This window comes from Chanos chanos, chromosome 4 (assembly GCF_902362185.1).
Source record: "Chanos chanos chromosome 4, fChaCha1.1, whole genome shotgun sequence".
NCBI classification, from domain to species: Eukaryota; Metazoa; Chordata; class Actinopteri; order Gonorynchiformes; family Chanidae; genus Chanos; species Chanos chanos.
The window spans coordinates 18,261,161-18,333,249 of NC_044498.1; the positions used below are offsets into that span (position 1 = coordinate 18,261,161).

A 72,089-nucleotide genomic window follows, 5' to 3' on the forward strand; every position below is an offset into this window, starting at 1 on the left:
GTTGTAACCACAAAGGGCCAAGCTTTTGTAACCAGGCCTGGATTAGCACCATGTGGTGCCCCAGGGAAACCACACCTCAAGTGCCCCCTTCAAACAACTGTACAAGGTGAGGCCATGTATGAAAAGCACCGCAGCAATGAAGACCACAGATTTACATAGGCCTACACCTGTAGTAAGTGCCAAGCTACCAGACTCTGTATACATCCTGCAGACAGACTTAAGGCATAATATGCAATAATACTATGGCAACACCATAGATTTACGTCAAAGTTTCTGTTAGCCAGTAGGCTAATCACTGTTTTTTGCCTGGTAAAATTTATAAAAAAAACCAAAACAATTCATTAAAAACTTGCCAGTCAAAATGTCTTGTAATAAAGCTCATAAAAAATATAGCTATAACAAAGGCTATCCTTAAACGGAACATTTATATTTTGACAGCGAAAAAGCCTGCTAACAGTCTAAAGGCTTCTCTCTGCAGAATCAAATTAAGACTGTGCTACATAGTTGTCTGGAGGAGGAGAGAGTGATGTGGTTTACATGCATTGCAAGCTGCAAAGACACATTGGCCATGTTTGATTTCAAGTTGGCAACAGAGGACTTTGCCGCAATGAAAAAAAGAAGAAAATAAAATGTTACCTGGTAGCCTATAGGCTACATTTGATGGCATGTAGGCCTAGCCTTTTTTTTAAACAGGCTACAGATGTTACTGGTTACAGATGTTTCATAATAGCCATTTTAGCGGCTTATGTTTAGGTTTTGCTCAATCGTTACTGTTCGTTTTGCTTAATCGTTACTGCTCATTAAATAGTCAAACTGATTTGAGGTCGTTGTCATTCTTTCGTCATCCTCGGTGTACATTATATTTGCATTTGTTACATAGACTGTGGCCAGGGTCCTTTCTGTGTGGAGTTTGCGTGTTTTCCTCTTGTGTTCATGGGTTTCCCCATGGAGCTCTGATATCCTCCCACAGTCCAAAGACAAGCAGGTCAGGTGAACTGGAGATGCTAAATTGCCCCTAGGTGTGTGTGAATGTGTTTGTGTGTGTGTCTGCCCTGCGATGGACTGGCGACCTCTCCAGGGCGTTCCCCACCCAATGAGCGCTGGGAGAGGCTCTAGCACCAACTGCGACCCTAATTAGGAGAAGCGGCTTGGGGAATGAATGAATGAACATAGACTTATTGAAATGTGGCCAGAAACTTTAAAATTTGTCAGGTAAAATGAATTCTCTTGCCGGACCGGCAAGAAAAAATCCCAGTGGAAACCCTGATTTACATGTTCTACCACATCCGCATTTCTATCCAGCCTTTGGATTTTCAGTTTTCTTTTTGCTGACCCACTTAGTTGGTGTCTTTACATGTTTAGGTTTGGTTGGTGATTTTTGTAAGTCCTTCTTCTTGTATGCTGCTGACAGTTCATTTTATGCCTTGTAGTGTAACTAACAAAATCAACGATTTTCGGGCCTTATGACATAGCCCCCTTGGGAGGGCCCTTTGTTACATTGTAATATAATCAAGACAACCATAATATGACTGTATTTTATACGGCAGAGGGGCTTGCTCTGGCCGCTCCACGCATCGGCTCGGTATTGCAGTGCTTCGGAGAGTTATTGGGCTTTACAGTGGCTCAGTGGTTAGCACTGTTGCCTTACAGCAAGACGGCCCTGGGTCTGAACCCTGGCCATCCCAGGTCCTTTCTGTGTGGAGTTTGCATGTTCTGGGTTTCCTCCGGGTGCTCTAGTTTCCTCCCACCACAAAGACAGGGATGCTAGGATCAGTACTCCTGTCAGTGATTTTGACCAAGGCACTGGCAAAAAGACCTGGAGTTGGTCCCCTGGCATCGGCGCCGGCTGCCCACTGCTCCTAGCTTATACTAGCTGACCTAGCTAACACATTACTCACTGTTATAGTGTGTGTGCTCACTGGTGTTAGGATGGGTTAAATGCAGAGGCTGCATTTCACTGCTTACTGCTCAGTGTGTGTGTGACAAATAAAGTACTTCTTCTAAAAAACACCAGGTAACTGAACACTTTCTATTTGTCAAACAGTTTGTCATGCATGGTTATACTTTTATTAGAAAGATCTCAGTATATCTTCAGGAGCTGTACATTGATGCAAATGTGTTGATTTTTGCAGTTAATCGAATCAGTGACTCTATTCAGCCTCCACCTGTTCTGTTTACACCACCCAGCAGCTCTTAGCCTGCAACTCGTAGTTCACTGAGCACGGGTAAGGAGCAGTCTGCTGCTCCACTTCCTGTGGCATATTGTGTAGCATTTGCAGGTCAGAAGTCCCTCTCAGTGTTCACTGGTGGTACCTGACAGTCCATCGCCTATGTAGATACTGGTATTGTTGTGCTAATAGTGCATTTCATCATTTGACAGTGCCACAGGACTCATAATGGGAAAAAGGCAGTGGTTGACTTCACATGTATCAGAGAAAAGATGTGATAGTCTTCACATCTTTAGAGAATTTAGAGTAAAGGGTGAGTTTTTGTGAATGTTAGCTCTTGTATCACAATACTTTCCCTTACGGTAAGAAAAGGAACATTGTAACTTTTAATCAGGATTTATAAGGTTTTATAAGGATGTGGTGTCGAATAAAGTTTCTTTTGTCTTTGATGTTCATGCAGGAGAGGAAATTTGTAGCCTGCCTAAGATAATACTCAAGCCCCTCAGTAAGACTGACATTGCTGCTGTTGTGAACAACAAGGAGGGGACTGCAGCATCACTGTTAACTAAATCTCAGAGACAGTCAAACAGTCAAACCCCAAAGACTCAGTGGGAGACACTGCAAAACCACTCTCATTGGCTCCCTCACTGGATGCGCAAGACAAAGTGGAGAAAATTTCTGCCATTAAAAATATTGTTGACCTCAAAGAGGTTTCCACAGAGATAGACAATGCTGGAGTTTCTTAAGACTCAAACAAAGAGAACCCAAGTGCTACCAACCTGAAGAACACCTCCAGGAGGAGGTCACCCAGGGGAAAGGGAAGAAAACCTGTTCAGTCTGATCCTGATGGGGCAGACGTTCGTCAGCTCAGAAGTCGTTCCACTGCAAGTAAGGTCATGCCAACCAGGAATGGCCTGGTTAAAAAGAGGCAGAGGGTAATATAGTGGGAATACAGCACCCTAAAAATACAAACTCTGCCAGCCCACAAAACTCTCATCGCTTCAGTCCCTTTTTATTTAAACATCAGAATGTCTCTGTGTTTCTCAGAATGAGGGGAAGAAAACACAAATAGTCATATGTTCTCAACAAACCACCAGATGTGCCTACTTAGAAACCCAGAGGACATTAAAGTAAATCAGACCTGTTTGCAGACTTTAAATCAAGCAGTACACAAATATAGCATGTGGTGTTGTTTAGCATTAGATCTGTTAACCTCATATTGAGGTACCATCTTTGTGATTCTTTTTGTTTCATCTGTTATGTTCCAGATTTGTATCAATCATAAGCTCTATTACTATACTGTGTTCACTTGAATTTTTGACCAGTAAATTTGAAATATATATTTAATTTGGGGGGATATAACTGAAATTACTCTATTTTTTCTTGAATAATGTGTTTGTTTCTTAATAGTCCTTATTGATGATTTTGTGCATCAATTTCCAATGTAGAAAAAAATAATGCATTTTATTCAGTTGAACACAAGCTGAATTTGATATGAAAATAAACACCAATGAAAAATTGCATTGATTGTGTGTGTTGTACTTAATTAGTTGACTGTAACGTCTGATGTAACTGGGCTGATACTGACCCCTTGAGGAATTTGGCCATAAAACACAAGGTGTGAAAGCTGTCACACTTAAACCCAGGGTCATTTATATTTGCATATTTTGTTCACTTTCAGTAGGCCACTAAGATTTTTCTTTATGCTAGAGGCAGCAGTGGTCCATAAATAATTGCTGCTCTCATTACACTAAGTTATTACTGGTGTGTTGACTTACGCTCGTGTCATTTGTGTCTACCTGACTATCTGAATCTGTTTGTCTCCTTGCTGAACAGCAGTCACGTGACTAACCACACCAACAGATAAGCTGTGTTTGGGCTTTGCCAGCACAGTAGATAAGAAGGAAAAGGACATGTTTTAATCACACTGTGCAGTCAGTCTTGTGTTGATTGCCACAGAATTAAACAGAGTGTGATGAACACCATACATCATTTACAAAACAGCAAACTGACCCGTTACTGTCTTGTTCCTTCATGTGACTGTATCATGATTTGTTGAGCTCACAACATGCTTGTGACAGTAAAGCACTATTGTCTTTCTCTTAAGTCAGGTCTTTTAACATAGATGCCCTTTATTTATGGAATTTAATTATGTTTTTTGGTACTCAACAGTGTTCAGAGTAATACACCCGAACATCAGTAAAACAAATGCCTGATTGATGTTTGTAAGTCTAATACTCCTTATAAAATGAAAATGATACTTAATCATAAATCACCAGACGCACATAATAAGCCTCTGCAAAAAATGTATCAGAATTTTTTTTTCTATATGAGTCTAAGCAAACCTGCCTAGTGTCTGTCCTTTAGCTAACATTTTGATTTAAGATGGTTCCGTAACCTCATGACAACATTTCTGTCCAGAGACTTGATAAGGAAAGTAGGACAAAGAATTGGCCCCTGATGTCTTTAGGTTTAGTGTAAACTGATGAAATGTAGCATTAGGCCACTCTGTGTCCATGACTATGGAGCCTATATATGTTTTTGAGAAAACCCTGCATTCCATACACCTACTGTCATTTAAATTTTCAGTTTGAAATAACTTAAACAAACAAACAACAACAGCAAACAACAAAACGGTTAATCAGCTTCCAAGTGTGTTTCTTCACGCACATTCACGCACAGGGGTTACTGTAAACCTGACATTTAACGTAATCACTCTCAATAAATATTTAAGACACTTAACGCAATGTTCATTTCCGCCGTCCTCAACGAAACTTTCACGTGATGTATATTTCAGTGGCCTCTTTCATTCCAGATAAATATTGACGCACCTTAACACTGAGTAGGTCATTATCACACGGAGCCGGTAGATGTATATCTCGCGTTTATCAGTAGGAACAACTTCAAAGCGTCGCACAGCCAATCAAATTAGCGCAGCCCCAGTCCTGCAATGTTCGTGTCACAACGCAGGTAGAGAACGCGGAGGAATAGTTAATCTTTCGAATCAGCGTGGCTAGAGGTGGCATGGATGCTGGACTTGGGATATTTTACGAAACTTTAGCGTAGAGAAATATTTGCAGAAGTGTTTTGCAATAGATTTATATTGAAAACATTTACTTGCTGGCTTATATGTAATGTGTAATGGAAAATGGCATTAGAGGGGTCAACTATAAAAAGTCGAATCAAAAGTCTTCTTCGCTCACCGTCCATCAAACTGAAGAGGAATCAACCAGAGCCGGAAGACCTTACCAATAAAGTGAGTCAGTAAGCTATATTTTAAATTAAAAGTCATGAAGAATATAGACGTCAGCGATTGCCAGTGTTTGGGTGCAACTGGGTAAACTGTTCTCTCAATTTATTTAACCAAGAGATTACCAAGGTCAGTTTAGTTTTGTGTCGTTTGATTAGCACTGTTGACAGCTGTCTCATACTATTGATGCATTTCAAGTTCTGACAGGCTGCAATTAGATTTATCTTATTTTAAACGACATAAAGTAAAATAATATAGGCTAAATGTAAAAGTGAAAATGCCCAAAGAGCTCTCTCTCTCTCTCTCTCTCTCTCTCTCTCTCTCTCTCTCTCTCTCTCTCTCTCTCTCTCTCTCTCTCTCTCTCTCTGTTTTTTTATTATTTTCCACACGTACAACGTATTGCTACAATAGTGCATATGAGTGAACCTCTTCTATGTGTGAGTTGACCGTTAACAAAATGTAGTAATTGACAGGCTACGGGAATTTTCTTTACGGGAATGTTTTACAGACAAGGTTTGAAAGGACCATATGAACAAAAAGAGAATCGATGTAGCGCGATAAAGTGTAAACTCCTGTTAACAAAGTAATCAGCCCAGAGGTGCAGATCAGAAGTGGCCATCAGAAATGCGCTCCAAGAAATTAAGAGACTTGAAACGGAAGTGTTCCAGGCATTCGGCTGTTATTACTTAATTTGATTTTTTCGATTGTAACTTCAATTAAAATCAACAGAATGACAATGTTTGGACATAGGGATGCAGATTTAAAGTTATCTGGACATTTCGTTGTCTCTCAGCTCATAGAGAATTCACGCTGATTTCTGGCCTGCTACTACATTGCAGACTGGTTTGTTTTTTCTTTGTTTTGAGATCAAGAAAGGACTGAGAATGAAGTCCGTCAGCCCCTCTGTTTACAAAAAAGAAAAACTTCAGACAGGATCGTTTGCCAAGTGGAGTGTGTGTGTATGTGTGTGTGTTAAACCTTGTCTAGCCCTCTCCTCTTGTGCACTGGTCAGATACACTCATGCTTTTCCTCTGTGTACTGTAGTCTAGACACTCACAGATTAACCTCCTCTGAAGGTAATGAGAGATGACCTTTCTTTGGATAAACTTTATTATGTTTTCTGACCATGTTACTCAACTGTGCTAAAAACAATTCCACACCACAATGTGAAGACAGAGCAAAATATAGAAACTGCATGAAGGCACATTTCCACTTGGATGGGCGTATTTATCTTACAAGTGATGATAATGAGTCAGATGACATGTTTTATATCTGTCTCCTCATGTGACAATGAAACATGGACATCTCCCTGGCTCCATGGTAGACTGTCTGGACATCTCGTCTCCTGTGTACAAACTGACAGGATTGCAATGTTATTGACAATGAGTACAATGAACAGACTGATCCATGGTATTGACTGAGGACTCAAAACCAATTAACTGACTTTTTATATTTATTCAGTCCTTTATTTTGAGATTGACTGTAAACCTACCATGTCTACAGTCTTAAAAGCCATTTGATGTAAAGCTTTTGTTCTCTGTGATTACCAGTACAAATGACATTTCTTTAATATAAAACCTAAACAAAGTTCTGTGTAGACTCACCAGCAATGTGCGGATGCAGCTGTCAGTTGAATGTTTGATATGTATTAAAACTTGTAAGATGACAGCATCAGTCCAATGTAGGAGTAATAGGTATAACAATAACGTATTATGCTTGCGTAGAGAATTTTATTGTAATTAGTTTGTTAATGTCTCATTGTAATGACCCATTTTAATCTGAGTGTGTGTGTGTCCTCTGGAAGGTGACTTTGGAGAAAGTATTAGGGATCACAGCTACAGGAAACAGTGGCCTGACTTGTGATTCTAACTCAGGGATTGTGGCATACCCAGCAGGGTAAGTGGAGCACTGCATACTCATGTCTTCTTTCACCCAACATGAAAGAACACAGGCAAAACAGGGTTAAGATGTATTGCTGCTGTTTTGTGCGTTCTATGTGTTGTATTAGATAAATTTTATTTGGAGTTGTATAATGTATTGTGATTAATATGCACATGGTGTCAGTAATTCATTATGCTTATACTGTGACTTTTGTTCGGTAATAAAATCCACTTGAATTCACACAACTGAATAGCTTTAGCAATGACCTTAGTGCTTTTGAATAAAAATCTAGCAGGTAGGAAACTCTGCCTTTATCTGCTATTTTTACTGTGTTCTTTTTTTGCAGTAATGTGAGCCAGTTTACTGACCCCAGAGTCTTCTGAGCCCATCTTTAAAGCAGAGGACTCATGAACCTCTTTAGACAAACTGTCATAGAACAATACAACAATACAGAAATGTTTGTTGTACGGCTGTGGTGCTGAGTGGTGTGTGTGATCAGCTGTACTAACAAGGCTAATGCAGTGTTTAGTTTTGGGTCATGAAGAACTGTATTTGGGTCAGGAGCCTCTTAAAATAAGTGCAATGTCTGAGACAAGAAGAACCGGGGACCTTAATCTCTGATTGTGCGAGGATGTTTCTCTGTGCGTGTGTGTGTGTGTGTGTGTGTGTGTGTGTGTGTGTGAGGTGAGAGAGAACGAACACAAACATTTGTGTGTTACTGCCCACGGTTCAAATGTAAATCCAATTTTCTTCTGTACTTTAAAATCCGTGTTTTGGAACGTCTCCTCAACCAATTAGTCGTGCGTTGTGCGAGGTCAAACCATAGACTCATTCATGACCAGTGCCAATCAGGTGTGTTAGCTATACTATATACATTCTGAGGCTGCAGTCATGTATGTGTATTATGTGCTGTGGGTATTAAATCACTGTGTGTTGTTCTCTGTGGTCCCTTCAGGTGTGTGGTAGTTCTGCTCAACCCCAAGAAAAACAGACAACAACACATCATTAACACATCCAGGTATTAAAACAGTGCACCCACACACACAATGTATTACACTATTAGAGCTCATAAAAACCTACTCTAGGTTCCTCAGTCCCCTATAGCTGTACAGGTGAGCCATCATAATCATACTTATCATGCATGTACTGGCCAGTGTGAGTAATCTTACTGTGGACTGAAAGTTTTCAAAGGTAAAATATACATGCAAAAGTATTGTACATAATAATGATGTATTTGTGCTTTGTAGTGTATGAGTTTAAAATGAAATGATATGAGCTTTTTTTCCCCTCTCTCTCTCTCTCTCTCTCTCTCTCTCTCTCTCTCTCTCTCTCTCTCTCTCCCTCTCTCTCTCCCTCTTGTAGAAAAACTATCACCACTGTAGCCTTCTCTTCAGATGGCAAATACCTGGTAACAGGAGAGGTAGTGCATTTTTTTTCTGGATTTTAGTCACTTTGATTTTGTCCCTCTGTGCTGTGCTGACTGTGTCTCTCTTTTCTGCTGTTCTTTTACTGGGAAAATAGATGATGAGTGACAGGCTTGGTGTTGGTATCTTTCATTGCTCCCCATGTTCATAGGGCTAAAGATAATTACCTATTTTTCGAACCTGACCATTCTCTTATTGATTTAATTGAAATATTGACAAATGGATAATTGGTAATTCCACCACAGTTTCACTTATTACTTCACTATGAACAATTATCGAAGCCTAAAGAGATCATATAAATCTATATGCATGCTTCGAATTAAAACAATAAAAAGAATATCCATTCAAACTGCTTAGTTGTTTCTTAACTGTTTTTTTCTTTTAATGGAGTCCATCTGTGATTGGCTGTTGTATTAAAAATACCCTGCCAAGGCAGTCATTTTTGTGCCATGCTCACACATATTGTCTAGGCAGAGTAATGACTGCACGACTAAATGAAAATCCACTTGGGCTCAATAAACAAACATTTTACTGCTCTAGATATGTGTGGTGTTACAACAGAGGCCCTGAACGTCACAACCACACAACCCTTTCTTTTCCTGCCTGACACGCAGGACTGTTCCACGCCCACCTCCCACGGTCATGTGGACTGTGTCACACTTTTGATCTCCGAAGCCCATTACAGTAATCCTCTTCATCCATTATGAGCCGATTAAAGTCTTCCTCTAGAGTTGTGAATGGGCGTGCTAAGGTTACCATAGCAACTGAGTGAGCTGGGAGAAATGATTGGTAGTGTAGCTGTAATGTTTATACATGTGCACACTGTCTCTTTACTTAGTGTGTAAACTAGGCTGTATACCGGACAGGTTATATTGAGGTCAGTTTTTGACACTGCTATAGAACTTATGATCTTAGACACACAGTCCCTGTGTCGTCTACATGGCTTTTGTTCTTTCATCATTACCTGTGTCTGTGTGCTCTGTCTTGCTATCTCTCTCTCTGTGTGATTGTATCAGAGTCAGTGAGAGCAGATAGACTGGACAGTGCCAGCTGCTGCTGCTGCTGCTGCTGCTGCAGTAAGGGTAGACACAAACCCTGACAGGCTGATCTGATTTAGCCTCAGAGTCTAATAATTTCTCTGTTCAGAGAAAATGTAGCTGGAGCCTTTTTCCCTTCATTGTTCTCTAGCTAAAGTGGTTCTCTGTTCTCGATTTGCCCTCACCGTGACCTCTGTGGAGGGCGTGTGCAGATTACAACATGAAGAGAACAGTCCTGTTTACCCTTTGCCTCAGACCAAAAAAAAAAACAACTGTGTTTATGATGGCTATAATCTCAGGCAACATAGCTCGCAATCCTTACAAATGCTCTCTGCTCTATTTAAATGTTCTGTGCTATGTTTTTTCCTTCTTAATACATAGTCTAGTCTTTGTTCTTGCCCTCTGATCATGGAAAGCTTGGAACATAGCAGTGAAAGGTGCTTCTGTTGGGCCCAGGATTCTAAGGACTCTCCTGTGATCAGCTCAGCTGGGTTTAAATCTCCATATTTTTGCAGCCTTACTCTTTAAAAAAATTTTTTTTTTTAGGGCTGTCAGTGGACTTTGTTATTTGGTTTAGTAAATAATTTGTACAAATCTTTCTCTGTTTGTCTCTCTCTTTGTCTATCTGTCTGTTTCTCTCTCTTTCTCTCTGTCTCTCTTTCTTTCTTTCTGTCTCGCTCTTTGTCTGTCTGTCTGTCCGTCTCTCTCTCTCTCTCTCTCTCTGGTGTCAGAGTGGTCATTTGCCTGCTGTGCGTGTATGGGATGTGGTGGAGAAGACTCAGGTAGCAGAGCTGCAGGACCATAAATACGGTGTGGCATGTGTGGCATTCTCTCCAAACAGCAAGTACATCGTCAGCGTGGGCTACCAACATGACATGAGCATCAACGTTTGGGCCTGGAAGGTTCTGTAACAGCCAGTCACTACCATTCCTCAGCTTTTTGCATATCCATATATTCCTTCGTCCTCACTATTGTGCATCATGTAGTTCCTAAGTTGTTAACTTCTGCTTTTCTTAGAATCTACCAAACTGATGTGCTTCCTCTGATCAAATTATCCTTTAATATGTAGAATTTGTCACTACACTACTTAAATGGTGAAGCTGTTTTATGATGAATTATGGTTCTTGAATTATTTAGCATTTTTATTGTTGTTGTAGAAAAACACAGTGGTTGCTGCTAACAAGGTGTCCAGTAAGGTGACAGCAGTCTCCTTCTCTGAGGACAGCTCATACTTTGTCACTTCTGGGAACCGACATGTTCGATTCTGGTATCTGGAACCCTCTAGCTCCGCCAAGGTAGCCCTTTTCAACAGTTTTGAAATTTAATTTAATAAATTCTTCTTTTTTTACTGTGCATAATAGGACAATCAGTTGGTAAATATCTTTTCCAAGCCAATTCAAACATTTTTGCTACCACTAAAAATCAATCTGGTGTTTCAACTCAAATACTTCTAAAGTAAGACTGCTTTGTGTATGTGAACAGAACTTTGTTCTATTAGCATGCTGTGTTAAGGCAAGCTTTCTAAGACCACTTCTTACCCGGTATTGCTTGAGTCCGCTGTAATACTAAAAAAGTAGTAAAAAATCCTTTAAAATGGCCTTCAGGTGACAGCTCCTGTTCCATTGCTGGGACGCTCTGGTCTGTTGGGTGAGCTCCAGAATAACTTCTTCTGTGATGTAGCCTGTGGGCGTGGCAGGAAGTCTGAGAGCACCTTTTGCATCACTTCCTCTGGTCTTCTGTGTGAGTTCAATGAGAAGAGGATGCTTGATAAGTGGGTGGACCTACGGGTGAGTGACAGGAAAGTTCATTAACATACAGCTGTTTGAATGGCAGTTTTGATACCTGACCCAGTTTAATTTCCACCTGCCTTCATTAACCCCTGTTCCACTGGTTATACACATTAGATCAGCTTTATGCCTCTTCATCTCTGGAAAGCCATATTCCAGGCTCCCATAAGTGTAACATATACTTGTTGTTTAGAGCATATACATGTAGTCATTGTTCTCTTAGTAACCTAATTTGATTTGGCCCTCAAAACCACGTAAGGAGACTGAGTCTGAAATATTCCTTTAACAGTTAACTTCTGTCTTCGTACAAAGAGTATGAGATCTGTGAACATCGGAGTGCTGTCGTGTATCCCAGGTCATGACGGCCTTGGGTGCGAGTGTGTTGTGGTGAGGGCATTTATGTGGGCTGCCCGGCTGGGTGGTGTGTTTGTTCTGAGACTGCTGGGTTTTAGTGTGTCTTAATTCAGCTGTACAGGGATCACAGGGAGATTTTGCTGAGAGCACTGACACATTGTCTTGGTTCACCTCCAGAGGTCACAGCTCCTTTAAGCCTTTTTAACCTTTCTGTCCCCCAAAACAAATTACCACTTTAACGGAAGTGTACTAGTGGTACATGTAACTGTCTAACAAAATGTGTGTGTGTGTGTGTGTGTGTGTGTGTGTGTGTGTGTGTGTGTGAACATTTATTGTGTTAGTGCTGAAATAGGACTTTGTTTTGTCTTTTCTGTCTCTAGAGTTTTTCCTCTATAAGGGCTCTTCTTGTCAGAGATGACAGATACAGCTACTACAAATTCCTCTTCTTCTTCTTCTTCTTCTTTTTCTTCTTCTTCTTCCTGTTTCTTCTTCTTCTTCTTCTTCTTCTTCTTTTTCTTCTTCTTCTTCTTCTTCTTTTTCTTCTTCTTCTTCTTCTTCTTCCTCTTTTTCTTCTTCTTCTTCTTCTTCTTCTTCTTCTTTTTCTTCTTCTTCTTCTCATTATTATTATTATCTGTAGTAGTAGTATCTTTCCCATGTCCTAACATCACTCTCTGTCCCTTTCTCTTTCTCTCTGTAGACCAGCATGGCTCGGTCTCTCTGTGTGAGCGAGGAGCTCATTGCATGTGCCTGTGCAGATGGCACAGTACATGTCTTCAGTCCGCTCGACCTCCACTTTGTCCGCACGGTACCACGCCCTCATCAGCTGGGTATCAATGTGGAGTCAGTCAGTCAACACAGGTAAGGTCTACAGGGCAGGCTAACAGAGAGAAGTTAACAACAACAACAACAACAACAACAACAACAACAAACAAACAGTAAAATACCCTGATTCTGTTTTTAATATTGTTTGTTTTGAGTTACTGTATATGTGAGTGATTCAAATAACTTGCAAATAACTGCCATTTCACAGATAGTTTAATGTCTTGGTATGATATTTAAATCTGCCGCTCATAAACGCTATTATCTTTTTACTGTGACTAGCTGGTGTTTCATACATGCTGAATGTTCAAGTGGAAATATTTGCACACTGGTTCTCACTAGAGTTACACACACATTCATACAGCTCTGTTTTTTTTTTTTTTTAACTTCCACTGCTCAGAGTCTATCTAATTTTACTGCCTCTTTCAGTCACCTGCTCTCTAACCAGGAAGCTCGTTACCCAGACTCAGTGGCTGTCACTTACGACCCAGTAAACTGCTGGCTGTCATGTGTGTATAATGACCACAGTGTGTATGTGTGGAATATGTCTGATATGGACAGAGTGGACAAACTGCACTCAGCTCTCTACCACTCTGCCTGTGTATGGGACCTGCAGGTAAACACTGCCTCTAAACTCAGTGCACAGTGTCAGGGTAAAGGACCATCTATGAGTCAGGTTTACATTTCAGAATAAGAATTCAAAGGAATAAAGCAAATGTTAAAAAAAAACATTCAGATAATTCATTCAAATGTTTAATCGAAACAAGTACTCTGTCTTTTTTATATAAAGTCATATAGGTTTGCAAATTTCTTGTATACACTGCAGTTCTACAGGAATGTGGTGGCCTAGGTCATTCCTGAGATGCATAGATGCATAGACAGAGTAGGTGTTCTGTGTAGTGGCAGTCTTTCTCTAGTTTCACAGGAATTTGACCTTGTGCCAGTGGTTTATTAGGTTTGGCTTTATTTGCAGAGTTTTATAATGAAACAGGTTTACAGGTGTAGGGCAAGGCTGGTGATTGCAGGTGCCAGATGGGTTTGGTGTTGTATATGTGTGTGACTGTGTATGTGATCTGTCATTCCAGATGTTACCAAAGCTCATCGATGAATTACAGGACAGAACGGGTTCAGCCGTGTTCGCCACCTGTTCATCTGATAACACAGTTCGGCTGTGGAGTGCAGATGGATACAGCTGTCTTTCTCACAGCAACACTCTCAGCAATGTCAGTTCACTCAAACTCAAAACTATTCTAGTCTTATTACCATCAGATATATTAAGAGGACAGGTCAAAACCATAAGCATAAACATCTTAACATTTAAAGGATCATATTAGTAATATATCAGTTTTCTTTTCCCAAACTCCTCTCCATATGTGACCGCATACCTCAGGACCTCCTGAAGATCATCTACATGAACAACAACACCTCTGCTCTACTGGACACAGAAGGAATTGCAGCCTGCAACAATGATAAACCTGATGGACAGACCACAGAGAATCGCACTGGTGTCAGAACTATCTGTGTGAGTCCAGATGGACAACACTTGGCCTCAGGAGATCGCAGTGGAACTCTGAGGTACTGAATGTCTGTACAGGGCAGGCTCTACGACAGGACAGAAACTCCCGACAAACCAGAACACATTGACACAGAATTACACTGGACTGCACTAAAGTACTCTGTTTACATCACTTGCATTACATATATGCATTACATGTATAACAGACCAACCTTTCTCTGAGTTAGGGCATATTGTTTTAGAATGAAGTGATATACTTCTTTTTGACTGTGCTGAAGTTTTCTGCATTTCATGTATTTAGGGCATAGATATGCTAAAGTGTATGTACTATATTGTCTTTCCATACATGGATCGTAGATCAACCTATGTATCTGTTTCAATGTATTGTTGCTTAGTTTTTTTTTGCAACTTGTGTAATGCTAGCCTTTCAGTGAGGCTTAAAATCTAGCATGTATCTTGCAGACTTTTAAGGACACACAAAACTAATAAGTCCTAGAACAGGTTTTATAATGTCACCAGTTGTTATAATCCATAGACAAGTGTGACTGAGCCATGGTAGGGATTGGTGGAGTTTTATGACAGTAAAGCGCAGCTGGCACAGTTTTTGTTTGGCCTGGTTTGGTCATTTTGGGATGGAATAGTTGTGCACTAAAGCCGCTGATCGGAGCCCATTGTGTTTCATAGAGTTCATGACCTCACAAACATGGAGGAGATTTTGAGAGTGGAGGCCCATGATTCTGAGGTTCTGTGTCTGGAGTACTCCAAACCTGAGACTGGTCAGTCTGTCTTTATCTGTAAAATGTGCAGAGTAAATATTTAGGCTTAGTATCTTCTTGCCCTTTTATTGTCAGGGTATTTGTGGTAGTGTGCTTTGTGATTTTTTTTTTTTTTACCATTGCATGCAGTGAATAAGATTTATGTTTCAGTATAAATAAGATGTATGTTTGCAGTATATTCAGTACATTTTGTCTTTAATTGTGTCTTATATATTGTTGTTTGTGAATATATGTGGAAGTACAGTATACTGGGTGGGTAAAATGGTATTTTGTGTGTGTGTGTGTGTGTGTGTGTGTGTGTGTGTGTGTGTGTGGCATATATCAGGGCTTAGTCTGTTAGCCTCTGCGGGTCGTGATCGTCTCATCCATGTACTGGATGCTGAGGAAGACTATGGTTTGCTACAGACTCTGGATGAACACTCTTCCTCCATCACAGCTGTCCGCTTTGCTGGTGAGACACTGCTCTCTGCTTTCACTTTAGATGTTTTTGACCTCCGTAAGCCTTTTTCTCATTATGCTGATACAACCAGAATGATAAACAGGAGAAAAAAACATTTTTTAATAACACTCCTCCTCTGAACCAAAGAATGACTAAACCAAGCCCTTTAAAAGTTGGCATTATTGGTAACAGTATTTGGATATCATATAAGAGTAATCAATTCCACAGCACGTTAAGTGCCTGTAAAGCATCATCATTGTTACTAACTTTCCTCTTGTTTTCATTGCCATGGTAATTGTAGCCAATGAGGGGAAGATCCGGATGATAAGCTGTGGGGCTGACAAGAGTGTTTATGTCCGTACGGCGCACAGGGTAGGTCTTCAGTGAATGTCCTTATTCTTCTATGATTGTTAACTGCTCTCCATACCCTTCAGTCCACTCTGAATTTTACTCTGTTGGTTTGGATGAATACACAGTGCTCATTAAAACACAGGACAAGGGAGACTATTTTTCCTCTGGTTGGCAAAAACAAAAAAGTTTCAAATTACGTGAAGGTTCCTGGATGAGTCTTGTTTGGAACATGCTTCATTTAAGCTTTTTTTACAACCATGCCCAGACCCATAGCACAGTGACCAAGCTCTTTTTTGCCTCACTCAGACTGTCAGAGGAGCAGAGTTCAAACCAACACACCACATAGTGAGGAAAACAGGCCTGTATGACATGGACATACATCCCAGCGGTAAATACGCTGCTGTTGGATGCCAGGACCGAACAGTCAGGTGTGTTTGTATGTATGTGTGCATGCGTGAGACTGGTAATCTAGCCATCTCCTTGCACTGTGGGTCTTTGTCTCCATCAGTGGATATTTCTTACCATCTTAACTCTTTAAGTGTATATGGAAGACCACACCCATGATATGTATGTGCAAGGTACATTTAACCTAAAGTTATTCTTCTGCTTTGCCAGAGTCTTCAACATCAGCAGTGGTAAACAGAAGAAAACTTATAAGGGCTCACAGACAGAAGATGGCAGCTTGCTCAAGGTGCTGATTAGTGCTAAAGGGTCTATTTTTTTTTTTTAACCAACCTCATCTCTGGTCTTAGGAAATGAATATAACATCCTCATTAAACATCTCCATTTTCACATGACCTCACGTGAGCTCCCCCTCTTGTTTTATACGCTTTCAGAGTAACACACTTTTATTCTGTTATGTCTTCAGTTCATTGCCAATAGGCCAAAGTCGTTCATTTTTACTGTAGTCTCAGTAAATACACTGTGGAGTTTGTTCTGTATTCCTGATGGCTTTTTTGCCGCTGTAGGTTCAGATCGACCCATCAGGGCTATATGTGGCCACCAGCTGCTCAGATAAAAGCATCAGCATTTTTGACTTCTGCAGTGGAGAGTGTGTGGCTACCATGTTTGGACACTCAGGTAAAATACCTGGTCACAGTTCCAGTCGGGTCATCTGTTTTTCCACAAACGGGGCTCTTCACTCGGTTTTTAAAGATATTCCATCCTCACCACTTCACAACTGTAGTATGTTTGTGTCATTATACGATGCAACCATAAAGAGATGAGATGGCCTTAGTTAGGGCAGAAAAGTGGATGTTTGTAAGAAGCCAGTTAGTGTATAAGTTGTTTGTTTTGAAAGTATGTTATGTACGTTGATTATTATTCATTTTTCTTTGTCTTCTCAGAGATTGTGACCGGCATTAAGTTTACTGAGGACTGCAGGCATGTAATCACAATTTCTGCAGACAGGTATGTTTGGTCCTGCGGTGTTTATGTGAATGTCAAAAATGTGTTTTCAGTAAATGAAAGTATGGAACAAACAGGCAAAGTGATAAGACATGTTAATAAACTATTATGGAAACTAACTAGATAAAAGTTTGTTATTTTTGGCCAAACACTGTATTTTCAGCACTGTATGGTATTGCACATGTGAATGTAATGAGCATCAAACAGTGGCTCTGTCCTGCATGTGACTTATACCCTGTCCTGCTAAGTGTGTGTTCATGTTAGTTTTTCAGTGTTAGTGTGTTAATGTGTGCGTGCGTATGCGCGCGAGTGTGTGTCTCAGTTTTGATTGCTATCCCTGCTTGATTTGTCTAAACTCTTGATTTGTCTGGTCTCTGTATTTAGTTGTGTGTTTGTATGGCGTCTGGCTCCTGTGCTGACCATAAATATGAGAGAACGTCTTGCTCAACTTAGAAACTCTCCACGTGGCCAGTCTGTGAAGAGCTCTGTCCTGAGGTACCACAGACTACAGCAACAGAAACTGGTCCCACTATGATTTTACTGGTTCAATCCTGTAATGCACCTCTATGTTTAACATACTGTTACCAACATAAAACCACATGTGTCTGTGTGTCAGGCGTTCATCTGTGAGCCGTGTGGAGATGAATAGTGCTCCATCTTTGCTGAGCCTCTCTTCTGAGAGTGAGAAAGATGAGGAAGATGATGAGAATGCTGTGAAAGGGCTTGAGGAAGGCCTAGACAACCTACAGGACTTTATTCACCGTCCGTCATCTGTGGGCAGTGTTGGGAAAGAGCAAGGTCAAACAAACAGTTATGTGCAGAACCATACAAAACAGACATTTATTAGGTTGTTTATTTAAATGCAAAACAGCTGTCTCTCCTAAGACATATACATTCAAAGACATTGAACTGTATGTGGAGGATGGCATAGGTGTGTAGCAGTAGTGCCTATATGAGGGAGAATAATGTATTATGTTGTATTGTGGTCTGACTTAGGTGTTCCTGAAGAGGGGAATGACTGCACCTCCAACAAGGTCTGAATCTTAGTTTGAATCTTGATTATAGACCATTTGGATGTGTTCATACATATTTAAGAAGATGTTCTATCTTCATGACATTGTTCTAGATCTGACCAAGTCTTTATTTTGTATCATTTCAAGACCATACTTATGATCAAATTGACACAAGGCTGCTAAATTTAGGTGTTAATCATCTGAAAATGTCATGTTTATTTCATTTTTACTGGCCTGGCAGGACCACTCTGTAGGGGTTTGTTCATCCAGCACACCCGAGGTTGCTCCCCGGCCACGCAGACGTTGGTCGTGTAAGATGGGATCTCTGGAGCTGATGGTGAAGTCCATGTTGGAGCTGAGGGAGCTAGATTCTCCCAAAAGAGGTCACACAGGTTCTCAGGAGAGAGACAGCTTCTCCAACCTGCAAGGAGCAGCGGTGAGGACTAGCACAGTCAATGGGCCTGAGATAGGAGTAGTTTAAATGGGTCTGAAATGACCACTAGCAACTGAGCTACACCCACTGTCTGGATCTGTTTTGCTCTAGTCTCGCACTACCACACCTGGACAGGTACAGTCGGGTGTGTTAGTGGTGGGTTAAAAACTGCAATGTCCTGTCCTGACAACTGAGGGAAAGAAACACAGGTTTAGCTTGTAGTGTTTTGGGCTGGAATAGAGAGGTTAAATGACTTGAGTCATAAAGATAGAAAAAAAAAATGTGAGACATAATATATATGGACAGCATTACAATTCTGAACATATAAACCCATGTTACTGCATTGTCGTAAAATGGATTTAGCATTACCATTTCGTTAATCATCTATGTATATTTTCTCTCACTTATTCTCTCATTTGTTCTTTCTCTCTGTCACTGTCTCTCTTTCTTGGAGAAGGATGGTCAGCCTAAGAAGCGTCGGCGTCCTCACTCAGCCTGGTTGGTCCCCATATCTAATCCAGAGCCTGAGGGGGTGGTTCTGTACCCACAGCTGTGCCAGCGGATTGCCAGCCTGCCGGCTGCCACTGAACACTCACTGCAGGGTCAGGACCAGGACCTTGGTCAACATCAAAGTCAAGGCTGGGATCAAGATTGTGGGGGTGACCAAGGGCTGTTTCAAATTCAGAGAAATGATATGGGGCAGGGCCAAGATGAAGAGTCCCAGTACCAAGAGACTCAGAGTTCAGACAGTGCCTGTTCAGTTGGATACTGCAATGGTGACTCCAGCACAGAGCAATACCATGGAGGTAAGACCACAATCAACAAACCATCCATCAACATAAATTTCAATGTACAACATAGTAACATAGCATCGTACACAGCACACGATGGAAAGACAGGACACACACTGACAAGGCACAAGTTGAGTCATATTCTTCTTTCTAAATATTCATTCTACACTTGCACATAGGCAGTCAGAGTAAAGCATCCTACATTGGCATGGCAAGGACAAGAATGTATACATTCACTTTTAGTCTCAAACATGACTGAGCGTAAAATTCAATGGCTTTAGACTCAGATCTGGAGTCACACAGGACTGAAGAGGAACGGTCTGAGGAGGAGGATAACAATAGAGAGCAAATACAAAAGAGGCTATTTCTTAAGGCAGAGGGAAGAGGTACGTCAATCCACGCTCCCTTTGAAGCTGTTGCAGTGTATGTGTGTGTGTGTATATATATATATACAATCAGCCCTCCACGTTTGTGGGGTTAGGGGTGCAGGACCCCTGCAAAAGTGGAAAAAACGCGAATATCTCCAGGCCCCCCCAAAACTTAAGTCTTAATACTGTAGCCTGTATTTGTGGTAGTAAATGATAAAGTAGATTAATACCACATATATTTTATGCATTTATGACTTACTAAACTTTTTTTTAGTTTCCCTTATGTTGCACACTTGAGTAAAACGATGTCTGAACGGTGTTGGTACATTTTCTTCGTTTATTCAGTAACAGCATAAAAAATACACATTACTCCGACGTTTTATCTCGCTCCGTACTCTTTTCTTAAGTTTTATTTCTCTGCTACAGTGGTTCTAAATCCTGCTCCTGGGGGTCCCCTGCTCTGCACATTTTCCATCTTTTCCTGCTCTACCTACCTGACTGAACTCATCAGTGGCAATTTTGATTGGCTGAGCACAGCTGATTTAATCAAGAGCATGTTAATCACATCAAATCAGGTGTGTTTGGAGCAAGGATGGATGGAAAATATGCAGAGCAGGGGTCCCCCAGGAGCAGGATTGAGAACCACTCCTCTACTATACCAACAGATCACTACGTAACTCACTAGATCCTCTTCTCTTATAGGTATAGCGGCAAATTATGTCTCAATGCAACAGCATGAATAATAATGCAAAAAAAGTCTACAACATCCTGGAGGGATGGGTGTACCACATCTACATTTTCTAATATTTGTACGTCGTCTGTGATTTTCCGCAGTAGACTGCAAAACTCAAAAAAAAAAAATCCCTTTTAATTATTGATGGCAAACTCGCTAATAATCAAATCCGCAAAAGTGAAACCTGTGAATGTGGAGGGCCAGCTGTATGTGTATATATATATAACTCTATATATATATATATATATATATATATACATATATAGTTTTAGTTTTTTTCTTGTCAAAGATAATGTTTGTTCTTGTCAAAGATACTATTTTGTAAGCTAGTTACTATGTTACGATATTTTATGCTGGATAATAATGAATGGATTAAGTGTTCCTGGTGCTTGTGCACTGAAATAAGTGAATGATCAACTGAATGAATGTGTAATTGAATACATGGGAGGTGCTTTTGGGATTGCTGATTAATATTTTTCTGTGTGCTCAAATGCTTAGGAGTCCAGAGGAGACTCCAGGGTAGTACGACCACCCAAACATCCCCCCGCAGGTGAAGTATTATTCATAACTGCAAAAAAACTCCCTGATTCCAACAGCCTGTTATTTTACTCATAACTGACAACGTATTCCAAGAAAGGCTTCTTGAACAGTTAGAAATCAGAAATGCTATGTGAAATGCAATATGTTGTGAAGCACTTGTGATCTGTCTCCAGATATGCTTCTCCACTCCTGTCTAAAACTGGCAGAGCTAGGGACAGAAGCCCCAAGGTGACTGTGAAGCCCCTCGTGTCCACAGTGAGACCCCTAGTAGAGGATAAGGGCCTGGGGGACAAGGTAGAGCTGGACCTTCCAGAGAGGGGTTCTCCTCTTGGTTCCACCCCACATAGGAGGAGACCTCCTGGGACACTTCCCAGCAGGGTGGCCAGCCCCCTGGGCAAACCTCCTACAGGTCTCCAAAAGTCTTTGTCTGTACAGAGCTTAATAACAGATGGTGAGTATTGGAGCCCTGAAAGAGTGTTGAATTATGTATTGAGTCAGGATCACAGGAAATAAATTCACAAAGGTCTTTTAATCTTTTTAAAATTCATTTATTTGGATTTGAAGTTTGTTTTGGCTCAGAGAATCTTTTAGGTTTAAAATTAAGCTCTACAAACTGTAACGTGTTAAAATGGAGGACACAAAAAGTTTCAGTGTTGATTTTTGATAATGGAACCCTTATTTAGTTAAGAATTTAACACATGCGGCCCTTCCTTTATCACCTCCTCACTTCAGTTCGGAGACCTTTGACTCCACCACGGCCAAAAAGAGAGGGGCAGATCTCCAAGACCCGCCTTCACCATACCCTGTCTGCAGAGCACACCTCACTACAGGACAGTCCCCAGGGTCAGCGAGTCCTCAGAGCCCGCTCCTACATGAACCCCACCACCAGCTTCATGGCCAAGATCAGCCGTTCCGTATCTGTGGGAGAGGATATTCACCTGAGTCTGCCTGTCAGAGACAGCGGTTCTTCTTTCACTCCTTGTCAATCACCCACCAGCCCCTCCAGAACCACCCCTCCATTCTTACCATCTCCATGCTCCAGCTTGCCGGAATCCATTTCACATGAATCCGAGCTTGGTCGCAGAGATTCATTCCCTAGAACCCTCAAGACCCACCCACTAAGGAGCACTAGCTCCCAGTCTGGAGGTTGCATCAAGACCAGACCCTGTCCCAGCGAGGACACTAGCAATCTTAAAGACCCATTTGGTCGGTCAGGAAACCAAGGTGTGGACCCAGATATTCATTCTCATCAGGACCAGACTCAAGAGCTCGATGTAAGCTCCAAGGGGTCGTCTAATCTGTCTGTACCGGTTCCAGAGACACTTTCAGACAGCTCTAACCCTGAGAAATGTCCTGAAAAGTTCTTCACTAGCCAGCAAGAGCACCCTCTAGTGACTGTCCAAGCCTTCACTGTCACTGGAGACAACTGCAACTCCTCCAATCCAGGTTTGCGCCGGCGACGCTCCTCCTCTATCATCCTTGCGTCTATGCCTCTCCAACTTCCTCTTCAGTATTGCTCAGCTGGCCTCTGGCCTTTCTGCTTCTATCCTTCTCTCTCTCCCTCTTTCTGCACAAACCATTGCTGTCTGAAGGGTGAGTTCAGTTCACAAAGCTATCACACTCACTGTTTCATCACCCTGCCCTGCTTGTAGTTTGTGAGTCTATATTACTTTTCACACTGGAATGTGCTACTCAAGGGCTATCCTCAACCCAGCACTATCTTAAGCACAAGCCTTACCTGTCGCAAGGCCTCTCGTAGCACTGGACTAACATTCAGAATCTGGTTATATTGGAATGGAATTCTGCACCTAGCCCTACAATGTTTATGCTAATTCTGCTGGAGGACAAGCCTACAGCTGTTTAAAGTAGATTTTTGTCCCAGTCATGAGTCAAGACGAAAGATATATGCATTCTGAAAAGACCTAATATGCTCTCTGTACTTTAGCCATGATTTGTTGCTTAACTCTATGTAATAGCCCTCAGAACCGTTTCTTAACTGATGATGTCACTCTTGTTCTCAGAGTCCTCTGTTACTGTGGAGACATGCAGGGGTGTGGCAGTGGAACTGTGCAGTAGTGCAAGAAAGGCCACTCAGCTTTACAGAATGGTGAAAATATCTTCTAAATTTTACAAAGTTTTCCTGTACAAATTCTGTCTATCTGTTTTTCTGTTTATGCCCTCTGTCCTGTCTCAATAATTCAAAGATAAAATGTCCTCTTAAAGTTATGAGTTTAGTCATTCCTTCTTGTTTACACCGTAGTTTTTCTCATCTTAAATGATGTGTGCATTTATATGTGTCATTTTGTTATGTGGCCATTTGCTTGTTCATTCATATGTATGTCGGTGTCTCTTCTGTATGTGTGACTATTTGTAGGTGTGCTCTCACGGTGTAGACGGCAGTGCAGAGCAGCAGGAGATGAAGCAAGTCCTGTTGGACGCATTAGTAACAGTGCGCTCTGAGATGGAGGTTCTGACCCAACCCAGGTCTGGAGTGAACCAGAGCCAGGGTGGTGAGAATGCTTTGGCTCTGCTAGAACAGTACTCCCAACTTCTGCTCCAGACTGTTGAGAAGAGATTTGACCTTAAAACCTAACATATCATTTTAGTTGGACTACAAATCCAGTGTCGGCACTGTGCTCCATTAGGCAAGGTTTAGGTCATGGTAAATTTATTACCTGTTTGTTCATCTGTTGGGGTAGTAGAACATTCCTCAAGCGAAAATACTGAATACTTTGTTGTATTTTGCACAATTTTTGAATCTTAATCATGAGTGGTACTGTTTTAAAGTAACCAGAATCTTATTGTGGTGTTTTTCTATATTGTTGTAGTTTGGCATTTGATTCAACAACTGAAGATGTGAACTGAATCGTACATTGGTTCTTCAGTCTGAATGTCTTGAATAATATTTCATTATTGTAATACAACCCCCTATAGGGAGAATTAGATGACTTTGATTAGTTATAGTTTTCCAGACTAATTTCTGGCACTGTGTCATATGAGCCAGTTTTTAAATGTGTATATATATGAGGTCTATTTGGCTCTATTTCAATGTAAGGTCAGTATTTTACAAACATTTAACTGTTTTAATTTAATGTATTAGTGTGAATCTCTGTTTGAATGAGCACTCCAGCACCTATTGCAGTGGATAAAATGTATGTCGTGAAAGTGAGGTGTGTAGACAATTCTTACACAATAAAACAATAAAAGGTTACTTAAATAACTGAGATTTATTAAATATGGATTTAATTTACTTTAGAATGTAATGGTTAATTGTTGACAGTTATTCTAGACATCCAAATACTGCGAACTCTGATCACTTAACAACTCATATAATGCTAGTCACATTTTCTGCAGCCTTATTTGTGCTTAATGCGATCTTGTTCTCCGAATTAAAATGCCATGAAAACCTGAGCCATTGCTTGTGTCCACCACAATTAGAACACGTCAAGAGAACTCAATGTTCTTAACAATGAAACAGGCCCACACAATATTGACAATGGGCAGCTTGGATGGAACTTGTTAGCATCGAGAGTAGAAAAGTGGTTATGTACCACAGCCATTTAACAAAAAGGCATGTTATGCTACATTAAAATACAATAGCTCTTAGTGTTACACTTAAAGTTATAATTAAAAATAATGAACAGCGGAGTAACAACAGAATGCTGAACCACCGTGCAGTAGAAATGTTGATTTTTCTCAAGTGCATGTTGCCATATTTGCAGCTGATGAGAGAAAGTTCAGCAGATATTGGTTGAATGCAGGTTCAAGGCAAGGTTTCCACGTTGACAGATGTTAGAGTGACATCATGGAGGATGTTGATGCGGTCAATTTGGTTAACTTCTTTGATACGATGCTTGAACTCAAACAGGGCAGTGTTGTTAACTGTCACCTTGAACTCGGTGAAGGTGCAGAGGATCCTCATCTATGGAAGAGGGACACACACAGCAGCTACATGAATTATGTGAATATACAGTGTTACCCCTGGAATTGATTGCCACTGGATTAGCACATCAGTCTGGGTTAAGATTTGACCAATAAAAATACAACTTTTTCAGCATCACTTCAGCAGCAAGAGAAAAACAAAAATGTCTCATGAGTGTTCTTAAACCTTAGTCCAGAGGAAATTTTCTGAGGTACTTAACCTAGTCAGATATCATTCTCACTTCAAAGTGTTGTCCCGGAATGAAAGGGAATGGGCTTTGAATGTTGCGTTCCTCTTTCCCCCACCGTTCTCCGAGTTTGTGGTTGCGTACGACAACCTGTTTCCCTCCTTCATTGAAACGTGGATTTATGTGAAGGGCAATGTCATTACCACGTAGAAAATTTACAGTGAACCTAGAAAGAAGTCCAAAATAAACCAGTCACAATGCTATTACACTGAAAAAAGAGGGGATACATGAGTTTCACTTACTGTTAAAAACAGTGTGGTCCGTTACATATCACATTAGTTAGTGGAAAACTAGTGAGTGCGGATTTCTCTACATTTTGATTTGGCTGATATGAATCTTGAGGAAACGTTGGTGTGAACTCACATTTTTGCATCGGGCTTGACCTGCCCCCTTATAGTGAGCATAAGCTTGTCATAGATCCCGCGGGGGAAGTTCATATTGAAAGGCACCGTCTACAGTAAAAATGCAACAGCCAGTAATTAGACATTAACCTTAAAGTGGAACATCTTCAATTGGAACACCTGTCCAGTTTATTTAATCGCCTACTGTGGAACATAACTCAGTCGTGCTCTTACTGATGGGTCTACTTTTGACATCTGTGAACTTTATGGAGAGGCCTGTGTACACTATGCATGATGAACAATTCTTTTGTAATTGTATTGCACTCTGTGTAATCAGGCTGGGGCACATTTTTAGGAGAGTGGCATAGACAAGCTTTATACAAGTGTATCGTGTTCCACGGTTTCTGTGAAGGGCAGGACCTGAGTCCTAGAGTGAAACCAAGACTGGTGGGAGCTGGTGGCCATAGGGGTTTTTCCGTGGTTAGGTTAACATTATGATCAGATTTAATGTAATTTGGTGAGACAGACTACTGGTGGTCCTGAGTCTGGACCTTTACATGTTAAAGTACATGTTCAAACCAGAGACATGGGAACTGTAGTTACATCCAGAATCATGATACATGCATATGGAACTCAACTCTCAGACCTACTCTGAATTAAACGTGTAACGGCAAAAACAAGGAAAACATTTGTCCAGCACCAAATGCCAGGTTAGTCAACCTCAAAGTCCCTCCATCTACAAGTAGTATGTAAATATGAAGCTTGTTACTAAATCAAAGAGGATATTAGAGAAGATTCCACATTGCATAAAGTAAACTTAGTTCAGTTCCTTACCACAGGGCCTGTGGGTGATATTGGCCATGGCTGCTGAGTGTTAGAGGGGCACTGACCAGGCCATCCTGGTTGTCCTGGGTTACCAGGCCATCCAGGCATGCAGCCTGGTGCTAATGGGTTCCCAGGCTGAACTGGCTGTGGCCCAGGCCAGTTGGGTAGACCGGGTTGTGGGGCAGGCCAGGTGGGTTGAGCTGGTTGAGTGGGTGGAACTGGTTGTGGCTGTACTGGTTGAGGGGGTGGAACTGGTTGTGGCTGTGCTGGTTGGGGTGGCTGAACTGGTGGATTGGGCAGAACTTGTTGAGGTTGGGGTGCAGGCCAGCCTTGTTGGCTGGTTTGGGCTGATGGGTTTCCAGGCCAGTTTGGTGGGTTTGGTGTACCAGTCTGGGTACCTGGCCAGTTGGGTTGATAAGGCCAGCACGGTTGGCATGGCTGGGCAGGCCAGGCAGTGGTGCCAGTTTGCTGCATGCCCTGCCCAGGCCAGACACTGTTCCCTTGGTGACAAGGTGCTTGACAGTTGTTCATGGTCTGTGTGAGATAGAGTGACCAAAAACAAAATGCAGTCAGATGGTTATGATCACATACTATACATGCAATATTAAAAAAAAATACAGCGCATGCATTATACGCCAGTGCGTAAGATAATGACACTGTGTACAGGGAACAAATAGTGTGACAGTGATGCAAACATATTCATGCAATGGAAAGTACCACCATAATTTTCAAAGCCTGCTTTAGCTTGTTTTTGACATTTTGAGAACTTCTTAATTGTTAAAAAAACATACTTACATCCTTTTATCTGTAACTGACAGAGAGAGGATGCAATTAATGTGAGAGAACACACCAAGTATTGGAGAAATTTGTTTTATTATTAAATTTGATAACCCCAATACTAATGTGCTGAACTGATGTCATCCAGTGACTAAACATGCTTTCAAGGTAAAGCATTTTCTTGAAGATCTTTAAATAACTGCTAACGGGCTCCACTGATTCTATGGGAGTCATGATATCCAAGGATTATGAGTCAGCAACAACTTAATCTTCATATCAATATTGGAAAAAATACTGACATATTCTTCTAACCAGAGCATAAAATAGTAAAGTTTGCAGCCACTCCTCTTGCTTATTGTTGTCTAGTATGTTTAAATTTCATGGAGTGAAACCCAAAAATTGTTCTTTATTATTAATGGCCTGAACTAGTACAGTGGCAAAAAGCACATATCAGATATGGTGGGAATATGAAAGAAAGGGAAATTGGGTTGCTTTACTGAGCATGTGTTTGCCTAGACAACACGAGGACTGTTCTTCAAAATCCTACAGCCTCACTGCTCTCCTTATCTCATGTGACGGCAGTTAACAGAAATGAAATAACTACACGTTTAGCTCCAGACATTTCTCTCTGTAAGATATAGGAGAGATGTGAAACCCTGTCTGGTTTCACTTAGCATTGTGAGAACTGATGCATTCATATATGATTAAATATATCTAAAACTAGACATAAGACTTAAAATTCTGATATTTTTCAAAAGAAATTAATATTCTTATGGTGGTGTCATTTAAACTATAGCCGCTTACCAAAGCTGGACAATTCAGTGTCTAACATTCCTTATGTTGTTTGATGAGGCACAAAGCTCTGAATTGCACTAGAAATACTACTCTGAACTTGTTTTATTGAAGACTCTCACTTTTCAGCACAGTAACAGACTGTTTAATTCCAATGAGCAATTGCACATGGATAGACCTGGTTATTATTCGGGCTAAAAGAACTTAAGTCTTACTTAAAGAGCACAGTGGTCCGTCCTAATTAACAGGTTTAATTGTTGAAGGTAGACTACAATGAAAATCATGACTTATGTTGAGTAAACTAGATTGTTTCATTTTTGTTTAAGAATAAAAAAAAGTAGTTGGAGTTACAGTACCTTCTCAGAAAGCAGAAAGCAGATGGAGGATTGTGGATGAAGATGTCATGAGTGGTGTGGAGGAGAAAGCCAGAGAAACACAAGCATATATAACCCTCCTTCTCCAGACCACTCCCTTATAACCACTAAGCCCAACTTCTGGGAAAATGATTCAAAGCTTGGAAAATGCCACATCCCCATTCATTATTAGTAAGTAAAAAAAAACCAACAAAACACCTTCATCAACACAAAACATCTTAAGCAACAGACAGGATTTAAGATTTTGTACTTCAGCCCAAGAGAACTGTTTTAGTTTAATATGAGTATCCTCAGTTCAGAAATCAATACCTGTGGTCACAGATAATCTCGCAAGTCTACATAAGCTCTCTCCTACCTTCTCTTTCTGGTATTATCACTCAGATCAAATTCATTCAAATATTTGTTACATAAGCCAGAAGTGAAAAGGTCACTAATACTGAGAAAGACTTTTAGTGCTGGCTAAAGAGTGTGGTGAACACACCAAGAGCGTCTTTCATTTTAGAGTTAAGTGGTTTTCATAAGGTGGAGGAGAGCAATACTTAAATCCAGTAATACTTATTATTATTACTCATAATACTTATATTATTATAATAATATATACTTATTAATTCCACTATTAAGGACAGCAAAAACAGATCTGGAGTGTAGAGTTAGAGTGTGTTCATATGTAAAGCAAAGGAATCCAAAGCTCTTTTCTTTTTCATAATGAAGTGGTTTATCACACTAGCACATTTAAGCTTGCTCTGGTAGGACATGAATGTGAGAGACAATCTCTTCTCTCTCTTTCTTTTTCTGCAGCTGTGCTGAATAGTACATTCTTCTCAATCCTAAAACCATAAGTGGAGTAACAGACATGCCAGCCAGAAACATCCATCAGTTGCCATAGAAACCAGTGAGTTCATTATTTAGAGTAACACTCCTCAAACTGTGAAGCCTATCCTCACTATGTCGAAAAAGCACCATTGTTAAAGGGTTGGAGTGTAAACAAAATAAAGCAGATGAAACTGCTGACCTAATGTTAAGAATCTGTCCTGATCACTTTTAACAATGTAGTTATGTGTAATCTGAGTCATTAAACATATTTGTTGCCATGTATAAAGTCTGTCTGTGCTGATTCTTGTTGTAATCTCACCAAATGGGATATTTACCTACCGTGGGCAACCTCTCAGGGTTTTTTTTTTTTTTTTTTTGCACGAGGGAGTCTTCACTGATTTCTTGGCTTGTCAGCAGTCATGGGACTATTGCTTGCACCTCAAAAACATGCCCTGACGTGGCCACTCAGTTGAGTAATTCAGTTAGGATATATAGCTCAGCCACTGTTTGGGCATTCTAAGGACAATCCCAAACTTCCCAACACAGTGTCCATACAGAACACTGGACAAAAGGCTAAATCTCACATACAGAGATGGAAATAGCTATAAACATAGCTATGTTTATCAGACTAACTTTCTGGCACTCCGGCTATTGTTTTGTCCTGGGCATCAATGATAAAATATGTGCTTTCTGTGCTGTGATTTTAATATTCAACTCTGAAGTACCAGCTGTTATCTCAGTTGTCAGGTGACATTGCCACATTCAAGGGGCTGTAAATGCACAATGAGCTCCAAAACCACATGTATGAATCTATGATGAATTCTAACCTGTTTTTTTTTTTCCCAAATTTCAATTGAATTTATGTCAGTCACATGGCTACAGGAGCCTCAGTCAAACATTCAATGCAGAATGTGTGTCCAAGGGAACAACACAGCAAACAAGCCAACACTAACATATGTCTCCTCAAAGAGTTTCTTTCATGGGCTCAGTTCAAATGGAACTGATTCAGTCCTCATCCCTGAATGTCTGGGCAATTTCATCTCTATGTGTTATTTGATTCTACACAAACTCTTGTATCATATGTGTAATTTTTTGTGTGTGAAATTTCTAAGTATAAATTTCTTTTTTGTTCCTGTGGCAGATGTCGTAAGAATAACTGTGAAATGTAAGGATCACAATATAGCATATTATAGTTTATTTGAAGCATTACGAGATATACAATATGTATTTTTCTTAATTGCATGATCTTTAAATGATTTATCAGACAGTGCATTTCAATATTACATACACATGCTTACTCAGCAGATATTAAAAGTAGATGAGAGTAATAGGACCATTTTTATTTCTGATAAAATAGTGATTCACCAAAACTGACTCTTTATCTCAGGGTATGAGAGACCTGCTGAAATAGAATCTCAGATAATTCTGAGAGCTGTTCTGAGCTCTCTCTTTTGCTATGGATTAGCTGGCTAATTCTTCCCCGTGTTGTCTGCCCTGCCCTGGGACAGTTAATTCTTCCCCATGTTGTCTGCCCTGCCCTGGGACAGTTAACTCTTCCCCATGCTGTCCCCTCTGCTGTGCTCTCTGCTGCCATTTCATGGACATAGTTTAGAAATACACTGATCTCTGTGATGCTCAAGGAATGCAGTTATTTTTATTGTTGCCGAACTGTTGCCAAACTTCTTACGTGTTTTTTTCAGTGGTCATGAGGAGAGATTATGAGTGTGAGATTTTCTGACTTTTTTTTCCTGAGTCTCTCAGGAAGCTCTCAGATTAACAGGAAGAATCAAAGGAAAACAGTGAAGTGAATATATAATAATTTATTCAAAAACATTATGCCATCATGCTTATCATCTCCAACTTGATAGCGCAGTGTTCTCAGCATTAAACTATTTTGTATCTCGTCTTGAATTATGGTGAAAGCAGAAAACAGTTCCACTTAAGGGTGTAGTTAACATCAAAATACCTTTCCATGGTGAATAATTTCACATTAGCAAGGGAATTTCAAATTTCATTGCAGTCTTGCTGTTTTAATCTGTTTAGAAAAAAAAGACACAACAACAACAACAGCAGCAGCAACAACAACAATGTATGTTAGTGGGAGAGTGAGTACAACAGTCTGTCATTTGTCAGTGAACGCTTTTGTCAGATGTACTATTTTTGTTTGATTTGCTCGTATCTCACTGTGCTACGTGAGTCATAGTAGCTCTATTTAAGTTCTCTGAATAACCATAACCAGACTACAAGAAGTCATGCCAGCTGTGACTCATGTTTTATTCTTGTGACTGCACAGAACTTGCCTGTGCATTAATCTAAGGTCTTTTTCTAAGTGATCATGAGAAGTGAACATGATCCTTCCATCAACACTCTCTTCTCAATCAGCATTCTTTTCTTTTTCTTTGCATTTGAACACCAGAAGTTTTTATCCTCTAGAGAGCTCCTACTAAGCACAAATATGCAGATTCTACAAGTGTGAGCGGTAAAGGAGCCAAATCCAAATCCAAAAAAAAACCTGTCCTGCCTCCAAATCTTTGTAAAAGGGTTGGCTGAAATTCAGCACTGCCTGTTATGCAACGTCACTTCCTTTAACAAATCCACTATTATATGCGAGACTGTCATTCAGCATCAGCAGAATATATTGGAAGGTTGTGTAGACATATTACTTTGCAGATTGATGGTCACAGAAAACTGCAAAACCAACCACTGGGGAAGAAAGGGGGAAGCTAGACTACCATCTGGACAGGCACTGAGTGGTAATTGTGGGATTGCCAATATGTTGGGCTAAAGACACAACATTCTGACCCTGCCCTACTGGTATCTGCCATCAGATCCAAATTCAAGTACTGAGCTATAGCTGAGACCCCTCAGTTCTGAGCAGATGGCTTCTCTCCTTTTCTTGAAGTTGGCGAGATTTGACAATCACTGATTCCTGCCCTCCTATGGGCATCAGCTCCTTATTCCCAGATACCATGCTGTCAAGTGCATCAGGACTGACATCTGGGTCATTGTTCGCAATTGTGTGGCATTCTGTCATTGTTAGAGAAGGAGGTGGTTTTTGGAGATGGCATTAGCCTTGTAACAAGCAACACATGAGAAACTCTCCTGGTAAGGAGGGGGTCACTCCTGCAGATATGCATACATACTGTGCTGTTCTCACCAACAAGATGCCTCTGAAAGTACCACAAAATTCAACTGCTCTGTTGCCAAGCCAGGGGGTTAAAACTGTATAGTTTTTCAACTTTGGCAGTAACTGAAAGTGGAATTATCATCAGGAAAAGGAGATTATCTTTACCTTGACAGAAACTGTGGACTATAAGCAAAAAGCAGGGCTCAGAATTCCCTGTGGTTTGCTAGCATGATTGTTAATGTTGGCCTAGTGTGCCAGGTAGAGCTCAGAATTCCTCAAAGCTTGTAACATTGTTAGAAATTGCAATTATGTGGAGCAGGAGTCCAGTGTTGGTGTCCTTCTCTTACTGGAAAGAGACAGCATCAACCTTGGGGGAAGGATCCAGGCTCTAGCTTCCACTCGTGAATTTAGTGAAAGCTATATCTCCATCTGAAAAGTGAAATTTCATTGCTAACTGGCTTGAAAGCACAATCAACTAGGTCACTAACTCGTTCCTAACCCAAGTAAGCATTTGAAAGATGAAGACCAATATGTGCTTTATCTGTGGGTAAAGGAGGGAGCACATTTACGTTGCAGACATTCACTGGCCTTTGGCATGTTGCTTTCTCCACCAATCTCACCATGGTAGATCAGGTTTCCCATTTGGTGGTAGCTTGTGACAGACTGAAAGGGAACCTTCAGTTTTCATGTTCCGTGTATCTATTAACGTCAACAATCACAGTGACATGGAAATACTTGCTGCTTAATCATGTCAGTGTAAATAACTATGTTTGACCTGCTTCTGTGATCCAGAGGAATTTCATGTGGTAGGATGCAGCTGTGAGGAGAAGGTAAGGAGCTATTTTTGATCTTATTTCTGGCTGTTGATGTCTCGAGGTCTGACGTGCCTCCTGCCCCTCTCTAGCCTTTCCTTCAGGCAATAGTGATCTTAAGGGGGAGTTTAAGAGGGGGGAGGCTAGAACTACATACTGAGAGTCTGGAGATGAGCTGAGTCTATATTTAAGCCTACATTTAGAGGAAGAGTACTATTAGATATGTCACATGTGTCACAATGTCGAGGTGACGATTTAAAAAAAAAAAGTTTACCTTAGCAGGATAACTTGGGTTGAGTCCAGTACTGTAGGACACAAACTCAAAAACAGAAAAAAAACAACAAAGATGGTTTATTAATAGCAGACTTCAGAGTAAGAAAATTGTGATCCAAATAATAACAAAGTTGAAGTGAATTATATGATAATTATGTAATGTTCTCTAAAACTCACTAATTCCCTTGTCTGCACAGGATGAATTGTTATCCTAAATAAGGTGATTAGTGCTATGCTGTATTTGTTTTTAAAAAGAGCAAAGAGATTGCATTTTAGCATACATGAAGAGGTGATGTAGCAAATAAATACATATCAATATTATAGTCTAAGAGAGTTGACAAAATGAGGTGATAACCAACAGTCATTTGCTCTAATGTTGTGAAAAGCCTAGCTGAAAAATAAATGGCTATTCCTGTGTTCTCATAGGGATAGAGGAGATCTCAGTAATGTTAAAAAAGGGGTGCGTTTTGGAGATAAATTTGTTAGGAACGTCACTGATGAACACTGCTCAACTGACTGACTGCTCTTGATGACTTTCATAAGCAACAGTTCATATTGTTTGCAAGGAAGTCTTAGGGAATGATATATACAAGCTCAGTTGTGATAAAGATGCACATCCATTGATAGTGATGTCTGTAGATTGGTTTGATTGAGATGAAAGGTAAAACAGACCTTAAGAAAACCTTAATCAGCTGACTGCAAGTATTTGTCTATGGCATTAGGGAACATTTTCGTGGAGGAAGGTCTGTCAAGAACTTCACAGAGGGGGTACTATAGACAGGTAGCACTGCACAAACCCATTTGTCACATCCAAAAATACATATTTATGAGTTAAGCAGTGAAAATGAAATCGTCATTGGTCTACTAAGTAGTAGAGAAAATGGCCAGAAGAGTCCTGCCTCACCAGGTTTTCAATAAGCACACGTGTAGCGAAAGAAACCTTTAGGCTTGAATGCATTTTTCCTATTGTGAAGGGTTCTGGTGACTCTGTATTGACTCTGGGTGTATTGTCCTACAATATAAAGTTTATGATGGATGAGGATGACACCAAGGGCATCTACACTTGACTTGTTTCTAATTGGTGAAACTGAAAACATTGCAGTTACAACCATTCCTAGTCTGTCCTACATGGACATCAATGTTTCCAAGTTTAAACAGACACAGAGCATTCCAGATGGACATTCCAGATGGACAAACTAATGATGAACTTGTTTCTCTATCAGCAAGTTATCAGCAATTACCCACTCTTAACAACATGTAGATTGTGTATGCATTGTATGGTGTTCTTGGGGAAATTAATGAACATTAGGTCCAATATTTTAGATAAATGGCAGCTTATGCCAATTGAAGCTTAGATTATGAACAGTGTAAATTTGAGCTTTAGCTGTATACATAGCTGCCATAGACAATGGTCATACACTGAGGATAAAAAAGATTTATTTCACTAAGATTATGAATCACTATGGCAATATTTATTTGGTTTTGCTCTATAAGAGAGTCATAAATGACCCCCCAAAATAGAATGATGTTTCTTAGCCACCCTGCTGTAAGACTGCTTTTGCAGGAAAGTTTAGATTTAGAGTACCAAAGTTTAGCTTTTTTCTGTCAAATATCAATTTCTGCATAAAACAGTCATTCAAATGATAATGTAACCAACATTATTACAATGGTAAATTTGTGGATTTCTCCTTAGGGATTTATTTACAGACATAATCCATACAACCAGCTGACTGGGGTTAAAAATGTGCACTTGAAGATAACTTCCCTAATTTAGGCTACATCAAACAAAGAGTGAAATCTAACTTTTCCACAATGCTTGCCTAAAAGATGCCTGATGTGTATGTGCAAAATGTAGCTGACATGGTTTTGAATCATAGCTTTATAGATACATATATTTCTGTCTCTCTCTCTCTCCCTCTCTCTTCCTCTCTCTCTTTCTCTTTCTGTGTGTGTGTGTGTGTGCGAGCGCGTATCTATGTGACTGTGGATGGTGAGAAGGTAGAAGATGGTGTTAAGCCCACGTGTTAAATTCTAGTCTACTCTAGCCAATCATCTCTACTCACAGGGGAAAAGAGGAGGGATGCTGTTAGGCAGAGAGAGACAGAGAGACAGAGAGAGAGCCAGAGAGAGAGAGAGAGAGAGCCAGAGAGAGAGAGAGAGAGAGAGAGAGGGAGAGAGAGAGAGAGAGAGAGAGACAGACAGAGAGGGAGAGAGAGAGAGAGAGAGACAGAGAGAGAGAGAGAGAGACAAAGAGAGAGAGGGAGAGAGAGAGAGAGAGAGAGAGAGAGAGCTATCCAATGACAAAACGCCTGTATTAGTATGGTGTAGATAAGCCATGCTGTCTCTGTACAGAAGGGAAAAAACCCTGGCAAAGACCCAAACTGCTGTTTCATTATGAACACACAAGGGCCTTCCCAGAATGCATCACTTTAACCCACTCTTAGAGGAGATTGGGTGAGACTCCTGTTGTCATGGGGACAGAGGCAATCAGCATGGCCTAGTCATATAATTTTTTTTCACTGAGACAATTTTCATCTGGACTTGTACAAAAATATTTGTACTGTGTTCAATGAAATTGTTAATAACTGCTTTAGGGGGCCTAGATGTTATTGTGAATCCAAATATTGTAATGCAGTGCAGGGCATACTGGTCATAGTAATTTATGATATGTTATAATTTGATAGTATACATCTTTATCTATTCTGTCACTCACTTCTCTTCTAGCTGAGGAATATAATCTGTGACAAAATGAGCTCAAGACAAAGACATAAATTCAACACAATAACAAACATGCTTGGAAGATGTCAGTGATGTGGCTTTTATAGAAATGTAGCTTAGCAGAGTTCTCTAATAAACATGAAACCTCTTTGTGAGAAGTAGAGAATGCACTGATTCAAATGCTCCACATCTATCTATAGCTTTACTCCTTTAATCTTCTTCAAAGCACATCATTTAAGATTTACATTCACCATGGATTGATGTTCAAATGTTGATGACATTTTGTCACTGAGGAGTGGTGTCTTAAACATACAAATATTTTATATTTATCCCATATCATGAATTTCAATTTCTTTTCCAACAAATGATAAATGTGGACATTTATCTGATATGCTGATATGCTCTTGATCTTTAAACATCTGGTCCTCAGATCCTCTGTCTTTTAATATATCTCACGCATATATATTAAGATCTTTTCTGGACATGGCACTTCCAGACTTTGCGTGCTTGATATTTTCATGTGCAAAATAATCTGTTGTAGACAAAACATATGTATTTCTGTGATAGATCACAAGGTGGCAGCAACAGCGTCTATGGGCCTAAATCCCCTTGTGTAATGGTCACTATAAACACCAGACTCTCTAAGACCTCAGTGGACTGTAGGGTAAATGGACACCTGGCTGATTCACTGAGAACTGGCTCCAGTTTTCCCAAGAAATGATTATAGAATTATACATCATATGTATTTGGGCTCTGCAATAGTTAATATGATATCTTAGGGAGTGAAACTTTGTTATATACCTAAACATGACAGTCAACCCTTACAGACTTATCGCTGACTCACTCCAGACAAGAACAAGAGCCGGCAAGAACAGTACAGTGTGAGGCAATCTGAAGAAAAAAAGATTCACTGTACACTTGAGTATTTATTTATTAACTTATCATGGTGTTTTAAAATGTCTACTTCTGTCTTTCAAATGACAGGTGCAAAGGAATCACCAGTCTATCAATAGCAACACCTCGAAGTCTGGACTCAAAACAGCCAGATCATAAAAGAAGGCAACATTTGAACAAGACAAAAACTTAAAATGACAGGTAAGAAATGCAGGTTAGAGCCTGCGGCACTACATGTTTATTTTTTGTTGTCTTTGTTGGGTAGTGGCACATGCTTCAAAAGAAAAAAATTCTCTTAAATAACTCTTAAGATTAGAGTAAATACAGAGTGATGACACTTAAGCTGAGAGATAGATGGCCATCGACAAGTTTACTGAAACCTTTTTGAAGTTGTTAAAATTATTATGCCGTACAAGATGTATTTCCATCTGTGTAGCTGCACTATGCATAGCCTACATAGTGTAAGTAAATTTATGGTATTAGCATTTGTATAGGCCACACAGGTAAAATATTCACAGCAAATGTAGTTACTATTTATAATTTCACTCTTTGACTATGTAAGCCCCAGTCATATAATACAATAACAAACACTCAGACTGTCCCTGTGCCTGAACTACATTTGAGCCGTGTCGTCACTGTTTGGCTTTCATAGTGTTCTACCGACGTCAGTGGTGTAACACTTTCAGCGTCCTATTGACAGAGTAAGTTCGGCTCAGCCGTCAGGAAAGTCGTCGATATTTCGCACCGCAACTAGTTTTGCTTGTTGAACTCAGTCATTATCAAATGCAACCGACTGACAGTATGGCACGACGTCTTTAAAATGTGTGACTTTACGCCGTCGCCGAAAGGGACAAGTTGCAAGGTTTTGTATCCTCTATAGGCAATCAGAATCAAACACCCGCCTCGATGTCGCACTTCTCGCGAAGCCTGTCACTTGGTTTTATCTGTTAGACATACAGCCGGCCAGTTCATGACCGAGGTACCGCTTGACTCGGTCACACTGAAGGGCGTTCCGACAGCGCAGCCACACCTGTCATAGCGTAAACCAAGAAAGCTGCAGTACCGCTGCTTCTACTCAAGACTATTGCACCTTGGCCGCAATTCGAGCTTTGAACGTCTTTGATTTAAACCTCTCTGTCACACACAGCGCCGCCCGGCTCAGGTGCTCTAATTTCTGAGCACTCGCGTTGCCAGAAACCACTCTCCTCAGCAGCCCGGATGTAGCACACTGTCTTCGCATCGATAGGCTACCGGATCGGGAAGCTCTTTGGAGACTGATAACATGGCGCTGGCAACCACATAACGGTAGGCTATCCACCATACCAATCATAATAGAGCACCAAATTACTAACGGGAGATGTGAGGACGTTCAAATAAATAAACAAACAAACAAGCAGGTATGTGAAATATTATACAGATATTGCACAGCTACAAGCGATTTTGTGAATGACTGTAATCTTAAGAAAAAATCGTACTGTGTGAAATTCTTAACCAGAGTGGTTTACTCCCATTCAGCGGCTTAAACACTTGAGCAACACTGTCTCTGACAGCCGATTATTCTTCCACTCAAGACTGTCTGAAATAAACAAATGTGTCGATTGTTCAGGCTACGGCCCAGTGCTTGCGTGCAGCGGCCGCTGTCCTTGGTGTTGAAAGGAGTGCGCATCTCTCACCTCGATGCTCGCTGCAAATTTTGTATATATGGACCACCGAGATAAAAACATATAGCAAGTTTAACGAATGACTTAAAAATATGTGTTAGGATCAAAGCTCCTTTTTTTTCTGAATGTCAAGCATGGATTTTTGACGTGTCATTTGAAACAGTCCATATCCATGGCTCAGATTCTCGCAGATATACTGTAGCTGTTGCTGCAGGTGGTGGAGACGATGCAAGTTTTCAAGTCCTGTGTGTATAAGACTGAGATACGATAAAAAGGAAAATCAGCAGTATTATTGGTAGTTATCGGTATAAGGTTTGAAAAGCGTCATTAAGTATGCGTTACAGGACAAAAATGTCACATTCATCCACCGTGGTCTCTGATGCATGTTCTAAAAGGTGGAGCCTTTGATGTTACAGTTGTTGTAACCGACAAATAAGAATACAATGAAAATATTTATAACTTCGGCCCTGTTTGGACCCATGACGCCTATATCTCCCACTTTAAGATATTATATTCCAGTTAAGACAAGGTAGTCAGGATGCTGTTGAAAAGATCTCAGTGCGGTAAAGACTGTCACAGCATTATGCAGGCACGTCACTTCTCAAATCAAAGTCAGTAGTTTTGGTCGAAGAGTGAAGCGGCTTCTGGGACTGTGGCCCTCAGTTATCATACCCTGAAATTAAGCCCACGCTTCGATATTACAGCTTTGCATAATGATCAAAGCCTGGGATACAGGAGCTGTTGCTTCATAATCTGAAAGCTTCGAAGTTGCAACCCGCTTTATGTCATTCATCAGCGCATGCTAGCTATTTCTGAACGACTAACAGTTCATAATGACAGAATTTGGCATAATGACAGGTTTTAAAAATTATGTTTGTCTATTTGTTCATTACCTAAGTGGTTTATTTAGTTGTTTGGTTGGTTTGTAATTACATGTTAATATGCCCACAATTAGGTGTGCTGTTGGCTACTCAAGCCTATCCACCATACTCGATTAAAAAGACACTATTCTTTGGTTCAGTATAACCTGATAAGAGCTGGTAGGCTGCAAGGTAAGACTTTACTTCAGCTTAAGTCATTGAATTATTTCACAATAAAGCTATCTTACTAAACAGACTTTATGTGGCAGTCGTTGATTAAACGCCACTTCTGTATTCCTTACTTAATCGGGCAATAGTTTCTGACCACTTTTAAAGCTCTGTCGAGACGTTAACTGAACTAGACTTTAGGAAATCGATCCAGATGATCTAGAGAGAGAACAGGAGTAGCATATGAATGAGGGAGACCCAAAACGAGGAAAGCAAACAGAGCAAAAGACGTTAGAGTAAAAAAAAAAAAAAAAAATCATGCACGGAGCTTAATTCACACCTCAGTTCAACTAAGTGTTATGAAAACGTCTCAAAATCATACCAGTGTTGTGGAATAATGATAGTGAATACATGTTTTGTGCTAAAGTTGCACTGCTTTGTGTATTGAGTAAATTGACTGACTAGCTGAATGTTTTGTGGGTGACATGAAGAAAGGGTTTTTGTATACGTCATCAACGTGAGACTTCCTTGTGTCCTGCTTACAGAGGAGAATTCAAGAGTAGCTGTAGTGTCATTGTTGACAAATATGTTGTTGAAAGAGATAGAATAAATTGAAAGGAGTGTTGATTGGACTAATTTTGGACATTTACAACATAGTAATTCATTCATCCTGTCAGATCTGTGAAAATATAGGTCACTCAGAGAAACTTTGTAAGTGTGTGCGTGTGTGTGTGTGTCTATGTTTTGTGTGTATGTTGGTGTGTGTGTGTGTGTGTGTGTGTACTGTGCTTGTTAGCTCTGAAAATGGGTTAAAGTGTCTTTTGACTTTGATTCATTGGGTAGCTCAATCAGTTCTGTCAAGAGTGGAGTCTGCGGGACTAAGGGGAAATGCAATATGAAACCACGAAAAAGTATCTGCTCTTTAGGTCCATAGTATGATTGCAGTGTTTTTTGTCCATTTAATCAAATGTCATTATCTCCCAAATGCGTGCATTCCAGACATTTTTGATCATTATGAATGAGTATGAAGTAGTTTGACCTTAACATTCTCTCCATACTCAGCTGTTGGTATGATGAGATAATTCAACCTCCGCACACCACTCTCTTTAACCTCTGTTAGGTACTCTGTCTTTACTCTGTCTTACAGGATAGTGTTTCTCAGTTCCAAGCCATATGGCTGCATGTCTTTAATGTAGCCTATCACAAACACACCTCATTCAATTTGATGACTAAACACTGAGGAACAGTTCGATGTCATGTTGTTTCCAGGACCAGAGTTAAAAGATGTTGCTGTAGTGTGTGTGAGCAGAACTTCTTGTCATCTTTGCTACAACTGAATGTATTTTTTACACAGTCTATTCAGAGAAGAACTCATAGAATTATAATGTATTAATTTGTTGAGTGTGGCTCATTTGAAAGGTTCATTTTGTGTAATTTTCTGCACAGTTACAGTAGACTGCTAAATATCACCAACTGTAAGTGAGACCATTGTGGAACAGAGAAATGAATTTTTACCCCATGATTAGGCTGCTTTTGTTCTTTTCTGCACCTTTGAGATTCCTCTCCATTTGTGTTTACTTTAAGCTTCAAGAAGGCATAGAACATTTTCAGAGTCTAATTACATGGCTGTGCAAGTGTGAATTCTCATGGAACATGTATAATATTTTATCATTAAAGTCAGCTCTGTGACATTTCTCTATCAGTATTGAAACAAACACTACATTTAATTTTTAATTATAAAAATGTTGTCTGATTGGTCACTGTAAATGTCAGTATAAGATTCTATTTTTCAATATGCATGAGCTGGATAAAGCATGCCACAGATATTACTGATATTACTTACTAGTGCACTGAGGTCAGCTGTCCTCTGAAACATTGTTCAAACATTACACTTTGAGAGTGAGTTTATTTTTATGATGTTTCTGGACAGATTTTAGCCCTAGATTCTCCCATGACCAGTGCGGATATGTCCATATCAAACCCATGAGTATTTGTGTGCTATTTTATGCTCCTTTTAAGCCAAGCATTGCTTACAAAATGAGTTTCAAAATGTGTCTGACTCTACAAGTAAGTGCCTGAAGTTGTTTTTGTGCCTCACACTCAAATAGTTCTCTGAAAGGTATGTTTGAGAAATAATGTGGTTTTTGAAAGTATAACTGAATCAGGTCTGCAGCATGAAAACTGGTTTTAGAGAGCGACAGAGCAGGTCCCTGGTCAGCTCAGACAACACTGCTCTCTTTTATTATCCTCCCCTTTATCAAATCAAAGCGCCTACAAAGAGTCGGCCCAGCCACGTGAGTTTGAGTCTGTTCTTAATATACTCACAGCTTTACAGTATGTGACCACCCACAACCAGTTAACTTAGGTGTAGAATATGACTACTATTCTCAAACTCATCGATTCTTTTATTGTCCTAATGTAATCTGTTGCAATGAATTGGAAGCCTTTGCCTTTCTTACGCTCCAACGACGGACAGCCTATGCAATATTTGTATATCAGTAAATGCATTACAGTTGAGAATAACTAGTTGGTTTGTGCCGCTGACTCAGCGATTCTGTTCTAATAGTCAACATGGATTTGTGGTAAGGCTTCTCACAAGCTGTGTCTTATAGCCTCAGCACTGAGAGATGAGTATCATTTGAACTCTTGTTACCGTCAAACTAGATAAAACTTCTGCTTCAAGAAGGTTCTGTACTGTATATTGGTCAGTTATTTTGGCCAACAGTCCGAAAGAGATGGTGGCACAGCTGTTTCCCGGTTTTTATTGAAGATACATAGTGAAATCAGCCTAAAAAAGCAAAAGGTATATATTTTTTAATTGCTTTTCTAAGCCTTGCTATAGGGTGCTCTTAAACAGTAATTGTTAGAGACAGTGAGTTTGACAGTAGGGGTTGTAATTGAAGCTAAAGCAGCTACAGACTCTGTATGTTTAAAGGAAGTGTTTTACAGGGTAATACTTTCTTATTTTGTCTTTACACTCTTTTCCTTCCTCCTTTTCAGCTATTGTGAAAAACATTCATGATATTTCTTGGGTTCTGTGTTACTGTGTAGATTCCTAACATCTCTGCTTGTGTGGTATAACTCCAGGTTTCTGCAGAATAATCTCATTTCCCTGGTAAATCAGTGTAAGCCTCTATTTGGTTTATTTGGTTGTAGTTCATGCATTGTTTCAGGGTTAAAAATGTGCTGTTATCATTGGGAGTTTCATTATGTGGAGTTGCTCATCAGAAGTGGATTACCTAAGTTTTCTCTGTCTTCCTCTTGTGCCCTGTTTTACACACTCTAGATTTTGTGACGTTGTCAAGGCTAGTCAGCAAGAACAAAACAAGGCTGTATTAGTTTGTCAGACAGCTTGGTTTTCTCACTGATCAACGTAGCTGGCAAAAGTAGCATAGTCAAAACTGTTTCACTCTCTCATTCCCCCTCACACACACACAGACACACACGCAGGCGCACACACACACACACACACACACACACACACACACACACGCCCCTGCACATACATTTATATAACACAAAAAATGTGTCTGTTCTTGATATAAACCCCACCAGTCACAACCCAGTGTTCTTGGCTTCTCCCTGATAGTACACTCTAAATCTAGAGTCTAAACCTGGAGTGTTCCAGACTCTTAACCATCAGCTAGACAAGCCACTCTGCTGTGATATGAAAGGTGGATCTGGATGAGCAGTCAAGTAACTAATGTAGTGATAATGAGGGGGGATGCTGTGCATAACACCACATTTGGTTGTCCAAGAACTGAAGTTACACACACAAACTCACTCTCTCTCTCTTTCTCTCTCTCTCTCTCTCTCTCTCTCTCTCTCTCTCCCCCTCTCTCTCCAGTGACTTGGACATAACTTACAATGTGTTGGCGGCTAGCTAACGTGTTTATGCTGAGCTGGATGGTTGCCGAGCCTCAACCACAATTCCTTCTTATTAATATTGCCAAGAAGAGCAGAAGCACCTCAGTAAAATAAAAAGCAAATGCAAAGAAAACAGTTTAGAGAATAATGGTGTGTGTGACCAGAGTGGTGTGAAGGCACAGCAGATGCTGGTAACATAGACAGCTGTGATTGTTCATTTAATGAGGCAAGAATAGTATTACTTCTCATCCTCTCCGCTCCTCTACAGAAAACTGATGCACCCAGTTAAGGTACTTTCACACAGTCCAAAGATGTGCCATACATTTAGGATTCATGGTTTGAATCTTGTTTCAATTGCTGCTTGTAGCTAGAGAGATCAGGGAATACAGATACATAAATCTATCTTTATGTATTTTTATGTTGACTATAATCCCTCTTCCTCATGTTACTTGTTGCTGGTCAGGCAGTTGTGTATGTCTTCTCCTGGGTGGTGCTCTCTGCCAATTATGTGATTTTGTGTAACAGTGCTCCATAGAGCTGAGAGAAGATGCAGTGCTGGACCTCATTTATGTTAGAGGATGCATATGCGAGCAGCACTCTCCTTGATTGAAGTGGCTGCTAGTTGGCACAGAAGTCTTGGGGAAAGATGTCATTAACTGGGGTCAACTGTGGTCAAAAGTGTGTGTACTGCTTGATAGTGATGTTTGTGAATCAGGTCAAGATTCAAGGCCAAACAGACTAGCAACTCTCAAAGCTTTTCGAAGGCGTGCATCTCAACACAGTTGTGTTCCCCAGGTTAACATCCCAAACAGTTAGCATCCCACTGTGCTTTGGATGATGTATAAAAAGTCCTGAGCAGACCCTGCTGTCCATTTTTAGGGGTACTGCAGATAGAGGAACGAAATCCCAGAGATTTTGAAAGAGGCTGTTGCTAGGTTGTGTTTGGCACAGTTTTGCACAGCTTCAGCAGTAAAGATGGCTCGACTCACTGACTGCTCTTAATGACTTTTTACAAAGAGCACCCGGCTAAGGTTGCCAACGTCCATTCACTGGATCAAGATACAAGGCAAACCGGATGAGTACTTCTGAATCAGTTGACTGCACGTGTCGATCTAAAGAGTGAGGGAGTTTATCGTTAGGAATGCTGTGGTTGGGCTGCAACACATAGGCTGAATTATACCTAAAAATATAAAAATATGTGTTTGTGAGGAAAATGATGCAAGGAGCATAGAGTGGTGTCTCTGGTGACTGCCTTATGGTGTGAGATGCATTTTTCTCATATTGCTAATAAGCACAACACCAGAGTGTCTGATCTTATTCATTCTATGGTGAAGCGTTTGTATCCTATGTGGAGGAGAGGTCTATTGTAGGAAGGCAAGTCACTATCCTTAGGGCATGAATTGTTTGAGGACCATGAAAACAATGTAAACTATATGCCATGACCACCTCAACCACCAGATCTCAACCCAACTGAATGCTTCTGGAAAATTCTAGAGCAGTGTCTGTAAAGCCTTTTGCAACTACAACAACAATACCACAAATTACGTTATTTATTGTGTGAGAGTAGATGCTTATAGAATCTATGGCAAGCTACGTTGCTCTACCAAGATGCTGTGTGTTGGTGTTTCCTTTATTTTCTTCAGTTAGCTTTAGATGCAAAGCACAGTTGGTACTTAATGCATGTGCTGCTTCATACTAAGACTGTATGTAGCAAATGCCTTGGTCTGACAACCCAAACACTTTTTTAGTAGGCTATGTATTTTTGTTGCCTAGCCTGTCTGTTAGGGGAAATTACAGTGTCTGTTAGCTTTCATCAGTCTGTTGGATGGACCACAAAGAATCTCTACTCAGTCCACAGTCAAGTATTTTTAATTTGCAACATTTCACCCTATTTTTATGGCAGGAAGCCATTTGGTATGTTGTTGGCATTTAGAAAGTAGCACCCGAACTTTCCAGTTCCTTTTCATGGGTGATTTTTTTTCTGAGAGGAAACTGTTTTCCATTTGTACTCCCAGAGGTTTTTTTTTTTTTTCTTTTACCATAACAGACTCCACGATTTGAAAGCTTCAAGAACTTGAATCATTCATGAAGCAGACATGTTTTGTCCAGTCTCAGACTTTGCGAGAGTGTGTTCAGCTGATGGATGTGAATTGTCTGTACAGTGAGTTTCATGAGTCCAGCTAATGTTGAAAACAGGTCAAATGAGACAGAATTCAGAGCTGAGGAATACCTGAACTTAATTGTCTCTCCACATCAGCACTATGAAGTAATGATACATTTAATTGAAATATTCATTGGCTTGTTAAGGTTTTAAAAAAAAAATCAGCCCATTTATGTTGAACTATTTGTTCATGAAAAACAAAAAACATTGATGCACTAAGGGGATGTGGGCTATACTTTAAAAGGCTGGTTTTGGATTCCGTGGTAATTGGTTGGTTTAACAGAGATCGAAGAGGCCAGAACACTGTTGTTTAGCCAACTTTGTCAGAGGCTATATCCAACATGTCATCTCAACCTTCCTGGGCTATGTGCAAAGAAGTGTCTATGAGAATTTTCATATATGCAAATGTGTGCATGTATACACATGGTCACTTTTGCATCTCTTTTTTTGTGGTCTAGCATGAACATATATCTGTTTGTGGATTAATTCTTGTATATTTATGCTGGTGTATTGGTCTCAGTGTGAGCACGCATGTTTGATGTAGGCCAAACGCTGTGAGCAAAATCAGAGTTGACGAGCTCCACTCCAGGCTAGGTACCCATGGCAGATGGGTTGTATGCAATTAAACTGGGGTATAAATAGCAGACCGCTCTGGGAAAGGAAGAGAGAGAGAGAGAGAGAGAGAGAGAGAGAGAGAGAGATGATGAATGACTGAGAGTTGGACAGGGGAAGTGTTTAAGGTTGAGTGGAGTAGGCAATTGAGAGGTTGAAGAGAAAAAAAGGGAAAAAGAAACAGAGGGAGAGAGAGGGTGTAGATAGTCTGTGTGTATATGTCCCAGTGTCAATGCCTTTGTTTGTGTTTGTGTATATGTGTGTATGTATTCTCTACTATTGTTGCTGTCATGCTGAGCTGAATGCGACGTGTGTGTGAATATGTGTGTGTGTGTGTGAGAGGGAGAGAGAAGAAGAGAGAGAGACAGTGGGCCTGTAGGGTACGCCTCACAGCACACACAACACTAAGTGTAATCCCGTCCTCGTCACAGCGTATCTGCCGGTGAAGTCATGTGCAATGGCATGAAGCCGTCTGTGGCTGTGAACAGTAGGATGTGCTTTAGCTCTGTGATTGGACAACTCAATAACAGCTCACTGTCCCTCAGTACAATCTGACCAATGGCAATGCTGTATCTTACAGTACAATACCTGAATCATTTGTGGTCTAGATTTTCATAGTTACACATTGTCAAAGCAGACCTGAAACATTGCTTCTATTTGGAGCATATAAACACTGTTGTGTAACACTGTGTTATTGCTTCTTTATTATGCTTTACTAAGCATAAAATTTCAGTTGAGTTTTACTATCCCTCTTTGGCCTTGATATTGTGTCTTGGCATTAATCTTAAACTTGCTTTTAGGGCAATTTTTCGATATTGCACTGTTCAAAAAATTCTCAAGAAATGGTTTGTAATATTTTTGAATTACTTCAGTTAAAATTTAAGGTTGTTTTTTTTTCCTGGGATGCATTTATTTGATATGGAGAGTTCAATTTCATCACATGGATGATTCCTGTTTGGAAAGTAGGACGCTTCAGCAGATGTAAGCCTACATACTGTGTACGTCGCCCTGTGAATGCTCAGATAAATACTGCAACAGAGAGGAGGAGGTGGAACATTTTGCTGTGGACTCAGTTGTATTCCATGTGCCTTGCAGGAAGGGGATATTTTAGAGCATGTGAACTGTTGTTAGTGCTTTCATTTGGTTCAAAAGCAGAGAGTATGGGGTGTGTGTAAGTGAGCGATTTTCAGTAGTGTTGCTTTTTAGAATAGAAACACTCAAATGGAAGTTCTCTCTCTCTCTCTCTCTCTCTCTCTCTCTCTCTCTCTCTCTCTTTATCTCTCTGTCCCTGTGTGTGTGTGTGTTTAGGCTGTTTAGCTGCTGGAACGTGAAATGTAGTTTAAAGTTATGCAGTACCTTTGGGACACAGCCACTAACCTCTGATTAAAAAACATGCACACATACACACACAACATTACAGATTATGCATGGTTTGTAGTCAAATACATGTATATGCACACACACACACACACATACACACAAATACATTCTTCCTCTCTCTCTCTCTCTCTCTCTTTCTCTCTCTCTCTCCCCTCCCTCTGTCTGTATTTTCCTCTCTCTCTCTCTCTCTCTCTCTCTCTCTCACACATACACACACAAACACACACACAATAAGAGGTGGTTCTTAAAACACATTAAACCTCTCTTACCTGCACTTTCGGCTGTCGAGATGGACGGTTGGAAGGTTTTCTGTTACCAAATCTCCACTACATCTGTCAAAAGGCTGTAAGTGCCACTTTGTAAGCGTGTAGCCTACAAAGCACATAAACACTGTGAGTAAAACTCCTGTGGGGGAATTGGTTGTGAAGTGAAACAAACTGCGTTAATAAGCAACTTTGTGATACAGTATTCAGCAGTGATGGTTTACCATGTATATGGTCGTTCTACTGAACAACTCATGGTGTGGTAAAATACCAGTCTATGCATCTTTTTTTCTCTAACCTCTGATTAATTACAGCAGTGGAAGTTCAAGTGTGACAAAACCTCTCAGAGGTCAACCATGTAAGATCATGTATAGTCATCAACCTGAGTATGCTGTCTTACGGATGGTGACTTGGGGCTGGAGATCATGCACACACACACACACACACACACACACACACGCATGCATGCATGCACACACACTCAGAATGGTGTACAGAAATCTGTAATGATGATATCAAGAAAGAAATTTTTGTTTTTCTGCACATTGAACAGTTTCCATACCTACCCACCAAGCATACGCACAGGCTTAATACTGATTTTTTTTAATGCGATAATATGAATACAGTAGTAACACAATACAACAGTAATTTTTTGATTGTAATGCATTTGTTTATGCAGCTCTCTAAAGCAGCCCTTCTTCATATCATATGAGTCATAAGACCTCAGAGACATGCTCCATTGACATTTCATTGAAAGATTAATTGCTTCTTTAAAGGCCTTGAGTGTATTTGCCCTTACAATGTATTGAAAACACTCCAAACGTTGTCCCTGAATGCTTCATTTGCTTGCTACAGATGACCATTAACTATGAGCATGAATGACCTCAGGCCATGACGTGCCTGTCTGGCCTGCCGAGGAAAGAATGAGTGGACTTCTGTATGTCACCTCACTGCTTATTGCTTTTAATGGCCAAATGCCACACGCATCCAGTCCTTTTTATCAGAGGGAGTCTTTTGTATCCGTCCCTGTACATCCTGCCTGAGTACAGCTGTTGTCCATTGGGCAAAATTACAGATACTGTATTTAACCACAGTAGTTGCTATTTCAACGAATGATTTTTTTTTTCTTCTTTAAATAGAAATGTTACCTTAAGAAAATCAGCAAAACACCTCTGTAGACCAGGACATTTACAGACTGCATACATACATTTTTTATGTGTGTTTTGAAATTAAGTGCGTTATAGTATGTGCATCGATATTATGTGCTAAATTTGAATTGAATTCTCATTCTGTTGACAAATATTAGTTCCATTGTAAGCTTGAGAGCAGAGAGTACAGAGTTTTTAGCTGATCTTATATATTCATCAAAATGTTTTATAATTATCTGCTTTTTTTCGCAGCTCAGTAGAAACTAATCTTTTGAGTGTTGACACATTCAGTCAGTTATAAGCTTACATGTTAAACCGGGGATGTTCATGAGCTGGGAGTGTTGAGGTGATGGGATTTTCACTTTATCTTAACACATTTCCACACGACACCAGTGCTCTGGACAGCCAGCGTGATTACATTAATGGTAAGAAGCTGTCGTGAAAATAGACCGAGGCCAGTAGAGTGAACCTTAATTGATCTTGATGAAATAGTTTGGATAGTGTTCAAGATAAAGACTTCCAATACTCTTCGTTCAGCTTTACAGCTGAGTAGGTGCTAAATTGTGACATGTGTTTAGACCTGTGTGTGTGTGCGTGTGCGTGTGTGTGTGCTGAGTAAAAATAGCAGTCAGGGCACAGGGGTGGTAGAGCCTGTATACAGACCTCCTGCAGTCTCATATGTGTGTCCATACAGCCCTTCCTGGTAGGTCTGGAGTTAAAAACTTTCCTGACTCATTAAGATCTCTATTTGTCAGCCTCTTCAGACCCGAAAGGGTTTTCCGTAAAACGAGAGTCGGGTGTTCCCTTCTGAATGTGTGTGTGTGTGTGTGCGTGCATGTGTGTGCGTGTGTGTGTGTGTGTGTGTGTGTGTGTGTGGCAGATACCATTTGGACTGTGGGCACAGGCTCTGTGTTACTGACTGCAGCAGCTGTCTCTGTCTCTCTCTCACTCTCTCTGTCTCTATCACACAAACACAGTGTCTCACTTCTCTCTTTCACTGGTATTGAGACTTGTTTGCTAGCATACTTTCTCTCTGTCTCTCTCCTTCCCTCTTCTCTCTCTCTCTCTCTCTCTCTCTCTCTCTCTCACACACACACACACACACACACACATACACACATACTTCACTCTTATCATTCCCATACACAGACAGAGGGCGCAAAGGTACATGTCCATTCTCTGCTGGGGTCGCTTCCAGGAGACCAGATGTTATGTGTGTGAGTGTAAGTTTGTGTGTGAGTGTGAATGTGTGTGTGAGTATGAATGTGTGTGTGTGTGTGTGTGTGTGTGTGTGTGTGTGTGTGTGAGCGTGTGAGCATGTGCACGAGGAGTTAAAGCATTTGCCTGCCAGGAGAGGAGGCAGCAGAGTGAAGTGGAACTGAGCGAAACGGGACTGGCTCTGAAACAGTAGGATGATAGTAGCAGTGGAGCAGGCTGTGGAGAGAGAGGTGTGTGTGACCATGGCAGAGAGCTCTGGGCTTAGGCTGTGTGCTCCAGTCTGCTGCCGTAGGCTGTTTTTTTGGCCCAATCTCTCATTGGATGTTATCAGACTACGCTTGGATGAGCCCAACGGGGCCAAACCCCAGATACACCTACAGTGAAGGCCTCAGGAACCCTCTCTCCTCTTCCAGTTTTAAAAAACCTTTGGATGATATTTTTATGGCACTGACGTTCCAATCAGTGTTTGATGATCTTATCCAGAGCTGTCATTAGTTATAGAGGAATGATGAATTTTATCCCAGGTAAGCTGGCAAATTCGTGGCTTATACTCCATAGATGAACTAGGCTAACTGTTAACTGAATTTGCCCTTTCTGTAGAATATCACTACATTTCTAACCAAAAATGAGCTATGCTTCTGCTCAGTGTTATATTCTGAAGAGATCCCCCCTCAGATGTTGGGCTTATGGTAGAATAATTATTTCAAGAGATTGTATCATAATTTCTGTTTGTATGTGTTAGCTAAAGTCTTAGACAACTGTGCTATCAGATTGGATTTTAAAAGGGTTCTGTTTTTTTTTTGTTTTTTTTTTGCCTGTACATCAATCCATGTTGTTAAGAAAATGCTGCACAGACCATGTTTGCAAGGAATTTTTACTGTGACAAACTTTGCATCTGTTTTTCTGTCAGAGAATTTAAAGCAGAGAGTACACAGAAAATGTTAGATACACAGACATTTTTCCCCTCTTGTCATCTTAATCTTTGCATCAGCTGTAAACATTACACGTTATACCATTGAGACGAGAACTAGATGCTGACCTAACAAAAAAGTGCAAATTAAATTTAGCCCTACAATCTGAAAGTTACTCACAGTGCTGACATGTAAAGATTTTCAAGAAGAGGTGATGCCAGATTTTTTTTTTTAATTGTATTTTGATTGGTTAAGATCTGGGATTTACATGTACTCAGAGAGGCTAGGTTCAACTATGTAGCATATTAGACATGGAGCATAAGTTACCGTGACAATGTAACCAGTTCAAAAGTGAGCTGCCACCTGCACATTTGCGGCACTAATAATCCTGAGCTGAACATAAACTTAGCTTGCTAACATGTGAGAGAACTTTGCTAAAAAAAACCCAAAACAAAACAGAAAACAGCCAGACGGAAACAAGCGTACCAGTGTGTGTGTTCAGCAGGGTAGTTGTTCTGAACATGGCTGTGAGCTCTGGATGCTGTGTTTTCCATGTTTGGGGACCTAAAATAGTCCAGATTACTGGTCCTTAAATGTGGAAGCAGAGCAAGGTCTAAGGCTCATTTCCACACTGTCCCTCTGTGTGGTTCTGGGTGGGAAACTCATGCCGACTCTCAGATGGTAACAGATGGTGTGGGTACACACAGAACTGCAGGTTTTGAGCAAGCTGTCCCTTCAGTGACACAATTTGGACTGTTGTTGTTTATCAACATAGCACTTTTTGGTGGCTTTGGAACGGTATGGTGCATGGTTGTTAAAGTAGACCACATCAAACGTTAATCAGTGGAACCATATGTTTTTGGTGGTGGCAGGAGGTCTTTTTGCCAGTAACTAGTCTAGTGCCATATGTATTTAGACAAAATCATATAGAACCAGAACTGTTTTGTTGATAGATGCATAGTATCGTGTAAGCAAGCAAAATGAACTCTTTTTTAATAATTTTGAAACAGACAAGCTACATAACTGAAACAATCTTGGGGCAGTGACCACAATTACATATATGATGGCTGTAAATTATAACTTGTGTGGCAGCCAAGAGAAGCTATGCATTAACTGGTTTCCTCAGTTGTCTCTGACTGAAGGAATTCTCTGAGGCATCCTCATTTGTGTCTAATGCATTTCCCCCTAAAGCTTGCAAACTCTCTCTCTCTCTCTCTATCTCTCTTTCTGTGTGCATGTGTGGGTGTGTGTGTTGCTTCTTTAATGTGCCTATGTATAATTAAAGAGTTGAGAGAATGTACGGATGATGTTGCTGATAGATTAGTCGGAACATGCATATATATATACTTATAGATACACATACATACATATACGTACACACACACACACATATATATATATGCATATGTATTTTTGCATGCATTCAAACATTCATTACATGTAACTTTCACTTACCAAATACAGCAAAAAAGCTGGGTTTTAATCTATGCCCTCTCTCTCTCTCTCTCTCTCTCTCTCTGGCAGTTAGCCTGTGTGGGCCTTAAGCCTCCTCTAGTCTGTATAATCCCATTCCCAAGACGTTCCTCCACATCTAGGTCATAGGTTTCATCTGGAGAATGACTGCAGACATTCCCTTTTGCCTCATAATCCAACTCAATCCCATCAGAGTACTGTTTCTGACTGTGTACCGCATGGTGGCGGTGAGACCCTCATCTTAGACGCTTGCATTTTTGAGAGACGCAAGCTGCCGGGTGAATGTACATGATGTGTATGAATGTACATGAATGTATTCCTAGCAAATGGTCTTTATATTATTCCAACCCTCATTTTAACCTTTTATCCTTGCTGCTTGTGTCTTTCATTTGATGTCATCTTTAGGAGATCATGTCACCTCCGAATGGATAACCACTATATGTCTGAACAGGTTAAACATTTTTGCCTGTTTAGACCATATAATATGTATCACATTCCAGCATGCAAAAGTTATCCTCTGAAAACAAAGTGCAGGCACTTGACACCAACAGGATTCAGCAACCAAAAACAGACACAATGTAGTTACAAAAATGTGTCAAATTATATTTCAGTGTTTTTCAGATTTTGTAGTATTGAATATATAGATATTTGTTTCAGATTTTAATATTGCATTGATTCTTAATCCTCTTATTAGATGTTAAAACAAAGACATGTGGGTGGGAGGGGCTAGTCTTAGATTATAATTGAGTCTGTTACCAAGGATCTAACAGCCATTCAAGCCTATGGGTGAACTCGTATTGAAATTTGAAATTTGTTAGACATCATATCAAATGGTCCCATTGACATAGAAATGTTAGAAAGCTCACATTTATTCTCTGACACTTTGACAGTAGAATACTTTGGATTTTCAGAATAGTGTCAATTATGCAATGTCAGATGACAGACTGTGGATTATACTATGATATATTAATTAGCGTTTTAATCTCATCCATTTACCAAGATAGACAGCTGTCAGTCATCTGAAAGGATGAGAATCTCAGCTTTTTCAGCACAGGAACACAATCAAAGCAAATTCCTGTTTGCACTTCACAAAACTTTTAAAGTAAACTTTAAGCTTACAGTAAGATTTAAGAATATTTTGCTCAAATTTTGGATGACTGATGAAGTTCAAATCTAATATATATTCTAATATTCTAATATAGTGTTACAGGAGCTACAGTGTCACGGCACATTTGAGGTCACACTGATTGTTATAACCAATCAACAACAGTAATGCTCACAAATGGGCCAATGAGGAAAAGGGTCATTGATGACGGTGAAGTAAGATGATTTGTATGTCAGCAGAAAATCGATAAGGGCAATGTTACAGTACAGTGGAATGCAGCCCTGTGCACGGCTGTATGTTATTTTGAGAATAGAGGCCAAAAACATTTGAGAAATGTATTTGCATGTGTTGTGGGCACCATGCCTCTGCCTTATTCAGCCAAGGGGTCTCAATATGTTTCTCACTGGTTGCAGTGATATTCCCTCCTTTCTGAAGTCCTATCAGGTATTTCAACTGTTACTATAACTTTATATGGTCGTTTATGGAAAAACTAGCATGACCAAATTTGTATTATCTATTAATACATGAGATTTACTGTACTTACTTTATAGTTTTTCAAAAAAATGTTCCCTTTTTCAGTCCTGCTCAGATATCAACATATATAATGCATAATTCATGTTTTAGTCAGCTGCAAATAATGTTTTGCACTTTGTAGTTTACCCCCAATTTGTTTATCTGGTAATCCATAATTGATATTAACGGTTAGTCTATTAAATCTGTGTGCCCAGGGACCAGTCTCTCACCCTGGAAAAATGTTTGGGTGACATGATGGTCGATCTTAGATGTTTCCTCAGGGCAGAATATCTTACCCCCCCTCTCAAACACACACACACACACACACACGCATTTCAACACACGCCCCATTGGCTGATGTATTGGTTTTCTCAGGTTTTAGTATGTTCGGCCCTTTCTACATGGTATCTGTTGTCACAGTAAGTGAAACTTTTCCTCAAGAAATGACAGTGCCATTATAAAACACAGCCCATGTCGGTCTCCCTGTCTGTCGGCCACTGTGGCAACCCAGCTGTCCGCGCGTTGGTGTGACTGGCACAGCAGAGGGATCAGTGAGGTGAACATAAAAACGCCATTGTTCTCCTGAATGACAAAGAGCAGCAAGGATGAGCACTGATTCCCGCAAACACACACACACATACACACATACATCTATTCAGTAATGAATACAGAGGTTGACATGAGTATAGGCATTCTGTGAAAGGCTTTCTTTGCTTTCAAAGGCCTCTGAGCCACATGCTTTGAGCTAAATCTTAGCTCTATATTTGACCATTGTCAGACACGCTAGACACGGCCTGCTATGTGCTATCTGTGATATGATGATAAGCATGGTGTAATGCAATTTGGCTGACTAGACTCTTAATTAAAAACCATGTCAGAGATTTACCAGTAACAGCTGGTTAAGTTTAGATTATGCTAGCCATTGCACACTTGTGTACCACTTGTGAAATATGTATATTTGTATGTATGTATGTGTGTATGTATATATTGATCAATCAATCGATAGATAGATAGACAGATAGATACATACATACATACATACATACATGCATACATACATACATACATACATACATACATACATACATACATACATACCTAAATGCACACATACAGATATGGGGAGACCAAATTTCTGCTCAAGTACACAACAACTGCCTAATGTACACTAAACACTGTGGCATACTTGCAGTGTATAAACCCTCCACAAAGTATGCCTAATCCACTTAGAATACTTAGAATTGATAAATCCCACACAAAGCATACTCAAATGTGCACAAACAAAGCATGTGCCAAATATTAAGAAAAAATGGTAAATGAATAAATTTTAAAACCACTGCTTAGAATGAGTCTTTTTTTTTTTTGCCTCCAAAATTCATTATTATAGACACGTTTCCAATTAATGCTTTTGACTTTTTATATTAAATGCTAAAAATATCAACACAAGAATGATATTCAAATGGTTTAACTCAAAAACACAGATCTCTAGCAATGGGGATCCTGTTTGATTTTAATCCAAACCTTTGGGCCCCGTCCGCATTAAGGGTTATGAAGCAGTCTCAGCAAATATCAAATTGGCATTTAAGGGCTGAATTTGTGATGACTGGTCACAGGGAAGCACAAAAATCATCTGTAAAAAAAACAAAAAGAAATAAACAAACAAACAAAATGCATACTCTCATCTACACTCAGGTATTTGTTAAGTAAATTGTTATGTTACAATATGACTGTAAGAGATGGTTACCTGGCATCAAATGAAACCTCATTACAGGTTCCTGTAGACGAGAACATTTTGTCGGATATTTTTGGAAGGATGGAGATTTAATTTTAATATTCAATTATCAAGTGATTTGTTCCCTGCTTAAAGTGTGTTGTTAGTGGAATAGCATATTAATTGTGAAATGCCGGGGCATCTTTTAAGGTTTGCCTAAAAAATGTCTCCCATCTGCAGTGCTCTGAATCTGAAAGACTGCTTTCTCTGTAATAATACAGTAACTCAATGCAACTGGAAGGTGCCTTAATGAGGAAGCACATGCTAGCTTTCATATGTGTTTTTGTTTGAGATTACTGTCATTTGCAAGGGAGACAGAGGAGCATAGGAAATGGAGAGGAAAACACACAGAAAACAAAAAAATAAATTACACGAATGTCCATTTTCTTTTAAAATGCTCATCATAAGTTAGCATCAAGGTGCTCTTATTTGCTAAAACATATTAGCACAGTTTTGTCAACCACTTCTAAATATCTACAACACTCAGAACTCCTAAATCTCTTTGCTCCTATGGTTACAGGTTTGTCTGGGTTTTCCAACATGTTTGGAAAAAAGAAGAAGCGGCTGGAGATTTCAGCCCCCTCCAACTTTGAACACAGGGTACACACAGGGTTTGACCCGCGGGAGCAGAAGTTCACTGGACTTCCTCAGCAATGGCAGAGTCTTCTGGCAGATACAGCCAACCGGCCCAAACCCATGGTGGATCCCTCGTACATCACCCCCATACAACTGGCCCCAATGAAGGTACATTCCCACCATCACTAGGTAGCTTTTACAGTCCTTTCAGAAGTGCTTTTTCATATTTGCCCTTTCTTATCTTTCTCTGCCAGTCTTTTTTTCTGTTTTGTCAGTTACTTGCATATCTACCCCAAAAGTTCATATTTACATATCAGCTACAAAATGCTACGAGTTGCTCAGCCTCTCTCTCTTTCTCTCTCTCCCTCTCCCTCTCCCTCTCTCTCACTCTCTCTCTCTCGCCTACACACACAGACACACACACACACACACACACAAAGTGAGATGTTTGGGAGAAATTATGTTGCAATGTTTCTTTAACATTATAGTCCTCAGGAAGTCTTTTGGAGTTTTATGAATGCAGTTAAGTACAAATTCAAATAATGTAATTTCAGTTATATGTAATATATGTAAAATAACAGTTGTTATCTACTATATAGTCATAACATGACTGTCTTTCACATCTTATACTGATTGCCTAGTTAAAATGATCACCATGGATCTGTCTGTTGTGGTATTATTTTCTTCACAATATTGAAAAGTTATTACATGATTATGTTGTGCAGAGTAATTTTGGAAAGTGTATTTTATTATACTGTGCAAAACTATGTCCATTTGCTCAGTGCTTGTTGTCCACCATTTGCTGATTTTCAAAAACTGCTAACACATGTGAATGATGAGAGTAAATTTAATCATATATTAACATGTTGTTTATGGATTCAGGGATTATACACCTGTTCTGATCCTTGTTTATGTCAGCTTCACTGTAGTCTCCCTCTTCTCTCCTCACACCAGTTGTACTTTTAATCCATCCACATAACCTTGCCTTCTCTCTATGTCCTTGTCAGATGTACAGTATGTGTCACTACTGCTGCTCAGTGGCGAACCGTGCCTATCAGAACTTGGCCTTCTGTACCTCCCCCCAAAAAAATCACTAACGAAAAATACAGGGAGTCCCTGGCCATTTTTCCGCTTTAGGCAAAATTTTACTGCTCCATCTTCGAAAATTGGGTTGTTGTAGTTACGTCTAGTTACTTTTCAGTGAACAGTCGTCTTGAAAAGGGCACTGATAATAAATTCGCGACCATGTTAACTCTACGTGCTGCGTCAATATCATCTCCACCTGTTGCCATTTTCAACGTTGGCTATCAATCACTAGTTAGCACTGCTAGGTCTCAAGCAGCAGGTCTTCTAGAACAGTAGTTCTCAATCCTCCTCCTGGGGGACCCTTGCTCTGCATGTTTTCCATCTTTCCTTCCCACCTGACTGAACCCATCAGTGGCACTTTTGATTGGCTGAGCACGCCTGATTTAATCAAGAGCATGTTAATCACACTAATCAGGTGTGTTTGGAGCAAGGATAGATAGAGGATATGCAGAGCAGGGGTCCCCCAGGAGCAGGATTGAGAACCACTGTTCTAGAATACTCTGGAGCCATGGGAAAATCTGAAAGAATACGCCCATTGGCTACAAATCCAAATATGATTGGTTGATCAAATTGTCAATCCAAACGTATGCTTTCATTCTGTTTAATGGTCAGGGCATTCTATCAAGGATATAGAATACCCTGGATGGAGGATTTACTCCCCAGAGATAGAAAAATATCTGATTGGTTGCATTTTTTTCCAACACAAAACCTAAAGGGTTTTGCAGTGCATGGACAGAAAACAACACGAACAAGTTGGCCTAACACTGTAATATTACGGATAAGCAACACAGAGATGATTTGTATTTATTTTATTCAATTTTTTTGTTTGTTTGTTTGTTTTATTTATGTAATTGTTCAGATATGGCTTTTTTTTTCATCGGAGGATTCCATGGCCTTTTCTGAATACCTTTAAGACCCTGACGGTTCGCCACTGCTGCTGCTTGAACACTGCTACCTAAACACTACAGTTATTCAAATAAAAAAATGTCACTTTTAAGAACCTCAGTAGTGTTAATATTGTTCTCATACTGACTCCTATATTAATATGCTATAGCATTTTTCATCATGGTTGTTCACTGAAAGGTTGTGTTTTTTGCAATATTTCTGAAGTAATACGGCATTAATATTTGAAACTCAGACTTAAGGAAGCCTTAGTTTTTGTTGCAAACATGCTACTATCAGCAGAAGAAACAAAAGCCTTAAACAGCTACATTCTTAGACTGTGTCGCTTCAATTTGGGATTACCTCACATCCTTGTCAGGAAAGGGCAAAGCCATCACGTATTGTCTTCATATATTCTGCATAATAAAATAAAGGTCAGTAATAATAAGGCCAAAACAGGGGGAAAGGAAGACACAGATATAAAATATGTAATAAAAACACCTCGTGACTTTCAGATGCAATGGCCTTATTAGCATGTGCTTTACCCAAAGCTAATGAGCATCATGCAGGCTGCACAAGTGCAAACATGTGTGTACGCATATTGTCAATACTGTAAACACCAGCAATTATGATAAAAATATTATATACAGCAGTGCCTCCAGAATTCTAGACAACAGAGCTATGTTTAGCAGAGGAGTCAAGGCAATGGCACAGTGCTGAGGGTGACAGTAGAGCTGTCTGTTTTGGGATGCTGTTTTATAGGTGATACTGCTGTATGACATGTAGAGAACTATAGACTCTAAATATAAAGCAGTGTGTTTGACTGAATCCAAGCATTGGCCAGACCAGCACCATATTGGAGATATCTCTGAAGAGGGGTATACATTAATTCTCTTGCTCTCTTCACAGATATCTCCCAAGAAAATCCGGTCGCCTGAAACACCGTTGCGAAAAGTATGCCCTACCTTTTTTTCCTACCCTATTTCGTCCTCTCTTCTTTTCTTCTCTATTTCACATTTTTTTCTGTGTTTTAAGATCCCTGTTATAGACAAAACGAGACAAAACATTTTTTATTCACTGCTCGGCCACATGCATTTTGGGGTTAGGGGGATGTCTGTGCTAGTCTTATACTTCATGATGACCTGTGTGTCACAAAGCATGAGCCAAGACAATCAGAAATCTCTGATAAAAAAAAAAAAAAAAGCATGACGCATTTTCAGTTACATCCCCACAGACACCAGGAAATGACATACAGCAACACTTTATAACGTGAAGTCTTATGCAGTCCTTCACAGAAGTCTGTATGATTCAAAAACAATGCAACTTACGGTTCACTATACATCTGATCTGTTTATCATTAGATTCTAAGGGCCAGGTTTTTCAGTCTATCCCTGGACACAACTGTTTTCTAAGAGGAGATCCTTTGCTCTTCAAGCAGTTCAGCTCAAGATGACACTTCCTTGCCCAGTTAAAGAGTAAAGTTGCAGGACTTATTCAGTCTATCATTAAGTTCTTTCATATATGATGGTACATTAGCTTGCAATATATTGCATACATTCTTATGAGGTGCTGTTTTACTGAAGTGCTTTTGTGAAGGCTTACTGAAGAACTGCATAAGACCATCTTGAGTAAAGTGTTCCAGAATACTTCATATATTTGCATGCATCAGAATGTCAAACTCATAACCTGGGATCTGCAAATACCATTGAGAAAAGTAAAAATAGTAACCACAAAACTAAAATCTCATTTTTCACACTCTAATGCCTTCATTTGCTCTGTGAAAACTGAAATGTGTGCTCTCAGGAGCTGCCTGAAAATGGAATCTCCCAGTAGCTATTTGATACATTTTTGTTTCAGAGCCATTCAATACTTTGAGTTAAAAGTTAATTTAAACCTTTTTTTAAGAAAAGTAGGTCAGTAGGGAACTGTAACATCAGTCCAATGACTAAGTATGGGCAGATATGCACAGGATCTATGGGTACCCAAAAAAGACTCTGCAGATGATTTCTTTGCACGCATAGGCTATCATTTCTCAGCAGAAGGTAAAAACAGATAGACCTGTTTTAGTTTGTGGAGTTTGATTGTCGGCATTTTGTCCATTTAATTATGACAGCGCACATCTCTGCACAGGAGGTATAGAATTGTTGGTATTTGTCGATGATTGATACTTACTAGGAACATGGCCTGAGTCACTGAGACTTAGCTGAGTGTATTTTTAGTAACTCTCCACTAGCCATCACATCCTTACCGCCTACAGGCGGTGACACATGAGTGATGTTTGCGTATCCCCGACTGGCAGACGGCTCCGTGCACCGTACCTGAGGTAACCGGACGAATTGAAAGGGACGCCGTCGTCGCGTGCTCATTTGGTTCGTTGTCTTCTCGCTAGAAAAACTGTATCTCGACTGTTCTCGCTGCCTGTCTTTATCAGTGCACGGTGTATTTACAGGACAAAGGTTTCAGAACACCACTATATTTATAACAACATATAAACAAAGCTTTGGTTTATTGGATTGTTTTTGCAATTGATTCTCGCAGCGGCGCGCATTTACAGCGTTTGTTGGTTTCGAGGCTTGAAGCGGCTAGAGCGCTGGAAGATTATACCACTCTGAGATAAATGCGGTGACGAGACTACAGTGCGCAGCTTACATTAATGCCGATTTCGTGTAGTAGGTCTGTTAAACACTCTCAAGGTGCCAGCTTCTATAATGCAAACAGAGAGAGAGAGTCACTGCTGTGTTTATTAAGTGCCACATTATTCCTCTGCAATAAGGACACTGTGTTTAACCCGTAATATAACTTATGCTGGTTGAGAGTTTTGTGCACTAGACTAGATAAAGTAATATTACTAGCACAGCAATACCGTTAGATGTTATAATAGTGAACAGAAATATATTTCATTGTTGGATTGACCAGGTATTAATCTGACACTGCTTTACGTGAGATTTTTCTGATCTGGACAGTGAGTACAGTGACAAAGTAGTAGATCTGTCTGTAGACAGATACTGAGAGGGAGGCAAGGAATGCATTCATTGGAGTATGTCTGGGAAATTTGAATCAGACTGGTGAGATGCAGACTGGGTCAGTAATAGTCTGGTCCTGGGCCCAGCCCACTGAGGAGCAAGAGAAACCCGATAGCAAACACTCAATGTCCACCCTTCACTGTGAGCCTTTGAACAGGCTAAGTCATGTTACTAGAAGACAGGATGGACATTCACGAGCAATAAAAAACACGGGAGAAAGAATGAGAGAGAGGCAGATGACTCTCTGCCATGGACAAGAAGATGGAGAGAAAGAAATCAGACCTCCCGGTTCTCCCAGTTTCAGATGCAGTCAGACGGAGAAGATCCACAAATGCATACAGGTGTGGCATACAGCACATTTTCCTGGCAACAAGACAACCATTTATCATATAAGAGATTGCACTGTGTGATCTGTGACTCTACTGAAATTCATGTGACACAAAGATTTATATTCTATAAATGGGGAAAACTTGAATAGTGTAGTAATGTAATGATTACATGTGCTGTGTATTTGGTAATCTGATGCACCTCTGCAGTTGTTTTGATGTAAACATGTACATTTTTGTGTCAGACTGGTCTTAACCATCTCAGAACAGCTTATCTACTGTCTATTAACCTCTTGTGGAACTTAACGTTTGTTTGTAGCAGGTTATCTGACCACCTCTTTATGACTCCTCTGAGAGTCAATAATAATAATAATAATAATAATAAAAAAATAATAATAATAAATAGAAGAAGAAGAAGAGGAAGAAGAAGAAGAGGGGTATTTAGTCTTGTATTGGACATGTGTTTGTGTCATGGACACATGGCAAGGGTTATTTTGGTGGAAGCATGTGTGTGTGACTTCAGAGCTGTTGAGATTGGATAGATTATATTTCAGATGCAAATTTGGTCTAGGTGTCTCCTGTCCTCTAGGGCCATATGATAATGTGATCAGGACGGGTTGACTTAAAAGGGTGACACATTTCTGTGGCATGCCTGTCCCAGTCATTTATAGCATCTAGAGGTTTTCCTACCAACAGATACCACTCAGCAGTCTCAGGTTCCAGCAAAGTCATGAAAAGAAAAAGACAAGAGATTATTTTTATCTAAACATGTTGTGCTACCTAAACATATTGTCTTCTTTGACTATTTGTCTGTCACCCGAGGACCAAGTCGTCTTACTTTGCAGTCTGAAGAATTTAGAATTTGCCAAAGTACTTTGCTTATTTGTCCACTCACACCATTACTCTGTCCATGTCTGCTTCTCTCTCTCTCTCTCTCTCTCTCTCTCACACACACACACGCACACACACAAACACACATACGCACACACACACATACACACACTATTTGAGTCAATACAGGAGGACAACCACTTGAGATTTTTTCACTGGTTTGTGTAGGCTTATGTCTTTTCAAGGACAAACATGGTGCTTCTTTTATATCTGGGCTCTTAGCACTGCCAAAGAAAGAGAGGAATTGATTTAAACCTCTCTCCTTCCTTTCAGGCACATTTTTTTCTATGTTCAGCTTGTTCACGAGACACTCTTTAAATCATTTGCCTCTGCACAGCGTCTCACATTCTCAGAGATTTGGAGAGTTGGCTTTTGTAAACCCCTTTAATATCTCCACAGAAGCAAGACATCATTTTATTTCACACAACAGGTCACTCTGAAATCACTTAAAATGACATGGTTTTGACCTTTGCTCTTTTGTCAGAGAACCATAAATGGAAAAAATGAAATTTCTAATAATGCGTGGTTTGATAAATGTGGCCGCTGTATAACACATTCTCAGTATGACCTGCTTGTCTTTTGACTCCTATGGTGTGGTGTGTTCTGTGTAAACATGTATTCTTACGCCTTGTGAGGTATTCTGTTTGTGGTGCTGGTGTTGTACGCAGTGCTGGAGCGACTGTAATGTGATGTATCTTTAGAGACAGGACACAGGCTAAACAGAGATAGGCCAGACCACAGCATTTCATAGATGATTCATGGACACTTCTCTGAGCTTTCCTGTGTTACATGAGCAACCTCAAGTGTTTGAAAAGGAGAACTGTTATTTAGTCCCTCTCTCTCTCTCTCTCTCTCTCTCTCTCTTTCTCTCTTTGTCTCTCTCTCTCTCTCTCTCTCTCTCTCTCTCTCTCTCAGAATTACATAATACAGGTTAGATTTGAGATCACAGATAATGCAGGCTAGATTTCTTAATAGAGAATAATGGCATTATTAGACTCAGAATCAAACCGTTCTTGAGAGGAGAGGACAAACAAGGTACTCTGGTTTGAAATGAACAATTTTAATCAATTTAGAACGCACTAAGAAGGAATAAACTGGCAACAGATATCACAATGCTATTTATATTTTGTGGAAAGATTCAAACAATAGTAATGAAATGCCTGTGTAATTTGGTGAGTTAATCAAAAGCGGTGCTATAGTAAGTCTCTCCTCCTTAGGACTTTGAGTTTTTTTAAGTTTATAGAATTCTTTTTAAGTTGATAAACACTGTCCTGATGGTGTTTATCTGAGGCCTGGTTGGAGGCCTGGTCAGTCCTGTGGTGTCATTGCTGTGTCAGCTGCTGCTGTATTTGTCATCTGTTTAGATATTTTGGCACAAAGAGATAATGGGAGTGATATAGATGCAAAGTTGGGTTATAAATATCTTACCGAGAAAAGTCAATTAAAGCATTCTAAAATGTTGAAAGTAATAAAAAATAACAATAACCTGTAAACTCTCAAATAAGAGTGTGCAGAGTGGACTTCATGTGAACTTAACTGTTTTTAGGAAGATGTGGTGCCAACTTGTGGCCATTTTAAGTTATAACACACTGTGAGGGTTATTGAATTTAAACTTTGATTGAAGTGTAATGGAGAAAACATAAGATGCAATGCCCTAAAGTCAGACAGGGATAATTTAAAGTATGTTTACTATTAAAGAAATCTTTTCACTTGTGAAATTCAAGGACAGGCATGGGAAACATCCGTTGTCAATGTTGATTTCTCCAAAATGCAGGCCCACTCTCTCATCTGTTGTTCACTGTCTGCTGACTGAAAGCTACTGAAATGATGAGATGATAATATCACGAATATCATTTCATGATCTGATAATACTTCTTGTTAGTATGATTTCACTGGCACGTCGTTCTGTATTGGTGCATTGTGCAGGCTAATACAGCCGTTTGAACGGCTCTAAGGCTTAAAAAGGTTTGAAAATCACTTTTCTGTCGTGCACTGCTCTCTTCAACACATTCTCATCTAAAAATGTTGACTTTTTACTCTTTTTTCCCGCCAAAAGAGTGAAAGCTGGGCGATAGTAACTATCTTTTTTTTTTTTTGGTCAATTTAAATCAGTGACTTCATCATTAGTTTGCGCCCTGTCTCTAGTCTTCTCTGCGTGGCCATGAAAAATTGAATTTGCATTCTTTTTGCCCTCTGTAATTCACTTTCCAAAAGAAATGTTATTATAATTATTACAAAGGACATACTTGTCAGAAATGATTTATTGGGATTTACAGAGAAATGTAACACGCACTGAAGGTTCTAAGCCTCTATGAAATTTAATTTGATTTTATGATTGCACTGGCCCATCATTCCAAGAAATAACTTGATTTCATTTGCCCAGTACTGTTGGAAATCCCTTGGGGCTGCTTTAAGAGTCATTGAAACAGATATTTCCCCATAATTTGACCGTTTTACCCAGATCTAAATCTTTGAACAGGCTAACAAGAAACCCCAATGAACCCCTTTTAAGCAGAAAAAAGTGGTTTAACTTCTACTGAAAACCTTACATCAGAGATGTCAAGAAGTGAAGCACAATGTATAAATTCCTAAAGAAACATAAATAAACCACTGTAGATGCAGCTCGTCAAAGCACAGTATTGTTCTCTCTCTCTTCCCTCGTCGGCCCTTTTGGGGTTTTAGCACATTTTTTAAGTACTGTTATCAAAGACAGTTGTAGGTGGACTGACTGTGTTAGAGAAATGTATTTATTACCCTGCAAATAACTGACGCCATAGTTTTTTACTATTACCAAATTATTACCTATTTTCAGTTCATAACAGTATATTATTTAGTAGTTTACTTGTTCAGTTTAGATTAGTTTAGTTTAGTGTCGTTCTACCCTTAGGACTAATAAAAATTGCAGTTTAGAATAACTCTGCATATTATTTCCTGTTTCTTTCAGTAAAAAAATTGTGTAAAATCTTTCTGAAGCTGCACAGGAGATCAGCAAATTTTAAGAGATTGTGGTCAAAATTGCAGGTATGTTAGCTGCAGAAAATTATGCGAAACTATTAAATTGTGAAGAAATTTCATTTGGAAAGAGGAACAGTGTTTGCAAATTGAAGCCCATGGTGAGAGATAGAGATTTACTTAAGAGAATAGTTCATTAAAAAGTAAAGAAAAAAAAAAACTAAAAAATGATCAACAAACTGAGTTCACAACTCCGTTACTCAGTTTCAGTGGCATGACATACATTTCTAAAAGCTGATATTTATGTGAGGTCTGCCATTTGAAAATTGCTTTTAACTATTCAGTGTGAACATTAATGCTCATTACACATAATAATGCACACTTGAACTTGCGAAGAATGGAAGAAATGCATCTGGTGTCTTTGTCCCATATTTGGACAGGTTTGTGTTTAGAGAAAGTAAATGTAAAACTTGTAATGTAAAAACTTGTATAACAACGCTCTTTAAGCACTTGCCCCAACACTATAGTTGTTCATGAATATTCGTATCTTGTTTACACCATTACATTGTGGATATATTGTATGTATAGGCACACATTTTGTTGCCTGTTGGGGTTATCGCATAATATTTAAAAACACACCCCTCATCGCCCAGAAAAAGAAATAGAAGAGAAATATTCTATCTTTTCTTCCTCCCCTAAGCTACTTGCAGATTGGTCTTTTTATTTTGTGTGCATTAACATGTAATGTGTAAATATGTCCAGTAGATGGAGCCAGATGACAATACTCTGCATTTGAATGTAAGAGGAGAGCGGAGGCTGACGTAACGGGATGAATCCCACCATCTTACCTTTCCAGTTTTCACAGAACTTAACATAGTAAAAACTGAAATAATTGGATTATTTCTGAATGAAGACAGGCATGTTCGAGATTTGTGACATAGCATTGCATTGTATCATGCATATGTGAAATTAACATAGGCTTACCATTATGGAGCTGTTAAATACAACTCAATGCCTTTTTAACGGTGAATCTAAACCCTTCTGTGCTATAATCTCTGATGCATCACTGTGACAGATAAACTCATGAATATATTCACTTATATTTGTGAACAGCTTCTTTTCTGCTGCCAACAAACCCACTTTCCTCACAGTTAATAGCCTTAATAAGAGGCTGTAAAAAGTTACTGTATTAAACTTCCTCAATATATCGTTGTTTGACTCGTTTATTTTGCTGTTGCCTGAATCTGTATGCCCGTGAAATTATGTCCACAGTGATAAAAGGTGTTCTATGATAATCGCATTTGTCAGAAGTGTTCAGATGGATCCTGGTAATTCATATTAATTTCAGCTGTTAGCATTTGTATTGACTGTGTAGTTCTAAAGCTGCAGAAAGCCTGATATGAATTTATTTTATTTCTCGCACAAAAGCTCTTATATTTTGTTTGATGGACTCTCAGTTTAAAGAGATGTTGATGTTGTCTACAGGGCTTAGAAATGTAAATAATCATACCTTGCGATTCAGTCCGGTGTTTCTTCTTCTTCTTTTTTAAGGCAGTGTTCTAGAATTGTGCCAAGGGCAATATCATTAATTACACCCTCTCCTACCTCAACCCTGCCTCATTATGACCAAGGTTAATCTCCTGCTTATCTTTCAATGAGACTACTTTTTCATCCACTCCTCTGCTGCTCCCTTACCTTGAAGCAACAGTGAGAGTGTCAGAGAGAGCGGATCTATTACAGCTTATCACCTCAGGACAGGCCAGAAACACAGAGCCTGTGAAATATGGCTGCTGTCACCAGGCAACCGCCGCTACACACTCAGGACCATAGACAGAAAACAGTGAGGACAGTAGGGAGAGAGAGAGAGAGAAAGAGCGAGAGAGAGAGAGAAAATGAAATATACTCATGCTCTAAAACTGCCTCTAATACAAATGAATGGGAAGATTTCCAGGGTCGACTTTGATTCTGGAGTTTGACAGTGATTTGGCACACAATTAACCTTGTCTTCCACACCTAGCTTCCACCTCGCTCTCTCTGATACTCACTCTCTCCTTTTCTCTCTCTCTCTCTCTCTCTCTCTCTCTCTCTCTGGGCTTATTGATTTTAACTCCAAATCCTTTTAATTTTTTTTCTCTTGTAATGAACACTCTTTCTCTCTCTGCTCTAGTCCCATTGAATTACACAGGAACTGAGTGAGCATGTTCATCTTTTTTTGACCTGTCAGTTAATTTTTTATATTATTGAATGATTGGGCTGAAATTGAAAAATCATCACCTCACATCTGACTTTTTTTTTATCTACTGTTCTGCATAATGCAGACTATGGATTTTGTGTGAAACAATATTTATATTACCTGACAACATGATGGATAAGTGCCATAAGGTCTTACTGGGGAAGTATCAGTAAGAGTTAAGGTTTGAAACATTGTCCTTACGAACAGTACATAATATAGTAATGATTACAGTAAGAGTATCTGTTGTCACTAAAGCAGCTGTGGTAATGAAGCAGTTATTGTAGTCACAGCATTAGAGCTAATAGTGATGGCACTGGTATCAGTTACAGTAGAAAAAAAAAAAAAGGGGGGGGGGGCAAGGCAGTAAGAGTATCACAGCTGTATTAAAGTTGACTGTATTAAAAATGCCAGTGGCAATAGCAGTGAAAGTGTTTGTAATTGTGGTGATATTAGTAGTAATGGTTGTGATAGTAGTAACTGTAGACTCAGTAGTAGTATGGGAGTAATAGGAACAGGTCTACTAGTGATAACAGCAGTATGAGCATTGATTGTGCTAATGCAGGCTATGAACAGTGCAGTGTTCTTTATGTTATGGTTTAAGCAACTTGCAGAATAAAGCGAATGATATTTGTAATTTTTCTGTCAGTAACAGATGAGTGTCAATCTCTGGGTCTACGGTGAAGACCTGTAAAACATATCGACGCCTAGGTTCTTTTTAAGAGGGTTTTCTTCACAGAGCCTCTGACAGGGGTATTAAAGAGATGGATTGGTCCAGCCATAATGGGATTGCGATGAGGTGACTGGTTCTGCTGGGAGATTTATAAACTGCTTCACCTCATGTCTCACATAAAACGGCGAGTGCACATCAATCGCAGCAGCCAAAAGACATTTAAAGGTCTCTCAGTTTCAATTAGAAAGCTTCTGTTTTTATTACAATATATGAAATAGCCAACAATTTTAAGGTATTAGATATTGTTTTGGCACCACTAAATCTTTCTATCAAGAGATTAATGGAAGCTGAAATTCGCACCTTTCATTTGCTGCCTTAGACATGAAGGGCACATTGCCCAGCTTTGGTGTGGTTACACAACCAAAAGTGTGACATTCTGTACAAGTTTACTACTGTGTGCTCATTGGACAGCTTCATAATTTGTTTTCCCTTTGCTAACAACTGAATGACCTGTGTTTTGACCCTTTTGGTAAAAACTTAATGCTTAGTGACTTTTGTGGCTTACTCTTTCACTATGGCAACCAGCTGGTAAAGCTAGAGTGTGACCTCAGACTTTTGGCACTATCTCTGTTCAGTTTTGTTATATATTTGTTGTGAGGTAGTTCAATATTACAGTGATTCAAATGCAAACAACCAAAATAATAAAAAAAAAAATTAAAAAAAATCTTTCAAGCCGTTTACAAAACAACTTATTAATATTCAAAATAATCGAAAGATGAATACATCTCAGTGTCTTATTAATTGTAATGTGATTCTACATGATTTTTTTTTCATTTAAAGCTCCTTGTAATCAGCTGAACTCATACATTTTCGCGTCTTTTTTTGTAACCCATTGTGGGTTGCAGAGTGGAAAGGTTTTTTTGTCTGCCTATTTATGCCCCAGAGTATGTAATCACCTGTACTCTTCAACACTTTTCTCTTCTCTAAGGATGAAATTTTTTTTTTTGTCAGTATTCCTTCACACTGGGCTGTTTTGAGAGTAAAAGAGAGGAGAGTGAGTCATGCTAAAGCTGTGAAATGCTCTTAGCCAGCAGTGGGATGGGATAAGCGATGCTTTTATTTGTTTCGGTGGTTTTTAAAGGCTGTTCTGCTCTGGATGTACCATGTGCCAAACATTAGGATTAATCATGTGATCTGACCAGGCACCCACTCACTCTTTTAGGCTAAAAGAAAAAAAGAAAGAATAAAACCAAAATATACCACCATTTAGCATGTAGTGTTCTCTTCATTCCTATTCCATTTCAAGAAGTCTCTCAGTTTCCACCAAACATACTGGCTTTGTCATGACTAAGGACAGCAACAGGCCAAACTCAGCTTGTTGTGGTGAAATCCATCATTGCATACAAAAGGTGCATTTATACCTGTCTTTGCACGCTGCTCTGTTTCACCATGTCACCGAATCCTGAGTCCATAGAGTTGAGGTGTCCAGTCATTCACGTTTTGTGTTTGTCCTGTTTGTAGACCATTGTCCGCGGGAGCAGGCCACCCAAAGACGCCTCCATCAATGGCCTGCTGGAGGAGTTTGACAGCATTTCTGTTACACGCTCCAACTCTCTCCGTAAGGAGAGCCCACCAGGAGCCCACCAGACCAGCGCCAGCAAGCAGCCTTCAGCGAATATAGCTAATCCCAGCACCACAGGGCCCGAGGAGAACGGCTTTAGCCACTATTACGCCCGCTACTCCTGTGACCTGGACAGCAGCAAAGACTTTTCTCAGGAACCCTACCGGGACAAGGGCGGCTATGATAGTGAGTGGGCAATAGGCCGGCACTACCGTTTCTCTGTCAAACAGAATGGGCACTCCATCCGAAGCCCATTCTACCCAGACGCCATGCCACAGAAATCATCTGATTATGCCAAGATGCCCCCGGACTACCACACCTACCTGGAGAGCAAAGTGCGGTTGTCATCGGACGAGATGGCGACTGGGGGCAGGGACTATTACCGTGCCTCTCTGGGTGGATCCAGTCAGGACTACCGCGATCAGCCACTTGGGACGCCGTCACGCGCCTCCCTCCACAGTGAGCAGATCAACTACCCTGATGGAGACTACGGGGTCTATGGTCCACCACTGAGAGACGAGTACGATAAGAGGCCCAAATCCTCATATATCACCCAGACCAGCCCCCAGCCAGCCATACGCCAGCGCTCCAGGTCTGGCTCTGGCCTTCAGGAGCCCAGCCTCCCCTATAGCATTAGTGCATTTAAGGCCTCACCACAGGGCCACCCCTTCAGTTCTTATACCTACCCCCGCCTGTCGGAGACTGCATCGGCCTCGCAGGTCATTGGCAAGGTAAATTCTAGTCATTTAAAACACACTGGTCTATATTGTCTTAAAATTTACTTTGCTCTCTATTGATTACCAAAGGGGTTTGCATTTTCAGATCTACAAGAGTGAAAGGAGTGTTTTGGTAATAATATGTCACATTTGGTAACGCTATGATCAAAATTTCACTGAGCTTTTGGCTGGCTAAAATGGTATTACTCCAGCAGGGCCACCATCTAAAGACTACCTAAGTTGAATTCCCTCAATGTTTTGAATTTAAAGCTGTTTCCTCACATATCTTTCTTAATTATTTGATGCCCATCATTTATTCTCTTATACACTACATTCAGAACAGAGATAACACCTTATTGTCTTACAGTTTTTGAAATTCTCTTGATACATGCAGGTGTAATGCTGTGTAATTCCATCAATCCTCTCCTTTTTAATTGAAAGAAAAGTCGTTGTAATCCCACTACGCTCCGTGCCTGATTGTTACCGAGGGCAGGATGTCCTCCTAGCTAATCCAGTGCTCCCTGCAAATGAATCTTTTAGACGTCGCAAAGCACATCCTGGAGGTGCACCGGCCGCTAGCCCCCCTGCCCCCCCCCTCCAGGTCTCCTGTGCCCCTCACCTCCAATCAAAGGGAAAATAGATACCGCATTATCTCTCAGCTCGCATCGCTCCTCAGGTCGGAGTGCTCCGGCGCGAAGCGGCTCGAGCTCCGTGATAGATCTCATGTCACTACTTAATCTACTCCACCTCGAGCAGGAGCCTAGGCTGCCGAAGACACAAAATTACTTTTACGAGAGCAGTGCGGAAATCAATTAACGGAACACTGGCAATCTCGTTGATAACAACAGTTGAGCTGGGAGCAGGAGAAAGGGCACACGGGAGTTTCTTGCCATTATACTCAGCCTCTGAGCTTTGAACTGAGGATGTAACAGTGTAATGCAATACAAAATAATGTTCACCATGACCGTTTTGATTTTGCTTTTTTGTGTCGTATGTTCTC

The 72,089-nt window shown here is 40.0% G+C and overlaps 3 protein-coding genes across 3 annotated transcripts in view; 2 read left to right on the plus strand and 1 right to left on the minus strand.

Annotated features, from left to right (window-relative positions):
- The first annotated feature begins 5,316 nt into the window (after positions 1-5,316).
- LOC115810219 (mitogen-activated protein kinase-binding protein 1-like) lies at positions 5,317-23,680 on the plus strand. The gene is made up of 28 exons (XM_030772147.1): positions 5,317-5,424; positions 7,223-7,314; positions 8,255-8,317; positions 8,662-8,719; positions 10,492-10,662; positions 10,918-11,058; positions 11,365-11,547; positions 12,599-12,759; positions 13,150-13,336; positions 13,806-13,943; positions 14,111-14,295; positions 14,921-15,012; positions 15,338-15,463; positions 15,753-15,823; positions 16,109-16,230; positions 16,418-16,493; positions 16,771-16,882; positions 17,149-17,212; positions 17,594-17,704; positions 17,826-18,007; positions 18,206-18,243; positions 18,464-18,658; positions 19,113-19,461; positions 21,046-21,097; positions 21,261-21,496; positions 21,820-22,533; positions 23,109-23,194; positions 23,462-23,680. Exons 1-28 carry the CDS (start codon positions 5,317-5,319, stop codon positions 23,678-23,680), a joined length of 4,332 nt encoding a protein of 1,443 aa, XP_030628007.1.
- A 1,170-nt stretch (positions 23,681-24,850) lies between these two features.
- On the minus strand, positions 24,851-26,953 carry LOC115810220 (galectin-3). The gene is made up of 5 exons (XM_030772148.1): positions 26,593-26,953; positions 26,432-26,541; positions 25,620-25,708; positions 25,251-25,422; positions 24,851-25,009 (listed from the first exon to the last, which is right to left on the minus strand). The coding sequence occupies exons 1-5, from the start codon at positions 26,951-26,953 to the stop codon at positions 24,851-24,853; spliced, it is 891 nt and encodes a 296-aa protein (XP_030628008.1).
- A 29,700-nt stretch (positions 26,954-56,653) lies between these two features.
- pak5 (p21 protein (Cdc42/Rac)-activated kinase 5) overlaps positions 56,654-72,089 on the plus strand; it is a 23,686-nt gene continuing 8,250 nt past the window's right edge. Inside the window, exons 1-2 of the mRNA XM_030771331.1 lie at positions 56,654-56,857; positions 70,274-71,099. Of these exons, the coding sequence (XP_030627191.1) occupies positions 56,654-56,857; positions 70,274-71,099 (1,030 nt within the window). The remainder of the gene's footprint in view (positions 56,858-70,273; positions 71,100-72,089) is intronic.

Excerpts from the sequence above, each read along its gene's own strand:
- LOC115810219 (XM_030772147.1), top strand. The coding sequence starts at position 5,317 with ATGGCATTAGAGGGGTCAACTATAAAAAGTCGAATCAAAAGTCTTCTT. Across the intron at positions 15,013-15,337 it reads GTACTCCAAACCTGAGACTG|GGCTTAGTCTGTTAGCCTCT; the intron begins GTCAGTCTGTCT and ends GGCATATATCAG. Across the intron at positions 22,534-23,108 it reads CTGCAACTCCTCCAATCCAG|AGTCCTCTGTTACTGTGGAG; the intron begins GTTTGCGCCGGC and ends TCTTGTTCTCAG.
- LOC115810220 (XM_030772148.1), bottom strand. The coding sequence starts at position 26,953 with ATGAACAACTGTCAAGCACCTTGTCACCAAGGGAACAGTGTCTGGCCT. Across the intron at positions 25,423-25,619 it reads GTCAAGCCCGATGCAAAAAT|GTTCACTGTAAATTTTCTAC; the intron begins GTGAGTTCACAC and ends ACTTCTTTCTAG. Across the intron at positions 25,010-25,250 it reads TTCCGGGACAACACTTTGAA|ATGAGGATCCTCTGCACCTT; the intron begins GTGAGAATGATA and ends CCTCTTCCATAG.